General features: G+C 33.4%; 1 pseudogene; it reads right to left on the reverse strand.

Annotated features, from left to right (window-relative positions):
* Positions 1-5,313: 5,313 nt before the first annotated feature.
* On the reverse strand, positions 5,314-47,803 carry LOC149570047 (agamous-like MADS-box protein AGL66; annotated as a pseudogene).
* Between the last annotated feature and the right edge of the window lie 24,286 nt (positions 47,804-72,089).

Here is a 72,089-nt window from a genome sequence, read left to right on the forward strand (position 1 = left end):
ATATTGTAGATGGAAACCCCCTCCCATGGGATGGTATAAGTTAAATTTTGATGGCACATCCAAAGGAAACTTGGGTATAGCAGGTATAGGTTGTATTATTACCAATGATTCAGGATTTTGGATAGCTAGAAGGGCTAAATCTATTGTCACAACAACTAATAAACTTGCTGAGTTGGAAGCATTGCAAGATGGGCTCCAACTCTATCTAAAACTAGGACTCTCCAAAGTTATCATTTAAGGTGATTCCCAGATCATCCTAAACTCTATTAGGAATAGAGCTATGCCCAATTGGGTTCTAAATTCAAATTTAGAGGAGGTGCTTAATGTTCTTGATAAGTTCACAGATACCCAGATATTCCACATATATCGGGAAGGTAATACGAAGGCTAATCAATTGGCTAATGAGGGGGCTAATGGAAAAAAATTCCTAATTATCAGAGATCAATAATCATTTTATTCCCCTTGAGCTTGCTCTCCTTCCTTTTCTTATTTCATGCCAATTCTCGTTACTCTCAATCTTCTCAAGAGACATCTGCATAAGGATAGGAACATCTTATGTGATTGTAGGTTTATCTAAAGATGACTAAGGCATTACTCTAATGAAGAGGACATGGTAGTTGAAATTTTGACCCATCGAGGAATCTACTAGCTGGGTCTATTTTTTAATATTTTCCTATTTCCATCATCTTTTAATACTCTAAAGGCAGACTTCTAATTCAGATACCTTGTCCTTTTAGTTCCCTTTTCATATTAGATGTTTAATGGTTAGCTTTCATTCCTATTGCACTATTGTCACTTCATCTTACCCAGTAGTAATTACTTGAGAATGGGAGTTCTTTCGGCTTCCTGAGTGTAAGTAATTAGGCTTGTTATAGAGAAATAGGTAGTAGTAGTCATGTTTTGATCAAATCCCCTCATCTAGGTGCTTCAGTATTAGATTACCCTTTGCATAAATTAGGCTTTCACGATGTAGCTTGGATATTCGACCTATTAGGGTTTATCCTAGTATTGTTTAGTTTTGTTACTTCTTAATCTATTGGTTTTGTTCAACTTAACTTTTTTTCAGGCAACTAATATCATGAGTTTCAGTGCCTTTGGGATAGCCCAAGCTCTCAAGATCTGATAATTTGTATTATTATAAATTGATTTGTAACTTATGTAGTATGACAGTGTTCATTATGAAACTACTAGTTCATGAAGTTAATCAAGTTAATTAAATTAAATAGACCTCAAATAATCTAATAAGCTAGTCTCCAAATTTAATCCTTTCATAAGTTAACAAATTCAGTTAAATAATTGATTAATATTTAATTATGACCAGGATAATTACATTATTCTATGCATGTTGGTATTATTTCGTGATTTTTTCAAGATAGATTTGGCTCCAATACTTGTTTTCTAAGAATAAGTAGGAACAAGTAGGGCTGGTAATATCACTCAAATTTTTTTAGCAAGACTGACAAAGACTATAAATTTCTTATCAGGTTATTCATCTGTATCACTTACTAACACTACTAATGACTTCTTGTTAAGTGGATTTCTGTTTAATAGATTTGTGAGCTACTGACAGAACAACAAAGAAGGGATGCCTACTAAGCATCTTAAGCTTTGGTTAGTTGGTTCATTTGGAGCAAATTACATATGGCTGATTTAGATCACTCTAGAGCGCTCATATTCAGATAAGGATTACTGTCGACTTTCTTTGTAATAAATACCCATATGTGAAATTGAGGTATGCCCCTTTTATAGTGTAATAATAAAAGACTAAGGTCTCAGGTGAGACTAGAGCTTTTCTTCTCTATTTTTTCCTACTAGTGCTTGTTTGAATAGAGAAACCTAAGCTGTATCATTTTATTTAAAGTTAATCAAAGGCTTTGGTCATTTACCGATAAATAAACAAACAAACTTATATTAAATTATTAATAAATAATTATTAGTCTAATAATAAAATAATAAATAATAAATAATAATATTTAAAATTTAATAAATAATAATAAAAAACTATATTAATTAAATTAATTAATAACCATTTAAAAAATATTAAAACATTTATTAAATTATAAAATTTAATATATATAAAACACTTAAATTTTTTATTTTAAAAAATGAATGTTTATGGCTTGCTGACCTTAATGGCAACGCTATCACAACAATAGGGTAATGCGTTAGCAGTATATGTTGCTACCACAACAAGATTGTTGTGTGCAGTCCTTACAACAACCGTTGTGGGGAGAGAAAGGGGAGGGGAGGTGGGGGTAGTGGTCCGTGTCCTATCAAGTTATTAAAATTTTGTTGTTTTTGTTTTTTAATTTAAAAAAAACAAAAAAGAAAACTAGGCCCACTTCATCAATACGATTTCTATTTATATTATATAAATTTATAATTATCACAGTAATTACTAATTACTGTGATATGTATAAATATTTCCCCATATAGGTCTGATAGGAGAGAAACGAATAATAAATCAAATCTATTTATAACATTCTTGATTTCTTTTCAAAACCCTACTCATTTCAAAATGCAATTCTCTAAAAATGTACAAAATGAGGGTTTCTAATTCTTAATTCATATACAGATAATTCCAAAATGAACAATAACAAAATTTGCAACAAGGGTTTCAACTCAATTAAAAATTTTAAAAAACAAACCCACAACAAACACAAAGAAGATAGAGAAATCAAAGAATGAAAACTATTGTGCAAAACCCAAAAGAACCTAATTGAATTTGATGCTAAAATAATGAACTCACGGAGCTCACAAGCAATTTCCCCTTCTTCCGAAAACCTTCTTCTCAAAAATTGGCTCCTCCAAATCTTAGTATTAAGAAATGAACTCTAATTTCCTAATAAAGACTTTTCCCCCAAATTAGGGCTTCAATTTTGCAATCACGCGAAATCCTTTTCCTTAATTATTTTACTATATTTTAATTTTCATGTGCAACCTTTTTACAAATTAATTAAAATATCTTTTATTAAATCATTTTTTTTCATTTTTTAATTAATTCACAAGATGTTTTTAATAAAATATTTATTAACCTAACTAATTATAATATTTAGAGTTTATTATAAAAATGAAACTCTTAAATTTAATGTTATTAAATTAAATAAATATGCTTATGCCAAAATTAGAACTTTAATTATATCTTTAAATTTAATTAATTTTTCAATTAATTAAATATAATTAAATATTGATTTTTCTTTGTAAAATTTCTATTAAATTATCTTTTAATTTGATTTTATTATAACTAAAAATCACAACAAACTCACAAGACTAAATATGACAACTCAACTGAAGACAAAGAACATAATTAAACTCCAAGGTCAAAATCATGAATTCCAAAAGGTAAACAACTCAGATACTTATCCTACTTTCTAGAACAATTGGCTTAGGGTTATGATTTGGACTAATTATCTCCCCTCTTTTACCATTAAGATATTACAATACAATATGCTTTCCTGTCAATTTAGGAAAGTTGATACCTGGTGCTTGCAATCTGCATAAACATTGAGAATGTACATACACATATAGTCTAAACTAAACAGACAATGGTCAGAAGTGGTGCATTGTATAGATCCTGACTAGCAAGTGACTATGACTCCCTCCCTCAACCACATTAGAAATGTCACACATAAAGTAAAAGATACAAGTACATCATACACATGCAAATATGGGGCAAGTATCTATAAAAATGCATATAAATCATTCCTCTAACTAACATCATGAAATAACTAAAATCACTATATGAACATACATGTATCATCATCAAAATAATCATGAACACATGAAATAACTAAGTAACTCAACACATATATCAATTGAATATGAAATACATTTAATCAAATATAGTAACCAAGTACCACTAATCATAAAAAATAATCATAAATCTAGCTTAAAATAATTTGACAATCAAACATGAAAAGTCAACTAGGGGTAGGCATTACAAGTGTTGCTAGTTGTTGATGAGCTTTGTTGAGGATTCAAGGATATGGTATTATTTTGGTAGATGCATCTCGTACCATCTTCTTCATCGTAATTTTATCTAGAAACTACTTTAAGGTATAGTCAAAATCAAATTCAACCTTGTCTTTGATTGTAAATTCAAAGGGGATGCCTTCTTTCCTAAGGTTGGATGTGCATTTTTGGATGACTTTAGCCAATGGATGATCTTTCACTTGAAGAGTCATAATGACATGCATAGATATGTTAAATGAACGAGTCTCCACAAAGACTAGATAAAAATTCTATGACTACCCTAAAAAATATCATCATTCCTAATCTTATAGATGTGCCACAACATAAGAGGAGTAAAAATAGAGTATAAAATATTACATAATTCCACCCTCCACAATAGAGCTAGAAGTAAAATTGTTAAAATTAGAGACCACATGGGCACCACCGTCGAGGATTCGGCTAAAATTTCTAAGATTTTAGTCAATCACTTTCAGGGCATTCTTAACAATGATGACTTCTCCAATAAGATAGCCCAAACAAAATTGCTTAGAATCATTCCCAAAGTAATATATCTAGAAGACAACAAATGACTCAACATACACATCACCCTAGAAGAATTTAGATTGGTAGTATTTGCTATGAATATGGATAAATCTCTAGGTCCAGATGGCTTTCAAACATTTTCTATTAGAAATGTTGGGATATTATCAGTGTAGACCTCTTGAAAGCTATCAAATTGTATAGAAATGGTGGTCTATTCTTTTCTACGATCAATCATACCTTTCTCTCCTTGATCCCAAAAAAGGAGGACCCAAAAAACCTAGGGGATTTTAGACTAATAGCATTGTGCAACACCATCTATAAAATCTTAGCTAAAATTATAGCAAATAAGCTTAAGACAATCCTCCCTAAAATCATATCCAAAGAGCAAATAGGTTTTGTTCAAGGAAGATCTATCCTAGATGGTATCCTTATCATCTGAGAAACAATCCACTCAACAAATAAGAATAAAAGGGCAAGCATGTTCATGAAATAAGATATCTAAAAGGCTTATGACATGGTGGATTGGAGATTCTTATGCAAAACCTTAGAAGCCTTTGGCTTCTCTCTTTGTCTAACCAATATAACACGTTTTTAGCTATAGGATTAGACATCCTTCACTACCAAAGTACTATGCTGATCTCCAATAAATATCAATCCGGGAGCGTGAACTTGAGATGATGTCTACAAAGTATATGCTCTAATTTCCACTAAAAGCCACTACTACTTTGAATGCAGGTGCTATTAAGGAAATCTATTTTACTAACAGAAAAGATAGTTATCAAATGCTTAGAAAGATATTTTAACTACTTAGCCATTCACCTATGCACCTATTGCTGCAGGAACAGTAACTGGTTCTGTTTCCAGTGGCTGCAGGAACAACAGTTATACACTTAGCTTAGAAAATTGAACAACTCCTAATGATTAAAGTAAACTCCTCCTTCTGCGTGGGCCCCCACAGAAGAATGAAGGAAAGATAAGCTTAGATAGAAGTGTAAGAACTTAGCAAAACCATATATTTATTCAAATATGAAGTGGTACATAAAAAAATAGATAACCAACAATTCTATTATCCTTCTATTATTTTCCTCTTCTCACCTTTTCAAATACAAACAAGGCCTTACTTAAAAAGAAGGAATGACAAACTCCTAAATTTATGACTTCCTCTTGAAGGATAGTCCGTTACAACATGCAAACATAAAAGCATTAACTATTCCTTGAATTCTCACAAATATAGAGAACAAAGGATGCTATATTTGTTCCTCTGACTTAAACCATCCTCTAGGAATCCAAGTATCTATAACAGCTCCATGCATGCTTAACTGACCGCTTCAATGCTTACTTTCTCCCTCAACCGCTTTGTCAGGTCCTACTTCTCATCCATGAAAACAAGTCCCTTTTGATTGTTGCCGCCAAGTCCATTAACACCAATGCTTCCTCAATGCGAGTCTTTCGTGGTCATCTAGTTGATTCCTGCTCGACTTGAATTCTTGTGGTCATCAATGATACACACAAAACTTTCGATGACATCTATTCATATTTATTAATTTATAAGAAAAGCATTAACCATTCAACTAATGGTTCCACAATCATTTCGGTTGTAGGAAGACCTACCCATGTTAAACATACATGAAGAAAGATTTAACATAATGAACCCCCTTTTAAAACATAATATCAACTATCATTTTCATGCCATAAGTTCATACTTTATACATCGAAAGGTTCAAAATACTAGGCTTAAAAGATGATAAGTTTTAACAAGATATAGACAAATGTTCATAGAAAGGGGCTAAGAATCATCTATTGTTCTATGCCATCATTACCCCCCCAACTACCCTAATGCTAGTCCCTTCAGCATTCACAAGTTCTTGATTTGCATTCGTAACCTGAGATCATTGGGAATCTTCTCCCTTGACTCGTGAGCCCTATAGTTGAAGTATCCATGGTCCTATTTCAATCTTTCCCATTTTTGTTCCTCATGATTCAGATTATAATCATAAATTGATTCATATTTTCCAAGCATAGGATGTAGTAAGCGAAGAGGGACCCAATAGCTTTTCTGATTCTTGGCCAATGTCACATACCTAGGCATCCTATAGGTGACCAATTCCTAGTTTTGAGGTGAGTGTAACTTCCTTGTCTTTAGATCTTCTGATAATCGAATCCACCTTTGAATAGAGGCTTGTATGGCTTTAGGAGAAATTGGAGAACAATGCCACTCCCAGTCTAGGAATGCCTATTCTCATATGGGATGAATTTTAGTAGCACTACCGAGCTTATTGTCAATGAAGAGCTAGTCAAAGAATACTCTATGAGCATTTTGCACCTTGGGATGAATGTATAATGATTCTAACATTTCCTTTTCCCTGTATGGGGTAGCTTGACTTTCTTGACTGATTTCATTTTGCATCCAAGACATAATGGATCTAAACTATACATCTCCTACATACAATAGTGAATTCCAATCTTTGTTATCTGGCACTACAAGATTATGGATGTATAATTCACAAAGAAGATTTTGGAGGGCCAGTGAAACTAATTTAAATGCTGCATAAAACTCTTGGGGTGTCTTCAAGGAAGGATTCAACCCCTGAATAACCCAAGATAGTTGAAACTTGATGATTTTCTCTTTTAAAAACAATGTATAAACAGGACATGGTGACTTGCAACTCAAAAGTTCTGGAATGAGTTTTGTTACTTTAGTAACACGTTGCTGTAGGACCTTAATTTCACTATCTTTGTCTTCAATTTGCCATGCATGTTCTTTAATGGTTTTGAGCAATTGTTTCCTTTCTAGATCCCAATTTACTTTTTCCCACTGAAATTGTTGATAAACATTAAGGCTAGTTAATAGTTGAGTAAGAATATTGGGTGGCGAATGATGTTGAACAATAGAATGATTATAATCAAAGTGGCTAGTAGAAGGATTAACACTCGGTCCAGTGACAATGCTATCATCCTTAAGCGGTTAATGAGCAATAGGATTGTCAACTTCTTCTTGTGGTTTAATGTCATGCCACATTTCTCCATTCTAATCTCTATTATCATACTGATAATCATGAAACACTAAAGTCATAGCCTTTGGTGCTAATTTCCATTTGAACATTACAATTTTACATTCAAGTATTGATGCAATTTAGTTCCTATTAAAGTAATTGAATTAATTTCAAACATGAAATGAGACCATTAAATATATCAAATAGGTTCTAGTAATCGCAAATCACTAAAATGTTGAGATTAAAATGACATAACCCTTTAGTCTCGAAACTATATCAAAACATCAAAGTAAAAGTACCACAATGCAATTGTCATCTATACTATAATGGATTGGGTGAGGCCTCACATCCTCCCCCCCTAGGCATGAACCTCCTCCTAGAGTTCATCAACAAGGTGTAGGTACTATAACATTATCTTTGTTACATTTACAAATTTTGTACCAACTTGAGTCTCCTGCTTATTGATGTTAATAGACCAATCTTTACCTTGCTAAGGTGTAATGGCTAAGTTTTTTAGGTCCTTGTTTAAGTTTTTAGCATAGCATGCATCTATTCTCTTATCTAATTTTATATATGTTATATACATGTGCTAAAAGAAGTTGGACCATATTCATATTTATGACATACGAAGGGGTGGTGTCTTAGAAACCTTGTCTAGTAGCTTTGCAATGGATAACAAGAAGGTTTACTGATACACTAATTCTCGAGATAGTTTGTCAAGGATTCTCCTGGGTATGGCCATATCAATGCAATGTTCTTTTCAACCTATTCAATAAGAAAATGCCTCATAAGTAACTTAAAATATAAAAAGATCAATTTAACAAGAAAACAACATAGATGTGGCCATAGTAGTAAATCACAAAAAAAATAAGACTTGTCCCTAAGGCACAATGGGAACAAGATCAATAAATCTAGCAAAATTAAGTCAAATTATTGGTAAGAAAATAAAAATTGCATAATGAAAAATTAGAACAAAGGAATGGAAAACTTTTACATTGAATAACAATTTCACAAGCATGATGTGACCATACCGAAGTTCCCTAATGGAGAAGAAGATGCATTGTTGTTTTATGGAACTCATGGTTTAGTAAAAAGTCTCATATCCCCTATGTCTCTAAGTGCTTCATCCATAGATCATGGTTTAATTGAGTGTACTAATACATCTTACACCAAGTTGTCATTTATAAAACAAATTTGTCAAAAGTTATCTTATCAACAAGTCAGGAATAATAAGGGTGTTATGCTTTAGTTCTCTCTCATAGAAGATACTAGCTTTAAAGATGAGTCAATTGAAGTTTTTCTCTATTGAAGGTAAAATTTATTTATGGACCCATCAATGCCCAGTGTTTTAACAACTAGGCTCTGATACCAGAATGTCATGCCACATTTCTCTGAGATAAAACACAACTAAATTTTTTTTTTGTTTCCGCTTCCATAAATGAGAGGTAGATCCTTAGATTGCTATTATTATTATTATCTTGTAATTATTTCAATTACTATGTTTGATGGTTGATAATATCACTTGAACTTATTTCTGTCTATCACTTTGATATTATACATATCCGTATGTCAATCTCTTACTTACCACTGACTATATCTTCTTTCCATGAATTACTATCATTTAATCAAATCAATTGAAGGCTGAATTAGGAATCAATACCTTAATAAGATTTGTTAACTTGGATACAAATCAATTCTAGATGTTCCAGTTTGGGAGCTAATAGTTTCACTAATACCACTAACATTCACAATAGATGCAACTTACCTTAACAATTGATTCCTAACCTTTGATGGGCTAACATGATCCTAGACAATGTCATACCTTATCTATATATACTCCTTACTAAAAGAATATGTGCTACAATATAATAACTATGCCTGTATCTAAATATATACCTAATCTGATCCACTACCCTATTGAATCCTTCTTTACTTTCTAAACTATATTCTTATATATCTCATGGTCACTTGTTTCCCTCCACCAATTTAACCCTTCTTCTACCATCCATGAAGAATTCATATTTGATCAACATACCGCATTTAATTACTTACACACACACACACACATACACACATATATATATATACATTTATTTTATTAATAGTATTACTATTATTATTACTATTATCCATGTGGCAAATAATAAATATAAATATTTATCTTTACTCACATGAAGACATTTAAATAAAGCACAACTTGTATATATTAAATACCTATGTTAATTCCAAAATATTGTTAATTCAAATAGAAAATTTGCTTCTCAATTGTATTTTATCTAATTCAACTAATACTTTTCCCTATTTAATACCCATCCTGCACTTGTCAGATCTTATCTTTAAGTCTACCTCTACACACCTATTCTCCCTTAATATTTACACAAATCGACCCCACATGCTACTTCTCCCAAGTTAAGTTTTGCAATCCCCAAGGAATGCAATAAGAGGCATTTTCTTATGGTTAATAAGATTAGTTTTGCACACATAAGAATCTGACAAGATGCAATTAATGAGCCTTGACTTTTGCAAGATGTAGATTGGAATTTCTACTTTAAAATCTGCATTTTTCATACTAGCACCTTGGGTTCTAGAGAATGTGTCTTGCCTGGCTCAAGGTGGAAAGATATGAGGACATGCTGATGTGACTTTATGTCAGATTTGTCCCTTTTTGCATTGAGCGCTAGGTAAGCTAGTGAGTGTTTATTGGATGCTTATATAAATATATTTTGTTCTCCAGGTCAAGCGCCACTTTTTCCATGGTAGGTAGGTAGCAAAGTTTAGATTATTAATAGAATGTTTTTATATTATTTTCTTAGCCATCACAAGATCCAAGAAGGTCGTGTCTCATGAATAAGGTAAGAGACTTGGACCTTTTTTAATTACTAATCTCATTCTATGTATTATTCTATTAATATTTCAAACACCAAAGTTCTGAGTACGTTTCTTGAATTAAATATTGATCTATAATCTAAGATTGATTTATTTCTTCCTCCATACATTTTCCAGAGGACTAATTTTGTACCTACAGGATTTGCTCTTATGTTTGAGATTCTTAGTTTTTTTTTTTTTTTTTGTGTTTGCTTCTTTCCCATTTCATTTTCTATAGGTATGCTTATTTGAAGACTAATATAGTTGACTATTACTTCATAAATCTCATGGATTATTCCATATTGGAATTTATCATTGGAGATAACAACTATTCTATTTACTTTCAAACTTGTAATACAATGCTTTTATTTGTAAGACAATACAACTTTTGCATGGAAATATAGAAATCTCAAATGCTCTAATTTATCGTTAATAGTTCAATTATGATCACTGAATCATTATCTTTTCAATATAGACTGCACTTGATATAATTTCAAGATTAACTAAAATGTTTTTGAATCATTCATAAGAACTTGTGAAAATAAAAATAACAAAGATAACTTCCTATTCTTCATGCAATGTATATTCTGACACACATTTGCAATTCCTTCAATAAGTTTAACCACGTGGATTGGCAACACTTAAGAAATAATCTTTTTTTTTATGTTCCTCTCAATCACACACTCAACACAAACACTAACATCAGCTAGGGTGGTGATACCATCTTAACAGGATACACAATGTAAGACCTTTACAGATTTGATGTTTAATAGACTTTCTCATATTGGAATATGCATAAGAATGATAATATTACTTCCACAGCTCAATGGAATTTCACATAACAAGATAAAGTTAACCAACATTTCAATACAAATACAATAGTATTCTATCCACTATGCAAAGGCATGCCTCCACAATTTCCAACTGTCCAAAAACTCCAAACAAGTACTTGCAATAAGAGACAACATGACGAACCATGGAGGCTCACCACCCAACCTAGGCCTCAAGGAGACCACCCCCGCACTAGGGGAAACAAGGCTCAATCGGGTTTCATCCAAACATCATCACAACACATAGACTAACACAATCACATATTTTGCAACACATTCACAACCCTAACCAAGGTTTGCACAATGATTCACACATGGAATCATAAACATTGGGTGAAGGTGGGCTCTCAATTAGGAGATTTGCCATATCCTATAAAATTTGTAACAACAATTTCCATGCCCTTTTGGGGCTCCATTGATCAATGATTTCCATGCCTTTTGGGCTTTCACAAAACAATAATTTCATACTACCATCAACCAAGCATCACTGAATTTCCATACTTCATCAACCTTCTTCCACACCATCCCTCTCCATACTATCCATAGCAAATTATGAAGGCATATGGCATACAATGGAGACCATTCTCCAAGGTTCTCAACTATATCTCAAGCTCAACTAACCCCTTCACCCTAGGCTTGCTCTTCCCTCCCAAGGGTGAGTGAAGCCTTCACACCCATGTACAATTTCAGCACTCAAGCAATGCAAGAAAATCTAAGAAGAAACCCTAAGAACATTTATGAAACAACACACACACTTTCACAACACAACACAAAAACTCCCATGACAATACATGATCCCATAGCATTCTTACAATGTCTAACTTTAACTGCATAAAATGAACAAACATGGCATGAAGCACTTACCTCCATCCAACTATGGCTTTCAAATGGTAAACCCAGAGCTCTTCCTATTTTCCTTGGCTTCTAAACTACTCCATAACCATATGTGTCTCTACAACTAGAGAGTGGGTAAGCAACTACCAAGGTTAGCACAAGCTCCCTATAAAGGCCTTCACTTTCCTCCTCACCTACCCCTCTTATCTTCTTGTATTTTCCACCAATCAGAACTGATCCAAGTGGTGTAATGAGGTAAGAAGTCATGTTACAATATGATTTTCGAATTGGCTTAGAAATGACTATTTTAGAGGGTCTCCTAGGTCCCCTAGACCAATTTATGTTTATATTTAAACTCCCAACCCATACTATTACGATGTGAGTAACTTATTTTCACAACATTAACACTTGGGAATCATTTTAGGCTCTCTAAAGTTTCTATATCAACTTATAACTGAATTTTCATCACAAAGGTGACTCTTCCTAACACTCTCCAAGGTGGGTTAATTGATTTCATGAGTGATAAGTGACTTCATGCCAAAGAATCCCATTCGACATGTCATTTACACATAAACATTACAAGTGCCAAATGACACACACACACACATACACATTAAAACACTTTATACATCACGATTACATGTCTTTAGTTAATCATACTTTCCAACTATAACACTCATGCGCAATCACATTACGAAAGAAACACAACTTAAACATCAGTAGCCCAATAAAATAATATAGGAACATACAAACAAGTATAGTATAGATCCAATATCTCATGCTTCTCATTAGCGTATACAATTAATTATCGTCTAATCATTTTTAGTTTAAGTGCTATCAATAAAACATTGCAATGTCATATTCCATTTAACTTTCATCTAAGTCCATATATAATTAACTTCCATTTCAATCATATTTTCAAAACATTACAATATCAACATATGGGTTTCAACATTTATCATAATGAATTTTCCATTCTAATCTCTATTATCATACTGATAATCATGAAACACTAAAGTCATATCCTTTGGCGCTAATTTCCATTTGAACATTACAATTTGACATTCAAGTATTGATGCAATGTAGTTCCTATTAAAGCAATTGAATTAATTTCAAACATGAAATGAGACCATTAAATATATCAAATAGGTTCTAGTAATCACAAACCACTAAAATGCTGATATTAAAATGACATAACCCTTTAGTCTCGAAACTATATCAAAACATCAAAGTAAAAGTACCACAATGCAATTGTCATCTATACTACAGTGGATTGGGTGAGGCCTCACACTCAACAACTGCAGGAGAAGACACAATAGCCATTTTAACTTGGAATGTTTCAACAATTTCTTGAACTATTTCTTGAGCAGTCGATGGGTATTCCTCTAAAGATAAACTATCATTTTCTTCTACTTGTTGCTCAAACCCAGACACTGTTCTTTTTGAGGAATCTGTATCACTATCAATATTGATAGGACTAACTAGTCTTTGGAGAATTTTCTCAAGATCACTATTATGTTCAGGAGTAGGTATTGTATGCTTTGGTGACTGTGTAGGTGTAAGTACTGGGGTTTCAACATTAATAGGAAATGTAGGAGATTCAACAAGTGGCACAGAGGGTTCAGTCTTTAAATTTACCCTAGACATTCTGGTGACTCGTCATGGAGTAGAAATTGGTTTCTTACCCTTATCAACAACTTTCCCTTTTTCAAAATTAAGTGCAGTTTCATGTGATGGTGGAGATGCCTCCTCTAAACTTTCCTTTGCAATAGTTGCATGGGCTTTCCTCTTTTTGGAGGTAGAGGCATCCACAGGAGAAACTTTCCTTTTCACAACTTTTGTTGGGGATGCAGAAGCCAAATCTTTTTGAGCTATTTTATACACTACTTTCCTAATCCTACAGTAGTCTTCTCCCATGTCCCTATTCCTTTCCCTCTAGGCCCACTACTTTGAGGTCCCACTGGTTTTAATTTAATGAAATCCTCCCATGTTCCTAAGTGCCACCTAGTCAATTCCCTTTCAACTATGGCCCTAATTAAATAATGGTGGGACACTAACTAGACATTCCCTTGCTGGACATAAGAAGCTTGTCTTTTAATAATATTATAGAGAAATCTTGGAAGATTCACAAGGTGATCATGATGTCGTAACCCACTTAAAATTTTTAAATGCACAACATGCAGATAAGAGTATCTTATTTCACAAGTAAAATATCTTATAATAAATTCAGCAAGCTAGATAAATTGTAGAGGAAGAGACAACCACAAAGTAACTTGCTTTTTATTTTCCTCCAACCGAGGATCTCCATGCATTGAGAATTGCTCTTTTGTTGCTGCACATCCATGTGTTCTATCCGTCGCTCCCCATTTGTGGGTAACCAAGTGACTTTTGCAACCACTTCTTCTATGAATTCTATATGAATTCCTTTCATAGTAGCATACCCATCCCTCAATGTGTTGCTGAAGCATAATTTCCTCATCAAATTATGTCAAGTTGAGACAATACACCAACCAGTCTCATTGTTGAAATAAATTGCATGTTGTGCGATCCACCAACAAAACTCTATGATTTGCTAGTTCATGTTGTTGAGGCTCTCCATCCATTTTTAAAAAAATTTAAAGGGATTGAAAATGATTGAAAAGTGGGGTGGAGATTGCTAGAGGGTTTCAACAATGGTTACAATGGCATTTGAAAATAAAACAATAGTTTTTAAAACACACTTTTCTTCAATACTACATGATGGCATTAACATAATGGGGGTCTTAATAAGAAGTTATGCGCAGATGAAATCATAAAATAATGACTACACTTGCTTAATTACTTCACACATACAAAGGAAGTACAAAGTGATGCCAACTCATCCCTCAGATGATCTTACCCTGTACATTCTTTGTGCCAACATAAGATTTGCTCAGATTTTCATTTATGATTTTAGGTCACTTGATTTTTGTTTATGATTTTTATTTATGACTTTGATTCCCACCCCCCCTCCTCCCCCCAACCTATCATGGACTAGGTCCTACCAGCCCTTAAAAATTTCAAGTTCCAAAAATTAAAATAATTATGCATTTCTAAATAAATAATAAAATGAATGGATGGATACAAGTTAAGTGTCACCAACCTGGAGTACGATAGAAAGCATGCTTGGAAGAATATTGTACCATAGAATGATGATGGAATGGAGTGATAATGGGAAGACAAGAAGACGAGATGGAATGAAATAGAAAAGAAATGAATTTCACATAAATGCGACATTTTTATTATGAAGACCTTGAAATAAATTCAAGGGGCTATAGGCAATCGAGTGGAAGACTCAGACGTAGAGGCTGCAGGAAGAAATGTTTCTACTATTTGGAATTGTTGAAGAAATTCCTCCTAGGTGGTTGGTTTATGATATAGCTTCAAATGATGTCCATTACTAAAGAGTTTGAATTTGATTGGATCAATTGTAGATAGTTAAACTGCTCCATTATTAAAAATTGCAACATTTTCATATGGTCTAAGCCATCTGGCCTAAAAAATTTCTTGATGGTGCTGATAGTGTGAATCATATAGGAGCGCCCAATCACCAACTGAGAATTCTCTATCTTTAATAAATTTATCATGCCATTGTTTCCTCTATCTTCTATAATTTTGTGTTATGAAGAGCTTACTTGTGCCATTCATCTAACTCATTAAGATGCAATATGAGGTCTTGTTGTGTTGTAGGAAGAGTGATATCAGGTTCTAATGCTGTCCACAAAGTCTTGTTTTCAAACTCGATGGGCATGATAGTTTCTTTTCCATAGAGGAGCTCAAAAGGGGTAAATCTAGTAGAGGATTTCCATGCTGTTCGATATGCCCATAAAGCTTCAGGAAGTTGAGCTTCCCAATCCTTCTTATGTAAGGACATTGTTTTAGTGAGTATATTTTCCAATACACTGTTTGTCACTTCAACTTGTCCATTGGCTTGTGGATGGTATGGGGAAGATTTACCATATCAGCTTTGGTACTCCTCCATAAGTGCAACTACTAGATTGGATAAAAATTGAGGCACTTGATTTGACTGCAATTCTCTTGGAATACCATATCTAGTAAAGATACACTCGTACAAGAACCTTGCAACATTGTTATCACGAGGGTGCTTCATAGGCTTTTCTTTTGCCCATTTAGTAACATAATTAGTCCATACCAACATGTAACTCTTTCCTTCTGATGGTGGTTCAATAGGACCAACAAAGTCAATTCCCCATTTATCAAATGGTGCTACTATTATCTATGGTTGTAGGGGCATTTCATTTGTCTTCATTAGTTGACCCATTCTTTGGCATTTGTCACATCTTTTTGTATATTGAACTGCATCTTTGTGAAGTGTGGGAGAATAAAAACCTATATTTAGAATCTTTTATGTAGTCCTTTTGTTAGCAAAGTGACCACCACAAGGCTCATCATGACAAGCATGAAGAACATCATAAGTTTCATCTTCTATGAGATGTCGACATGTCACCTGATTTGGCCTATTATAAAACATGAACCTTGAGATCCATGAGAAGTTAAACCTCTTTTCTTCCAACAACCATTTTTCCTTTGTAGAGAAGTATGGGGGTGTTCTTCTAGTGGTTAGATAGTTGGTAATGTCAGCATACCAAGGATTTTGTGTTGATAGAAGGAAGAGATGCTCATTAGGAAAACTATCTTCTATCACTGTACGATCCTCAGGTGTCTGAAGGTGAGACAAGAAATCAGCTACAACATTTGCCTTACCTAGTGTGTCAATAATGGTTATGTCAAATTCTTGCATCAATAACAACCATCAAGCCAATCATCCAGAGACTGCTAGTTTATTTATCATATATTTGATAGTAGAGTGGTTTGTGTGTACAAATATTTGATATCCTATAATATAATGTCTAAACTTATTTAAAGCATAAATTACAACACATAGCTCTTTGTCTATTATAGTATAGTTATGTTCAGCTCCTTGAAGATTTTTACTAATGTAATATATTGCATGTTCTACTGAATCCATCTTTTGACCAAGCATTGCTCCAATGACATGATCTGAGGCATCAATATGTATGTGGAAAGGTAACTCCCAATTTAGTCCTTGGAGGACTGGTGCCATCAAAAGGAATTCTTTAAGTTTCAAGAAAGCCTTTTTACAATCAGAGTCCCATACATACTCAACATCTTTTCAGAGCAACTTATATAGAGGGGCTACAATTTGATTGAAGTCTTTAATAAAGCGCCAATAATACCCTGCATGCCATATAAAACTCTTGACTTCCTTTAGTTTGGAAGGTTGTCGGTGCATTGAAAAAATCAAATGGTAGGATAGAATAAAAAAATGTTCCCCACGGGCATGTGAATGTAGTCTTGTCCTGATCCTCAGGTGCTATCTGAATCTAGTTATAGCCACTAAACCATCCAAGAATTAAATTAAATAGACCTCAAATAATCTAATAAGCTATTCTCCAAATTTAATCCTTTTATAAGTAAAGAAATTCAGTTAAATAATTGATTAATATTTAATGATAACCAGGATAATTACATTGTTCTAAGCATGTGGTACTATTCCTTGATTTTTTCAAGATAGATTTGGCTTCAATACTTGTTTTCTAAGAATAAGTAGGAACAAGTAGGGCTGGTAATATCACTCAAAATTTTTGAGCAAGACTGACAAAGACTGTAAACTGCTTATCAGGTCATTCATCTATATCACTTACTGACACTACTAATGACTTCTCGTTAAGTGGATTTATGTTTAATCGAATTGTGAGCTACTGACAAAACAACAAAGAAGGGATGCCTACTATGCATCTTAAGCTCTGGTCAGTTGGTTCATTTGGAGCAAATTACATATGGTTGATTTAGATCACTCTAGAGCGCTCATATTCAGATAAGGATTATTGTCGACTTTCTTTGTATTAAATACTCATATGTGAAATTGCGGTATGCCCCTTTTATAGTGTAATAATAAAGGACTAAGGTCTTGGGTGAGACTAGAGGTTTTCTTCTTTGTTCTTTCCTACTAGTGCTTCTTTGAATAGAGAAACCTAAGCTGTATCATTTTATTTAAAGTTAATCAAAGGCTTTGGTCATTTACCAATTTAAAAAAAAAACAAACTTATATTAAATTATTAATAAATAATTATTAATCTAATAATAAAATAATAAATAATAAATAATAATATTTAAAATTTAATAAATAATAATTAAAACTATATTACTTAAATTAATTAATAACCATTTATAAAATATTAAAACAATTATTTAATTATAAAATTTAATAAATATAAAACACTTAAATTTTTTTATTTTAAAAAAAGAATGTTTATGGCTTGCTGACCTTAATGGCAATGCTATCACAACAATAGGGTACTACGTTAGTAGTACATGTTGCTACCACAACAAGATTGTTGTGTGCAGTCCTTACAACAACCGTTGTGGGGAGAGAAAGGGGAGGAGAGGTGGGGGTAGTGGTTCACATCCTACCAAGTTATTAAAAAAAGAAAAAAATGTTTTTTAATTTTAGAAAAACAAATAAAAAAGCAGGCCTACTTAATCAATACGATTTCTATTTATATTATATAAATTTATAATTATCATAGTAATTACTAATTACTTCGAGATATATATATATATATATATATATATATATATATATATATAAAGATTTCCCCATATAGGTCTGATAGGAGAGAAATGAATAATCAATCAAATCTATATATAACATTCTTGATTTCTTTTCAAAACTCTACTCATTTCAAAATGCAATTCTCTAAAAATTTACAAAACGAGGGTTTCTAATTCTCAATTCATATATAGATGATTCCAAAATGAAGAATAATGAAATTTGCAACAAGGGTTTCAACTCAATTTAAAATTCTGAAAACAGACCCACAACAAACAAAAAGAAGATAGAGAAATCAAAGAATGAAAACTATTGTGCAAAACCCACAAGATCCTACTTGAATTTGATGATAAAATAATGATCGCACGGAGCTCACAAGCAATTTCCCCTTCTTTCGAAAACCTTCTTCTCGAAAATTGGCTCCTCCAAATCTTAGTATTAAGAAATGAACTCTAATTTCCTAATAAAGAGTTTTCCCCAAAATTAGGGCTTCAATTTTGCAATCATGTGAAACCCTTTTCCTTAATTATTTTATTATATTTTAATTTTCATGTGCAACCTTTTTACAAATTAATTAAAATATCTTTATTAAATCAATTTTTTTCATTTTTTAATTAATTCACAAGATGTTTTTAATAAAATATTTATTAACCTACCTAATAATAATATTTAGAATTTATTATAAAAATGAAACTCCTAAATTTATTGTTAATTAATTAAATAAATATGCTTATGCCAAAATTAGAACTTTAATTATATCTTTAAATTTAATTCTTTAATTTAATTAATTTCTCAATTAATTAAATATAATTAAATATTGGTTTTTCTTTATAAAATTTCTATTAGATTATCTTTTAATTTGATTTGATTATAATTGAAAATCACAACAAACTCACAAGCCTAAATATGACAACTCAACTGAAGACAAAGAACATAATCAAACTCCACGATCAAAATCATGAATTCATGTCACTAAATGAATTCCAAAAGGTAAACAACTCAGATACTTATCGTACTTTCTAGAACAATTGGCTTAGGGGTATGATTTGGTATAATTATCTCCTCTCTTTTACCATTAAGATATTGCAATACAATATGCTTTTCTGTCAATTTTAGGAAGTTGATACTTGGTGCTTGCAATCTGCATAAAATTTGAGCATGTACATACACATATAGTCTAAACTAAACAAACAATCATAGGAAGTGGTGCATTGTGTAGATCCTGACTAGCAGGTGACTATGACTCCCTCCCTCAACCAAATCAGAAATGTCACACATAAAGTAAAAGATACAAGTACATCATACACATGCAAATATGGGGAAAGTATCTATAAAAATGCATATAAATCATTCCTCTAACTAACATCATGAAATAACTAAAATCACTATATGAACATACATGTATCATCATCAAAATAATCATGAACACATGAAATAACTAAGTAACTCAACACATATATCAATTGAATATGAAATACATTTAATCAAATATAGTAACCAAGTACCACTAAACATAAAACATAATCATAAATTTGGCTTAATATAATTCGACAATCAAACATGAAAAGTCAACTAGCGGTAGGCATTACAAGTGTTGCCAGTTGTTGATGAGCTTTGTTAAGGATTCAAGGATATGGTATTATATTGGTAGATGCATCTCGTACCATCTTCTTCATCATAATATTATCTAGGAACTACTATAAGGTATAGTCAAAATCAAATTCAACCTTGTCTTTGATTGTAAATTCAAAGGGGATGCCTTCCTTCCTATGGTTGGATGTGCATTTTTTGATGACTTTAACCAATGGATGATCTTTCACTTGTAGAGTCATAATCACATGCATAGATATGTTAAATGAATGAGTGTCCACAAAGACTAGATAAAAATTCTATTACTACCCTAAAAAATATCATCATTCCTAATCTTATAGATGTGCCAAAGCATAAGAGGAGCAAAAATAGAGTATAAAATATTACATTATTTTTATCAATCCTAGGAATAAAACCAGATATCACTTGAAAAATAGAAATCAAATTTCCCACATAGACGTTAAGGACTTCCGAACTGCCTTCGCAAAGGGGCAATAAAAGAAAACATGGAGAATAGATTCAAGGAGTTGACAAACTAATTGGGTAGAGGGTTCACCATCAAATTAAAGAAGGGAAGCCTGTGCAAGAGCATCTAGCACATTAAACATTGAGTTTTGGGCTTGATGGGTAAGTGTCAGAGGTTACCAAGGATTCTAATCCAATTTTGATGGTCAAGGTAACAAGACCATTTGGAATTACAATGTTCAAGAATGATAGAGGAATCCAAGAGAAGGTTATATACATTTTTTGCCTTGGTGGAGCAAAAGGGAGACCCATATGGCCATCTTAGTAGGGAAAGCTTATCATCAACCTCAAGAGATTGAGAGTACCACATACCTCTTTTAGGATTGAAAAGATCCTTTTGTGTGAGAGAGGTACATTATACATTGAAATCACTTCCTACCAACTAATAAGATTACCTTTAGATATAATATCATTGAACTTATGAATAACATTTATGGACCATCTCTTTCTAGGACAATCTTAAAGAAGGACAAGGGGCTTATCATTTCTTTTAAGATCCACCAAATAGATTTTTCTTCATAGATTTTTTGATGATGATAAACTAAATCATTCCCAAATATTAGATGTCTTACTTTCTCCCACCACTTCCAAATAGCTTGAAATATTAGGGAAGCTTCAACTTTGAGCTTCAATTTACCTGAGAGATCACTGATGTGTAAACCATTCCAAGATTTAGCATCAATAGAAGCACCCCTTGATATGTTATTCTTGATTAGAATTATACATGGTTCTTTTCCTTGGGTGGCCTTAGCAACCCATTTGTTGGCAAGGGCAATGCCTTGCCATCTAAGGTCTTTTTTCTTAAGACACCCCAACTCTTTTCTTCTAACACGCTCATCCCTTCTAACACCATACCTCTTCTTTCATTTTCCATTAGACCACAAAAAATTTCTTATAGCTTTTTGAACATAGTTAATATGGGCTTGGTTGAATAGCCAAGCAAAAGAATAATATATAGTATGATGAGACTTTTTGGCATACCTACAATCTCCCCACTAAACATAATTACCCATTGTTCCATTAGTATTGTTTCTTATCAATCTTTGTCTTGACCAATTCCTACATTGATTAGGATGAACCAAGAATGAGATACCAAGGTATCTTACCTAGTGCTTAGGGCTTCCCAAGAAATACCCAAATTTTCATACCAAATTTGGGGACTACCCTCCTAAACTAACATGATAGACTTGGTTAATGAGACTTTACTACCAGAAGTGGAACAAAAGGTATGCATCTTGGCAACAAGATTTTCAATATTTTTTTTCTTCTGATAACCATATAAGAAAGGTTTTATCATTTGCAAATTCGATATTAGTTAGATCCTCTTGGTTGGGAAGCACAATCAATTTGATATAAAGAATTATCTCTCAATATATATAATAGGTAATTTGTTACTGTAATAGACAATAACGAGGCTAATGGGCACCCTTGTTTGATAAATCTAGAGAGGCCAAAGGAGTTGGATCTAGTACCATTTATCTTTGTTGGGGTTATAGCAATGATTATGAGAAACATAACCATTTTGTTAAAAAATCAGGAAAGCCAAGCCCTACTAACATAATCATGATGTATTTCCATTCAATTTTGTCATATTCTTTTTTATAATCTACTAGAAACATACATACGTGTTGTCCCCAACTTCTAGCCCATTCCATGGCCTCCCAAAAAGTAATTAAATTATCTAAAATGTATCTCCCTTTAATAAAGATAGTTTGTGTGGAGTTGATTGCCTTCGGAATGATGTTTTCCACTCTTGGAGAAAGAGCTTTTGATAGAATCTTATGACACATTACGAAGGATAACATGCCTCCAATTCTTGATTAAGGATTTATCACCATATTTTAAAATTAGTTGGATAAGTTTCAAGTTAAATTCTAGGGATCCATTATCTATGACTTCCTCATAAAGTATCAATAGATCTTGCCAAATCCACTCAATATTAGTCTTGTAGAAATCAATTAGAAACCCATCAAGCCTTGGTACCTTCTCATCACTCATCTTCATGATTGTATTAATAATTTCCTCTTTCAATATCAGTTGTTCAAACATATATTTGTCTTCTTCATTAATTTTGTTAGGGATATAGTGTAGGAGCACCAAGATCAAAGTCAAGAACTATGGATTGCATGAGAAATTAATGTTATGAAAATTTGAATGTAAGTCTAAGTGGTCTAAGTATCATCAATATTTAGAAAGGTTTGAATAAACCATGATAACTTTATAGTTTAGTTAATATGTTTAGAACAAGAATGTTTTCAGTTGTGGGAAGTTACTAATTAGTGGAGTTAGTTATTCAATTTTTGCAAAGCTATAAATAATGTAAGGAAATCCGATAAGGGACATGGGGAGACATGAGTAATGGTAGAATAGAAGAGGATAGTGGATGGTGTCTCGATAGAGGAGAGCCAAGATGTAATAGCAAGTTGAATTAATGAAATATGATATGTTTGGGAATTGATGTTCCCACTAGCTGTTAGGAACAATCACATTGTCTCGATAATCATGCAGTGTTTGAATATATTTGATTTGGCTTTATTTACACTTCTACTATGCACTTCGCATTAGATTGGTATCAGAGCTTGAAGATCTTGAGTGTGTGGATAGAGCACCGATAGAGGCAATCCACGCTAGGACCTTGGAGATTTGGTATTTGTTTTATGATTTTTTTGGTTGTAGGTGCTTATCCATCTTGCTACATATGAAGGTTGGGATGATGGGTAGTACAAGAGAAGGTCTATCATAACCATTCTCCAATGGAGATAAAGTTGGGTAGAAGGTGCAATGTGAAGAGAGAGGCATATTCTAGGATCTACTATTGGGTAAAATGAATGGTCAAGGGCCAATTATTGGTCTATTTGATTTCCAAGAGACTAGGGAGAGAGGCAAACAGGATGAATCGTAGGTGAGGCATAGGGGATAATTGTTTGTGGTGAGTTTGAAGTAGCAATGGTAAAGGTGGATCTCTGACGGATAAGGCATCATGGAGTTGTAGCCATTAATGCTCCACTGATAGGAGTATTTGAAAAGATGATTTTAGGGAAATTCCTATGTCCTTAAGGGAAATGATGATGGTGATAAAGGCATGAAAAGGAAAAGGCAAATGAAGGTGAAGATGAGGATTTTGATCTAATATTTTTTTTCTTGTAGGTTATTGATTCCATGTTTCCAAGGGACTTGGAAACTTTTCAAGGTTGGGAGTATGGTGTAGAGGCACCTAAATTTCAAGAGAACAAATAGGTTTATAGTCATTAAGTCATATATTTAAATAATGTGATCCATTTATTATATATTTGAGTCTTTTGAGTCAAGATATACAGCCTAGAGAAGCCATTTGTAATAAGTTGTCAAAGTTGTAAAGAGGAGGTCTTAATATGACAAATAATGTCAAAATATTTATTTCATAGGTGAATGGATCTATTGACATCCATCTAAAGTCATTTGAGTCATAATTTTGGTCTAGGTTGGGTTTGTATGAAAGTTGAAATGTAAAAATGCATAAAGTGCATAAAATGTTGTCAAAAATGAAAAAAGGGTTAAAAGAATGTAATGGGTTGGTTTAAAGGGTGGTTTGGAAGTTATAACCAACCAAAAAAAATGTAAAAATAGATGTATGGTTGAACCAAAGAATAAATGAAAGGAAGAGATACATTTTGAAACACAATTGGTAATATCCCGTATTGTTATTTTGATTGGTTTTTTAGTTTTAGTGTTGGTTCTAGGTCTTGTACGGCCATGTACAGCCTGGAAACCATGTAAATATTGTATATTGGGATAGAGAAGTGAATAAAATTTCTTTTTTCTTTGGTTTAGATATATTTTATTTAGAAATGAAGAAGTTATGCAAGTTTTAGAAAAGTTTGTAAATCGCAGATTTGAGGATGCCCAACTACAGTCAAATTGAAATGTTTGGAATGATCACACTTGAATGAATCAAAAACTTTATTTATATTCATTCGAAAGATACACAAATAAAGGTTTATTTACAATTGGTTTGAGTTATTTTAATTCAAATTTGTGTAAGTTATGTTCATTTTGATGAAGACTGGTTTTTACAGATCTCCACTGATGTTTTAAGACACAATTGGTCCTTGTAGAATGATTTATGCATTGTAATAATTAATGGCTTATATATTATGAAACTATACTCATAGAAGGTTGAGTGGAAATTGGTTTGATGTAATTTGGAATCATCTTGAGAAATTTATATCATTCCCTAGGAAGGGTTACTAGTTTTATTTCTAGTTTATGATGGAGAAAATGAGTCTAAGTATACAAACTATAAACTTCAATAGATTTATTAATTTTGGCTCATCTTTGGATATGTTTTATTATTTCTAATTTGGAACAATTATACTAAATTTTTTTTCAAGAAGATATTTAGAACTGAAGTTATGAATAATGGAATCAGATATAGAAATCAGGATATGTGAATGGAGAAAGGTTAATATTTTTATGTTGGAAAATGTTTTGTTTTACCTTGTAAGATGCCTCTAATTATGGAGTTTATTTAATATATTTGAAAGGGATTAGAATGTATCTCACTAATTTTTTGATTTGTATGATCCTTTGCATTAGATTGGTATCAGAGCACAACAAAAGATCTGGTTTGGGGTGAAGATCTGAGATTTTGAAGACCAGGAGTCCTTTTTTGAGGCTTTGAGTTGAATAATCCTCTAGGAGTGTTCCAAGTGGTGATTCCAAGTTGGATAGATCTTGGATTGAAGGTGTTTTTTGAGGTTGCTATTTGAAGAAGGTTGGTATTAGGTCATCATGGTAGATAGTGATGGTACAAGGTACATTTAGATGTCATCCATATTCAAGGCACAATGCAAATGTAGGGGTAAGGTATGCAGGGTTGTTATTTCTAGTGGTACTCTCACTAATCTTGTTTCAGGTGATATGATTTATAAGTTGAATACTGAGAAGATAGAACATAGTACACCTGGTTGATGTCAAAGAACAATAATATATTTCTTTTAGTATTGGTCCATATGTTGATAAAATATTATGTGATATTGTACCTTTGGATGATTGTCATATGATTTTTGGTAGGACATGACAAGTTGACGTCAAAGCCATACATTGTAGTTGGAAAAATGACTATGTTATTAACAAGGATGAAAAGAAGTTTTTGATGAGTTCATTGCAAGATGATAAGGCTACATGGGGAATGTTAAGGACATGGTTGATGGGAAGAAGAGAGTTCCTAAGGTGTAAGGAACATGAAGGTGAAGAGAAAATGTTGAGGAAGAGTGATGGTACTTCGAAGCATGAAGACATTGAGAATGCTGATACAAAGGTATGTGGTCCATCTAAGGGACAAGAAGAAAGATTGCAGCAGATAGGTTACATGGAGAGGAGTGAATCTCATAATAAAGAGGTTCTAAGATGCAAGACAGTAGTAAAGAATATAGTTTTTGAGGAAGACAAAGAGGAAGAAGTAAAGTTTGAGCCTGAAAAAATGATACTACTTGGTACAATTCTATGTCCATTAAAGTTTGGGGAGAATGATAAGGTAGTCACCAAGAGGAATGTGAAAGGACAAGGAGCATGGCTAAATGATGATGATAAGTTACTGACAGGGGCAGAGGTGTATAAACATGAAGTATATGAATATGAGAATAGCATAAGCATGAAGAGTCATGAGGAAATCAGTCCAAGCATGTGTATAGGGGCAGCCTGTACTAGTATGAAGATATTACTATGTTTTTTGGTACTAAGTTTGTTTGTGTTGTAGGTATATCCAACTATGGTACAAATTTATAGCATGATAAAATTGACAAGGTTGTGTCAAAGCCCAAAAATGGTAGGGCTATGTTATGTCCTTTTCTTTATACTAATTTGGTCACTAACTCCAAAGCACAAGAAGAAGAAATGAAGGTGTAGAAGGAGAGTATAGGGCACACACTTCCAAAAGGCATATGAAAACATGGATAATTAGTGTGGACCACAAGAATCAAGCATGGAGAAGCATGGCAAGGAAGAAAGTATAGTCACAAGATATTCATCAAAACAAGCTAGGATGGAGCATCAAGGAGCTGAGTACAAATGTGTTAAAGATATGAGAAGAAATGGAGCTACATTTGATAAAGTTTGTTTGATAGGGATTTCCAAGAGGACTTGGAACAATTTCAAAGTCGAGGAGTATGGTGCAGGAGCACCAAGATCAAAGTTAAGAAATATGGAGTGCACGACAAATTGATGTTATGAAAATTTGAATGTAAGTCTAAGTGGTCTAAGTATCATTGATATTTAGAAAGTTTTGAATAAACCATGATAACTTTATAGTTTAGTTAATGTGTTTAGAATAGGAATTTTTTTGGTCGTGGGAAGTTAGTAATTAGTGGAGTTAGTTCTTCAGTTTTTGCAAAGCTATAAATAATGTAAGGAAATCCGATAAGGGACAAGGGGATACAGGAGTAATGGTAGAATAGAAGAGGATAGTGGATAGTGTCTCAATAGAGGAGAGCCAAGATGTAACAACAAGTTGAATTAATGAAATTTGATATGTTTGGGAATTGTTGTTCCCGCTGGTCATCAGGCACAGTCATATTGTCTTGGTAATTATGCAGTGTTTGAATATATTTGACTGGGCTTTATTTACCCTTTTGCTGTGTGCTCCACATCAAGATAAGACTTTTGATTCTGTCCCACTTGCTATTCATAGAATCATCCACTTCTTCTAAGGTTAAAAGGTTAGAGTAATAGTTGGCAAAAGCTTTAAGAATATCTCCTTGATCATAGATATCCTTACCATCCTCACAAATATGGTCTATCTTGTCTATGGCTTCTTTCAAATTCAATAGCTAGAAATATTATCTTGTCCCCTTATCACCATGTTCTAATAAATTAATTCTAGTCCTCGTTTTAGCTCCCTAAATCTTAGAATGTGTTATCTTTCTTAATGAATCTATGGCAATGGTCAGAGTGTCTAGAGTATCCTGGTTATGTGGTTTTGCCTAACCTAAGTAATTTTTTTAGCTTCAATTAGAGATTTGTGAATGGTACATTCTTTGAATCTAGAGTCTTTAGCTTTCTTCTTCCCCACAATATAGAAAAGCCTTTTCTAGCTTTTAGTCATAGTCTCCCATCTCTGGATATCACTCGTGTTTGACGATATTATGGTTATACCATCTGATTACCAAGACAATAGTCCTAGTATCTTCATCTTTAAGGAGAGAAGTATTAAGGGAAAAGCTATCAAATTTGTGAGGGATGACTTGGTTTTGATTAAACAAAAAGATTGATGCTACTATGTGATCGTGATCAAAGAGAGTGTAAGGGAAGACTTGTACACAATCACCTTCTTCAAGAGAGTGTAAGGGAACACTTGTACACAATCACCTTCTTCATTCTTTCTAAAGTTTAAAGTATTCCTACATGCATAGAATCTATCTAATCTACAATATATCCTCCTCCCACCATTTTGGAATTTAGAGCACATGTGCTAAATGCCTTTATGTCCATTCTTGTCATTGGTAAAAGGGTCAAAGAGATTATACTTACCACCCATCTTAGTCCAAAAGAACTTTTCTTCTTGTTTCAAATCAAATTTGGAACATCCTAACTTGTCTTGTTGTCTTTATACCATACTGGAATCCCGAATAAACTCCCAAGGAATGTCTTTTAGTTGGCACATCCAATTTCAAATGGTGCTTCTATCATTGTGGTCCTTGGGAGCACAGGAAAATCAAACTCTTTTGTCTTTACCATCTAGGTTCAAGATAACCCACAAAATTATGTTGCAATGAGAGGAGCCCTAATAATAGATGCATTTGTGCCACCTGTGACCAATTAGAATGGTAGTCCTTGCAAGGTAACTTGAAACCAAAAATATAATTTCTTTCACATAACACATAATAGATTTGAAATAAATACGTAATTAAAATCCATGTGAAAGAGACTAGAAAACATACCCACAAAAAATGTGACACAAGATATACCTTGGGAAACCCTCATTGAGGGAAAAAAGCTAGCCTCCAAAAGTGTTTATCTCTATGTATTATTCAACAAATCACTATTGCAATACAACCATGGAAGCCTTCAAAGCCACAGCCACAACCAAACAATCCATGTGAACAAGCATGAATCCACACATCTAATGCCATGCTTCCAACCTTCACAAATGCTCCCTTGGCTAACCTATCAAGCCTTGTCTTGCTTGACTTTCCTTTTTTCCTTTTGCCTTTTTGTCTTGTCTCTACAACTACTTTTGTGGCTTCTTGCATGGTAGAAAGTCCCACAAAACCACCAAGTAGTATTACATAAACTATGTGTTGCCTAACCCATTGATCCCACATTTAATATTGGACATTCAATTCTTTTCCTCAATGTTAAATAATTACATCAAATATTATCACAATGTTACAATACAGCTCATCAAGTATATCCCATGGAAATCTTTACATGTTGCATGCCCATCTAGGTAGTCCTAGGTGCAAATTTACATAATAAAATATAACAATACTATGCAATGTGTGCAACACCCATTATCTCAAAAACCCCTCCCTTGCCTTTTTAATGGTTTGTGAAGAAGACTTTGCATCCTCCAAAATACATTTGAGAGATATATGAAGTTGAAAATCAATTTCTTTAGTTTTTTGTAGGAAGAGAAAATCAACACCATTATGGTTTCTCAAAAACCTCTTCATAACATACTTTCTGCTAGGGAACTCAAGTCCTTTGACATTCCATGATATGAATTTGGCAGTAATTGGGAAACCTATAATTTTCAATATCCATAGGAGCTTGGAAGATTATGGAGCATTTAAGGACTTTCTTTCTTGGGATCTTAGTTGGCTTGATGTTGCCTCCCCCTAATGTTCTTTCTTTCAAAGAGGTTCACTAAGAGAGAGAAGCAAGAACATCATTGGGAGGCAACATTAGAGGAATCATAGATTGGTTCATGAACTTGTCGCTTAAGATTTTCTTAATTTTGTCTAGAAATTTTTTTTGGGTGTTTTGGGTTTTTTGTTTGAGATTAGGCATATTTTTTATGAATCTTGAATTAGCCTCATTAGGACCAAGTAGGGAATTGATTTGGGAAAGGTGCCTCTTTAGAGGAGGGGCCTCTATATGTTTGTTGAATGTAGCTTACAATTCATCAAGAGAAGCACAAATTGCTTTTGAATTGACACAAGGAATAACATAATGAGAAAGTTGAGGGGTACGAGGATAGTCAATGATAGGGTTCTCCTGCTAAGATGTCTTGATGGATTTATGGGGTTGATTAGGGTTGTGACTAAGTAGGCTACAATTCTGTCTTTTCACTAGAGATAATTCTGAAATTTATTTTTCTATTCTTTCTCTCTTATATTTTAGTTAATTATTTGAAGAATTTTGGGTACATCATCTGGTATTAGATCTCAAAAGGTCTGGGAAAAGGAAATCTTTTTGGTTTTTCGTGGTTACGAGTTTATCTTCAAAATTGACCCTATTTTCTCTATGAACGGTAACAATTATGTCAATAGTTGGAGAGATTGCAGCTAATCACTATCAAATTTCAATCGTCCTCTACATTTGAGAGGGGCATCTCCCTCATATGATGGGTGTATTTTTATTTTGGTGTACTTTTCACTTAAAAGTATAAAGGGATAAAACATGAATCTAAATAAGATGAACAACAAAAACACAAAGAATATACATACAAACACCAAATGAGATTCCTAAAAGAAACCAATTTGTAAAAGGGTTTTGAGCATAAAATGGAACAATGACAAAGAGTGGATAATAGGCCCTAACATATGAAAAGATAAACTATTCTAGTGCATTCACATCAAGATACCAAGAGATGACCATTTTTCTTTGCATGGATTGTACATAATCCATACAAATGCATAAAGGAGCTACTAATTTAACATATGATAAATTAGCAAGCATAAATTAGAGAGACATTTGTACACACAAAAAAATGCATTCTTTATTATTTTTGAGAAAGTATCAACCCAAAAACCTTTACATAATATGAAATCATTATTTATTGAAAGTTTCTCTAAATATTTTGGCAAATTTCTTCCTTTGCAAAAGCTCTTCCCCCCTTTTCATTACCAAATCCTTGTCTTTTATAAGCTTTTCTTGATAACCAACTTTTAACCACTTATCATACCTACTTAAGATAACTACTCAGAGTAAGTACTTAGGAAAACTACTCAAGCAATCACTTAGACTAACTAGCTAGGAGTTATTTGAGACATCTTCATGGAATAACTACCTAAGTGCCTACTTGGAATAACTTGGAATAACCTCCCTTTTGAAAATAAGTTAGGATTTACCTAACTTTTACAATGATTAAAACCTAAAGTTGACTTTAATTACAATAAGTGACATAAGTCACTTTTACAAGGAGGGAATTTGAAATTTGTTACATTGGAAGAAAAAATAAGTGACCATTCTAGTTTAAAAGTAACCATTAAATCTTCTTGTGATCATCAAGAACTTGATCTTCAAGGAAATCCATTTTAATCCTATGAGGCCTTACCTCAACCCATCATACTCAGTTGAGACAATTATTTTTGATACATTTTGGCTCAAGATTTTGAGACACTATTCAACTGGCTAGACATTGATCTATATTATGGATGTCATATGATGATTACCTCAACATATTTTACTTATGATGCTTGATGATATTCAATACTTCAACTAGATGATATATTAGAGATGTCATATGATGATTACTTCAACTACTAATATTCAAATTGAGTTTGTAGGTAATTAATAGGGAATCAACCATGGTATTGATCAGAGAACCAAAAACTAAACCTATGTACAAATTGTGAAACCAATGTTGAACCCATTGAAGAGATTTAAAGCTCATTGTTACATAATTTAATTTGTAATCATAATTTGAATGTATGTATTAGGTTAATTCATTATGTAATTAGTCACATGTCAATTGTAAGGTGTAATATAATTTTTTGGTGTCAATTGAAACATGTCATGTATATTTGTGAATGACATGTCAATTAGCGTTTGGCAATGAGACCCTTAGACTAAAACTAAAATTAATTAGGAGCTTAAGTTTATCACATTTGTTGAGAGGTATCATGTGGAGTCCCACAAATGAAGAATTTGAATTATAAAATTTAATTCACTTTTAGAAGCCAAAAAGTGATCATAGGAGCTTAATTTAGTGGGATTTAAGTACCACTAGAAGGCCCAAGCAACTTTAGAGACCCTCCAAAAGATGCATTTTCTGAAAGTTTCAAAAATGGAGAATTCTTATGTCCTTACCCTTATCCACATACTTTCCCAAACTTTCATTAATGGTGGGAGACACTTATGATGCCCAAGAACTTATGGTCAAATCAAGAAGTGATTGCTAGTAGGTGGGTGGGATTTGGAGGCCTTTTTAGAGGGCCTTGAATAAATTAGTGGTTGTTAACCAACTCTCTAGATTTAGAGACACTAGGGTTTGAATATTGGATAAAAAAGGATAGGGCTCTTCTCAAATTTCCATTCCATCACATTTTGAGTAAGGTTGGTGGTTCTTGCGAAGGATGCTCTTCATATTTATAACAGAATAGCACGTTGAAGATCAAGTGTTCATGCATTTCTTGCATTTTAAATGTATTGTTATTTTGTGCTTGTAAGGGTTGGGAAATGACAATTTCAATCTTATTTTTCTTGCATTTTATTTGAGGGATTGTTCATGGGTGTGAAGGCATTACTCACCCTTGGGAGGGAAGAAGTGGCCTTGGGGTGAAAGGGTTAGTTGTGACCTCCATGAAAGTGCAGGTTCTCTTCTCATGGATAAGAGGAAAAATAAGCAAGGTGTATGGGCCTTTTCTTGTTAATGACTTGATGTCATTTGGGGGTGATAAGGAGAATGTCTATGGAAGAAATGTGATTGCTATGAGCCTTGTCAAGCCATGAAAATTGTGTGTATTGGTAGTGAAATCTCCTTCATGGTTACTCCACCTTCACCCTTGTCATGGGTTCTTAGGTGAAACCTATTTTGAATCCTTGGATTTGGAGTTCTTGTGATGTTCTTGCATTTGTGGTTTGATTGTGGTTGTGACCCATTTGGCATTGGTTATCCTATATCAGTGGGTGGTGTCTTTGAAGCCTAGGTTGGGAGGTGAGCTCTCCATGGTATGTTCAAATCTTATTTGCAGGTTTTGTGGGTCCATGTTGGGTAGCTTGGGAGGCTTTGAACTTCCTATTGAAACCTTGTGAGGAAAGGAGTTCATGATTGTTGTGATCAAGTGTTGTTGTTGGAGAGTTCTCCATTTCTTACCTTTTGTTCCTTCAATGTATTGTATGAGTTGAGTGATGAGATTTCCACTCCATATGTAATTCTTCTTGCATGGTATTAATCTTAAAGTTTAAATAAAAGATGCCATTGTTGATATCATTGGTTGAAAATATTGTGTGAATCAATCTCTTTATATGTTGTAGTAGTAGTGAAAGAATGAAAGAATGTTTCATTATGTAGCTTTCATGATCATGTATTGTAAAATTAAGTTCTTCCAATTTCATTGAGTTATATAGTTCATGAAAGGAATCTAAGAAAAAATACAATGCATAAGAGAAATAAAATTGGGACATCAAATCTTGAATTTGATAGTACAGGCTTGGCTTGGAGTTGCACGTCTTGCAAATCTGAGAATAGAGTGTTTCTCCTTGTTTGTGAGAGTTGAAGGTCCCAAGTCTTTTGCTTCAACTTTATAGCTACTTTCAACATGGTTTCATTGAACACTATCTGATTCTATTCATTTGTAGACTTGTAAAGAGCATCCTTAATTATTTTAGGAAGAGTTCAAATGCTGCCAGATAAGTGCAATGTGTGGGATAGTATTGTAGTATTCCACAGACACCCGTTGAAATAAATATATATAGAAAATGAAAGTGACAATATAATGATGAAGCGTAGGTGAATTGTAGCATTACAAATCTTAGTAGAAGAATTATTAGAAAAAATAATATGGAATTACTTCCTTCACATATGTTAGGCAGAGCGCTTTGTTTTAGACATCAGAATTAACATTTGCACTATCTCAATTTTAAGAAACCCTAACTGCAATGGAACAGTAAATTTAAAATGAACATTTTGGATTCTCTGGGTGTAAACAAACTAGCCCTACTTTGAAATTAATGGAACAAAAATAACAGCATAAACAACTTTAAAGAATAATATAAAAAATAGACCACCAAACTGCATCATTAATGGATATACATATGAATTTACTTTGTTTTGGTGAATTTGCATGTCAAGAAGAATAGGAAACTCAGAGTCTTCAAATGTTGTTTAAAAAATTGGTAGTTTTTCAAACATTTTTTTTTTTTTCATCTGTTGCAAGGAATCAAAAATCAGAAAAAGTTGCTTTTCTAAATTATAAGAAATAAGTATTAACTATTGTAACTTTGTGTAATAGAATTTAATATTGCAATTTCATTGATAGTTTGAAATGTCAAAATGTAAAAATTGGCACATGAATTAATAATTGAAATAAAAAATTGCAATGAAAAAGATATGTTTGAAATATTTTTAAGATCCATTCTGGAAAAATAAATCTAATATAGTTTTCAAAAGTGTAAGCAAAAACATTATAAACATGCATATCAATACATTACATCATTGATTAAGGTGTCATCAAGTCCACCATATGTTGATTGCCATTGGGATGGGAATTGTTGGCATTATGATACATTTTTGTCATTAGTTACAACACTTATTGGATTCTGAATGCTTACCGAGCTCACACCGGAAACCAAGCTTTACCTAGTTCTCAGTGTTTACCAAGTAATCAAGGTGAACAAAGAAGTCAGTGTTTATCGAGTAATCAAGGAGAACAAAGAAGTCAGTGTTTACTGAGTGATCAAGGTGAACAAAGCAATCAGTGTTTACCGAGTGATCAAGGTGAACAAAGCAATCAGTGTTTACCGAGTGTTCAAGATAAAGAAAGGAATCAGTTTTGACTGAGTAAAGATGTACTAAGATGTAACCGAGAACTTCATGATAACCGAGCTCCTGAGGTTATCAAGGAAATTAATTTTTACCGAGCTCAGACGGATATCAAGGAAACTAACTATCACCGAGTCACAAGGCTCTATCAAGTATTTCCTTTGATCATCGAGCAACAGTTCAGATAGAAGTATTCACCAAGTGACATCTCTTCTACCAAGTCTCCAGTGGTTACCGAGTTCAGAACTATTCGAACTGTTTAGTATGAACCGTGCCTTCACTTCTACCGAGTGCATGACGATGCCGAGTAACGCAGTGGATGCCGAGTATCAGAAGGACACCGAGTCAGTTCAGTGAACCCGAGTTTTTACCTTGGGCCGACTTTGTATAGAGATTTGCACTTGTTGTTTTAGCCGACCTTGCATGTATTGTTTAGCCGACCTTGCATGTATTATTTATATGGATAGTATATATATGCAATGTATTGTATCATTCAAACAACAGTTATGGCAATGGTAATGAGTGGAAATGTGAAAGTGTGAATGTGTGAAAGTGCGAAAGAAATACATGCGTGCGAAAGTATGTGGGCTAAATTGTGAAGATATTCAGCAGGTCTAGTTTTGAAGCAGAAAAGTTCTATCTATCACATCAAGGTGAATCAGAGCATAGAGGATCTTATCAGCAATAAGTTGTAATCAGATCCATTGTTTCATTCTAACAGGTGAATCAATTTTTGCAAATCCTTTAACGAGGTAGACTTAATAGTCTTTTGTAAATCTCCTAACAGAGTGCATACTTTATTGTATGTTTGGAAATCCTCTAACAAGGTGGATCTAGCAATCCTTTGTGCTCCTAACAGGGCAGATCACCAGAAGTGATCATTGTAAGCCTTAATCGGCCAACTTCATACTGCAGTAACGAAGCTTGTGGGTTTCATCCCCACCCCAGTTTTACTTTCTATTTGGAAGGTTTCTGGGTCACCAAATCTGTGTGTTCAAGTGTTGCAAATGATTTTGTTTCATGCTTACAATAGGTTACTTGGATGAATGATGAATATATCAGTATACAGTTTTATTGTTTGAAATTTTAGAAGTTACTGATTCACCCCTCCCCTCTCAGTAACTTGTCATATCTTGAATATTTCCAACAATTGGTATCAGAGCTATAAGGTTCTCAAGATAAAAGCTTCATAGCTTGAGCAAAGATCAAGGACAATGGAGATATTCAAACTTGACAAAACTATTGAGAATGAAAAGCTAGATCTGAAAATGGCCATGGCTCAACTCAATGAAGCAAAAGAGCATCTTTTACAATCCTTGAAAAGAAGAAAAGAAATTGCAAAGCAAATGAATGACCATCAGTATGTTGAAGAAAAGATTGAAGATCTCTCACCATCAAATAGTTCAGATGAAGCTGACAAAGCAATCAAAGAACTCTTAGAAAATAATGGATCTCTGCAGGAAGAAGTAAGAAAGCTCAAAAGGGAACAAGGAATCCAATCCATCAGGCTATGTGAAATCTTGGAGCAAAGGAACAAGGCAGTTGAAGACTTAGAGGTAAGGAATAATCAATCCTCTCAGCTTGAAAATCTTGTAACTCAGTTATCTAATGCAAATGAAGAAATTATGAATCTAAGATCTGAGAATGAGATTTTGAGAAATGACTTAATTACTGAAAGACAAATCAATGCAAGCTTACAAAGTGATCTAATCTCTGAAAAACAAGTCAATGAGAGAATGGTAAAATCTCAAAAAGACATGGATCAATTGAATCTGCAAAATGAAGAAAACTTTCATAAACAAAATGGTAAAGCAGGCCTTGGATACAAGGAAGAAGGTGAATCCTCCAAATAGGGTACTCAAAAGAATCAAAAACCTACTTGCAGCCACTGTGGTAAGTTAGGTCATACATCTAACAGATGTTGGAGCAATGGAAAAGGAAAATTTAATGGAAAATGCTACAATTGCAATCAGCATGGACACAAAGCCAATGAATGCAAAAGGAAACCAAAATTTGAAGGTAAATGTCACAAATGCCAAAAGCAAGGTCATAAGGCATCACAATGCAAATTCAAATCTTTTAATCCAGCTGAACAACTTGTCAAAGCAATATTTGGTTGGGACTACAAAACTTGGTGCAGATGTCATTATTGTGGAGAATATGGTCATACTGGCATAAACTGTACAAGGCATCACCTAAGAAAAAGGGATACCACTGTAAGATGTTATACATGTACAGAACTTGGTCATATATCTAAAAACTGCATGAACATAAAGAAAGTCGAGGATGAGAAGAAAATCAAAGTAGACAATATTCGGAAACAAATGAAGTAGCAATGGATTCCAAAGTCTACCGAGCCAGATAATTCAAGTAATGGAATGATCACTCAAGAGGTGAGTGACTCTCCCATTTCCAATTAAGACTCATCAGGATAAGACCAGGACTGTATCCATAAGCAATATCCTAAGCAGTCCTAGAATGAAAATATGATTAAATCAGTATTTCAGATACATCAGGATCATGGTTGGTACATGACCTTACCGAGCTTAGTCGGGTGCAATAAGGCTTCTTTCACCAAGTTGCACTTACCGAGCATGGTTGGTTCTTCTCTTACTGAGTTAAGGGCGGATTAACCTATTTTCCTTTGGTCACCGAGTTGCGAAGTTTAAGCCGAGCTAGTGGATGATAGCCTGTCAATCGCAGCTACCTCCGTGCTGAACATTAATGACAAATTTTTCATCAAAAGGGCAGATTTCAACCTCATTTTTTCACCGCGAATTTGAGATTTACAAAAGAGGGCTTTCAAGCGAATTCAAGAGAGTTGAAGAAATTTTCCAGCGAAGTATTCTTACGAAATCTTCTTACTCACCGAGTAGCAATGGCTTCCGCAAGCACCAACAGCAGCAAGGTGAAGAAAGGATCCGAAATGCTTGTGAAGGGAATAGAATGGAAGGCACCGACGTTCAAGCTTGTTCCTGCCATCGCTGAATCACTCGACCCGCATGGAGCTCAATCACAGATTCCTCGAAAGGTACTTCTAATCAATGATATTCATACTCATTTCAAGTGTACTGTGCAAGAAATAGGGACACTAGATATGGATAGCACCCTAGCCGAGTTATGCATGGATGAAACCATAAAACCTGAGTTCAAACATTTGGAAACCAAAGGCTTAACCCATATCCCGCATCTGCCAAGAAGTTTCCAAGTGAAATGGGTGAGGTATATCTTGAGCCGAGTACATAATGGTCAGTTGTGGTTGGAACAACCAGTTTTGATAACCAAGAAGATGATTCACGAAATCACGGGTCTCCCAATGCTCAGTAAAGCCAAAACCACCAAAACCCTAGGACGGGATGAGTTACAAAAGAAAACCCAAGCCGAATGGGATGGTAGAGGTTTAAAACTCAACAATGTTTCAGATATAGAACTGAAATTTGGTATTTATGTTATTGCATACAAACTGTATAGTTCCAGCAAGCTGAATAGTGTACCTTGCGAGGCTGTAGATTTGGCATATAAAATTGTAAAGAAAAATATGGAGTTTGACCTAGTTGATGTATTATTAAAACAATTCAATAAAAACATGGAAAGCATAAGGACTGCAAAGATAATTCCTTGTAAATTTGGTTCTTTGCTAGTTTGTTTATTCTTCTATGTATAGAAATTCTTTCCATCCAAAGGTATAGTTGTATGGAGGAAAGATACTCCAATTTTGTATCAAATAAATGAATTCATAGTAGATATGTGTATGAATTTTGACAAAGTAATGGACAATTATTTTGAAGATTTCAAGGAAAGGATGAACAACAGATTCAGGATACCTCCAAAACTTGTTGAAGAGTATAAGGATGATGTCTGTTTCATGGTTGACTGTGACAAGGTATACATACAGGCAGTTAGACCCCGAGTTGCATGGGTGAAACCTCTTCCATATGAGGTAAATATTGATGAAACCAGGGATATCATTGAAGCACTGGTAAATGAGCCAGTAGACCCAAGGCAACGAATTTTTGGTACTTATGATGAAGCAAAGGCCAGAATTGAACTAGAAATCAAAATTCCATAGGCCATCAGCAAAGGTAAAAGGAAAATGGCCAAACTAAAAAATGAAATGAGTTCTCTTATGGTCACCGAGGGAAAAGGTGAAGATAAAGAAAGTGAAGAAGAAAAAGAAGGAGAAAAAGAATCAGAAAAAGAGCAACCGGCAAAGAAGAAAGGCAAGGTAATCATTACCAAGCCCAAGAAGCAGCCTACTGCAGTATTCACTCGAAGAATGAGAAAAGGTATTCAGGAACCTGTATTGGTCAAACCTGCACCTACATTCGAGAAAAGGCTCAAAACATTGGAAGAAGGAGCTGGCATTGCAAATTTCAAGGCATTGAGATTTGAGACAAGGACTGATGCAGAGAAAATGAAAATTGAGGAACTGGTACTTAACAAAATGGAAAAATGGAAATACTCCCCGGACCAGATTGCTCCTATCTCTAAAGAACTACTGGAGAGAGTACAGCCAAGATGGGAGTTAGCCACCAAGACGGTAAAAGATATATATGAGCAATCCCTGAAGAATCTTCGGCCTAGTCTCACTAGAGTAGAGGTAAAATCTGAATTGAAAACCTATGAAGGTAAAATAATGATCAGATTCCAAACTTGTTTAGTTTTGATCAAAGATATAGAGCATGTTGTAAATGATGCTACAAACATGTGGAAAAACATCTATCATCTACATAACCCCAGTGTAGACCCAGTAGAAATAAAGGATGATGCAGCAGCAGCAGCAGCAGTGATGAATCAGATAGCACTCCATCCATCACAGTTACACTAGGAGAGTTGCATGCAATGATGGAAGAAAAGGAGGAAGAAGACAAAGAGGAAGAAGCTAAAGAGGAAGATAAGGAGGATGATATGGTAAAAATTGCAGCAGCAGTTATTGCATCCCTTCCTCACTCCCCAGACAAACCTATGACATCATCAAGGTTGGAGTCAGCTTCAGCAGGTTCATCTACACCAGTTTTACCATCTACACCTGCCATATCTCAGCTCCAGGTATCATCAGTGGAAGTGACTACCACTTCATCTACCGAGCTGCATCCCTCTTCGTCTACCGAGCTGCACCCCTTTTCATCTACCGAGTTAGCCTCCTCGACTCCATCATCATCAGTTGGCATTGCTGTAAGTTCTCAAATTTTGACAACTCAAATTTGTTCTACAATTTTGTCGCCATCTACTTCAGGCACAGTGAGCTCAGATACTATATTGTCGAGTGTATCACCATTTTTGGCCAGCACTCAAATTTTTGACCCTGTACATACTTCTATTGGCACTCAAACCTCAAACATCCTAGTTTTTACTGCTAGTCCTTCTATCTCTACTGTTGTGTCTATTCCAAAGGTCAAACCAGTGATCCCAAAAGTCAAACAAAAGAAACCATTAAGACTTATGATCACTAGAAAGGAAATTCCTGAAGATATTGACTTGGACATAGAGATAGTAATTCCAAAGATTGACTTTGATAATGCTACCATTGAAGAAATGAGGTATGCTAGTCAACTTATTGAGAAAAAGGCTACTCAGATGCAGTTAAGATCAGAAAGGGATAAGGAATATAGGATAATTGAGGAAGCCCAGAACATAATTACTGAGGCTATAGGTGTTGATGTTGATACTTCTCAACACATTTTGATTCAACTAGAAGAGGCAGTTACTAAATTCAATGAAGATGCCTCCGGACAAGAAAAGCTAATTGAGCGTGCAGAAAAGAAATTTGATAATAAGGTATTAGGGCACATTGCCCATAACATTGCAATAAATCAGGTTGCATTAACCTCAGTTTTGGCAGATATGGAAAATTCTTTTAATAATGTAACATCTCTTTTTGCTAAACTTTGTGATGTTACTGAATACACTAAAGGAATAAGAGAAAAACTAAATAAAATTGATGAAGATCTGAAGGTAAGCGCACAGAACTTGAAGCTTGACCCCAGTTCAAGCTCATCTCATCAGCTCAGAATCAAATTTTGGTCAGAGAAGCAGGCAGAGCTGTTGAGGGAAGAGGCAAGGATCCGATCTACATTGATAGATATCCAAAACATGATCCTTCCCATCATGGATTCAATGCAGAAGCATATTGCACATTCAAAGACATTAATCCATGATAATAACTTCTCCATTGCAGATCATGTGATTGAACTTTCGGCTGAAATTCAAATAGCTCTTTCTACCTACAAAATTTTGCAAGAGAATTGGGATAAGACTCTCCAACTTATTCTCCAGGTACATTCAAAGTTCATCTCTCATTTTGGTGTTTCCATATAAGTATATATATTCTTTATTCTTTGGCATTATTGTCAAAAAGGGGGATATTATTGTTGGATATGTATACTATGGGTGAATAAGTGTTTTCAAAATTTTTACAAAGGAAGAGATATACAGCTCATGTAAATAATGTATGTACATTCTATGGGGGAGTTGTATATAAAAAACCTATTCTATGGGGGAGTTGTATATAACGAAGCTATGTATATTCAGAATCAGTCATCAGCATGTCAGATAAATTTTGTCTCATAAGTGTTTTTGTCACTAATGCCAAAGGGGGAGATTGTTGGCATTATGATACATTTTTGTCATTAGTTACAACACTTATTGGATTCTGAATGCTTACCGAGCTCACATCGGAAACCAAGCTTTACCTAGTTCTCAGTGTTTACCGAGTAATCAAGGTGAACAAAGAAGTCAGTTTTTACCGAGTAATCAAGGAGAACAAAGAAGTCAGTGTTTACCGAGTGATCAAGGTGAACAAAGCAATCAATGTTTACCGAGTGATCAAGGTGAACAAAGCAATCAGTGTTTACCGAGTGTTCAAGATAAAGAAAGGAATCAGTTTTGACTTAGTAAAGATGTACTAAGATGTAACCGAGAACTTCATGATAACCAAGCTCCTGAGGTTATCAAGGAAATTAATTTTTACCAAGCTCAAACGGATATCAAGGAAACTAACTATCACCGAGTCACAAGGCTCTATCAAGTATTTCCTTTGATCATCAAGCAACAGTTCAGATAGAAGTATTCACCGAGTGACATCTCTTCTACTGAGTCTCCAGTGGTTACCGAGTTCAAAACTATTCGAAGTGTTTAGTATGAACCGTGCCTTCACTTCTACCGAGTGCATGACGATGCCGAGTAACACAGTGGACGCCGAGTATCAGAAGGACACCGAGTCAGTTCAGTGAACCCAAGTTTTTACCTTGGGCTGACTTTGTATAGAGATTTGCACTTGTTGTTTTAGCCGACCTTGCATGTATTGTTTAGCCGACCTTGCATGTATTATTTATATGGATAGTATATATATGCAATGTATTGTATCATTCAAACAACAGTTATGGAAATGGTAATGAGTGGAAATGTGAAAGTGTGAATGTGTGAAAGTGCGAAAGAAATACATGCGTGCGAAAGTATGTGGGCTGAATTGTGAAGATATTCAGCAGGTCTAATTTTGAAGCAAAAAAGTTTTATCTATCACATCAAGGTGAATCAGAGCATAGCGGATCTTAGCAGCAATCAGTTGTAATCAGATCCACTATTTCATTCTAACAGGTGAATCAGTTTTTACAAATCCTTTAACAAGGTAGACTTAACAGTCTTTTGTAAATCTCCTAACAGAGTGCATACTTTATTGTATGTTTGGAAATCCTCTAACAAGGTGGATCTAGCAATCCTTTGTGCTCCTAACAGGGCAGATCACCAGAAGTGATCATTGTAAGCCTTAATCGGCCAACTTCATACTGCAGTAACGAAGCTTGTGGGTTTCATCCCCACCCCAGTTTTACTTTCTATTTGGAAGGTTTCTGGGTCACCAAATCTGTGTGTTCAAGTGTTGCAAATGATTTTGTTTCATGCTTACAATAGGTTACTTGGATGAATGATGAATATATCAGTATACAGTTTTATTGTTTGAAATTTTAGAAGTTACTGATTCACCCCTCCCCTCTCAGTAACTTGTCATATCTTGAATATTTCCAATAGGGAATATCATTGTAGAGCAATAATCACTGCCCACCATATCATGCTCAACATGCTCATCACTATTGTTGTCTTCAACAGGGAGATTATAAAAACTCAAATGTGATATATTGGATTCACTTGCATGATTTCCAAGTTGCATACTTCCACTACCTTGTTGAAAGGATGGATAAATTGTTGTACCCATGCATTCTCCCCCACTGTCCGTTCATTTCAAGAAGCCAAACACTTATTCAATGTCAAAATATTTGTAAAAATTTATCACTGCCATGAATAACACAAGTTTTAAAGATATACTTGATGCTAAAGATGCCATCAGTATTGGCAAGATCTACAAAGTTTTGGTCTCTCTGTGATATCTGGCTTAATATTTGACTCTCACTTGAATTATTTTGTGGCTGCATATATCAATATAATTAAAATTAAAATTTATAGTTAACAAAATAGTTTATGATCATTTAATGTATCTATTTCTAATGCACATTAGTATGAAACATTTTTAAAGTTTAGCCAGTCTATTCCATTCATTAGATATGACAAAAGAAAATTTTTGGGCATTGCTCAAATGAAACATATCTATATATTTTGATTGGCCATGTACATTTTGAGAAAAAAATGGAGAGAAAAGTTTTGGCATTCAATAAGTTATTTCTATATGAAAATTTATCTTCACGGATATATGGAAAATATTATTTAAAAAAAAAAAAATTTTGATTTCTCACAAATGGAACATACTTGCATATTTGATTGACCATGGATGTTAGCTTGGCCATACGATAAAATGCAAGATTGTTCAAGAAAATTCTGTAATATATTTCAAAATTGTTTTGAAGAAAATTATAATTTTCTTAGAATTTGAAAATAATATAATTATCAAAACTAATTGTTATATTGGGTTTTTAATATTAAAATTTGTAAGATATGTTTACAAAAAGACATTTAATGAAATAGAAGTGGAGTTCTTTACCCTTTTAAGTTGAACTTTAATTAAGGATTCTTTCAGAACTCTCTCATAATACTCTGCATCCTGTACTGAAGTTATCATATTAGGATCTTCTTTCAAACACCTACAAATTTAAAACAAAAAAAATGAAATATTATATGAAACTTCAATATATTTATATAATTTTTTCATATTTCTTTTCTTTACAAAATCAAAAATAGTTCTTTAAGATCCCACAAATACTGCCTGGGCATTTGATTTATACAGAAAGTAACAGTATGATTTTTGATTTTTATTTTTGTAATTTTAGTGAAGGGGAGGGTTACAGAGTGAAGGAGTTTATAGAAAGGGAGGGATAATTTGATTGGAAATTGAATAAAAGTATAGGTAGCATTGATATGAATAGTGAAATCAATGAAAAATGTTAATAGATATTTTTCATATTAGTAATTGCACATGTTTAGATGTTTTTAAGATCAAAGTACTAAATTACAATGTACTATAATTTAATGGAAAAAATATTACTTCAGATTAAGTAAGAGACTCTACCTTAGTGTTGATTCTCATTCAGTAGCTGCAATTTCCATGTATTAATTTCTCTTTGAATCTCTTATAAATTTATCATAATAATTATACATCAAAATTGGATCATAACTTAAAAAAATAGAAATCATTGTTCTTTATCATGGTGAAATCAAGCATACCTCAACATTTGGAATGTTTCCTAATCTGTTGATGATAATGCATAGTCATGGATAGAATGTAGAAACACTCATTAGTAAGATATTACTTAGTAAAAAGGGTTTTACTACATGTACAAAAATAATAGATAAATTTTAAAAAGACCTTGATAAATGATTGGCATGATCATTGTCACTCTTAAATTTCTTCAATATTTCATTTAAAAGCTGCTAGGACATATAATAAAATAACATTTATTTATGTCTAATTCTAAGATTAGGTTTCTACATTAATAAATTATTCACAAAAATTAAATTACACCAGAAAGAAAAAAAATTAAACTAAAAATTGTAGATTGAGACTTCTTGATTTTGAAGCCTGTATATTTGTCGTATTTCAAAGAATTTATACCAAATAGAGAACAAATATGACAAGAATATTAGTTATAAAACCAAACTAAACATGAACATAATTTTATTCAAAACTTAATCTTATTAGAGGTATGTAGGTGAAAAAGCTAAAAGAAAGTGGGTATAATATTATTGTTAATTTCAATACATTTGTATACAAATTGTCTATTCAAACTTTCATATAAGTGCAATAATGGAGCAATCTTGTTCATAGACAACTTATAACTAAGATTAATGAAATTTTATATTTATTCTTTGTAAAAGATCTATCTTATTAAATGAGTAATTTGATACAAGAATATTGGAATTGAAGTGAGCATATTATATGTAAAAAAATAAATTGAAATGTAAAAGTAAATATTATGAATTTCATTTTTATCTTTTTAAGATATTGCAAAAAGTCCATACCTTCCTCTCTCATGTTCTAGTAGATCAACATAACGAATTATAACATCTTCTGTCAATCTAAAAAGAAAATGAAAATTTAATATTGTAGTATAAAATAAAATAGAATGAACTTTAATTGAGAATTCCCCTAATACTAGGCATTTATTTCATATGAAATACTATACATAATCCAAAGTATATTCACCATAGAGTTGAGAAGAAGAGCATCTCCTTCAAATTCGAGAATGGAGCTGGATCTTTTGTCAATCATCATTAGCATGGATGATCACTATTACCAAGAGCTTAAATGTAGAGTCTATAATGTTTTCTTCTTAAGTCAGTCATGATTGATATTTATTTAATCAGTCATAATGTATATAGGTTTCAAAAACATATTCACTAGCAGTTGCATATTTTTGTACATGCAACGAGAAGCTGATAGTTGTATATGTTTTTGTATGAAAGAGTACAACATTAATAAAAAAAAAATTATCAAGTAACACATCCTTTTTCCTCTTGAAATTAAAAATTACTCACATTGTGATTACATACAACTTTTCATTCTCTTGAAGGTCCAAACTTTTTCCCAAAATTACATTAAGTACAAGAGTAAATATAAGAATAAACCACATCAAGTGTTTGTAAAGTAATGCTACTCCATTCAAGCATGTAAGATGGCCAATATTTAATGTCAGGATTGTTTCACAGTTTGTATTATTACTGTGAAGATAAGCAACCCATAGCACATTAACTTGAATAGACAAATCTGAAAACGTGGAGATTCAAATGACTGAAATCACATAACTATTTAAACTACTACTTCATTGTTTTGTAATATTTTACATCATGGTATAAAATTTGTAAGTGTGTGCTCTAAATTATCCATCTGTAGATGACTATTTACCTTAATTCAACCTTTTCAATTAATCTTTATAAGCTTGACATCCATGTAAATAGAACATATTGGTGGAAGCCTTTTGTTGGATGTGGAAAGCAATTTCTAAAGTAGGGGAGACTGTAATAACTCTATGAATTACTAAAGTTTGAAGACCACTAAATCATAGAACAACACACCAAAATAAAGAAGACGAGAAGATAGTATATGGATGATTCTCAATTAGGAAGATAATAGTCCACAATCAAGAAGACAATGATCATTATGTCGTTAATCAATGATCAAACAAACAAACTATTAGAACATCTAATCTTGAAGGCAATATTTTGGATGCTAAAGAATTAACAATTAGTTAAAAACATTAAGGAGCAATAGTCAGAATGATTTTGGTGGAATCACTAAGATTACTTAAGGCCACAACTATATTTGTAAGGTAGCCTTGAAGTTAAAGACAAGAAAAGTGCAATTTGAGTATAATAGAAAATGGATATTAAAAATAAGAGAAAGATAATAGTGATTAAGAAGGCTGTAAGATGTAGTGATTCATTATTGTTATTAGCAATGTAATATGCAAAATGTTAACTTGTGATTGATTAGTTATCTACTAAGAGTTGAAGTTACCATAGGGAATTCAACTTGTATGATGAAGAGATGGGACCATTCATCTTTGAGGCATATTAAAGAAATATCATTGACACTCCAAAGATAGGAAGAGAAGATGTTAAACCAAGTGCTCAAATTGAGCCATAGACATAGAAGTCAAGGATGCACAATTTAAAAGAAACTATAATTAGGAACAACACCAAATATCACAACAAAAAAGCTTACACATTAGAGAAGCATTCAGATTTAATCTACAAAGTCCTATTAGACTAATCAATAGTAATATAATTCCCATACACATAAAGACATATTAGAAACAATACTCCACATATAAATCAAATCAATGTTTTTCATCTAGCACTCATATCAAATAGGCTATCAGAAATAGCTAATTACACCTACTTTCAGATCAATAAAGTTTAATACTTGATCAACATATGATATCGATTCCTTTATTCTTACATATTGACTGACATCTATATCAATACAATCATCATTATATCTGCAAGTATGAAACAAAGCATTTAAGAGATTCTATATTCAAACCAACCTTTTATCATCTCGAGTGATTGGGTTATAATGTCAATCATTGAAGGTCAAGGACACTTTCCAATGTTTTACAATTGGATATCATCCTACCTTAGCATCATGGTAGCAAGATATTTGTTGTTATACATTGTTCTATATAATCAGTACTCTCCTAATTATATTAAGCATTGTAGCAGTGAATTAAGCATCAAATAAGAGAAAGTGGAAATATCATTCTTGCATAGTGCATCAAGATAGGACCCACATTGATATATTCTCCTTTTAAGAATATATTATACACTCATTTGTGATGAACTAAAGAATTGAAATAAGTTACAAATAAGTCTCTTGTAATTGAATTTAATAAAAATCTCTTATTCTCTATATATATCCATCATTTTCCAACATTATAAAAATAAATCCATATTCTCAGCATTATAGATTGGAGAAGGTTCAAGCCTTTAACATAAAAATGTGAATATGTATATTAAATTAGCATTCTTTTTAATTTGAATAAACAAATATACATTTTTGACAAGACATCTATGATATGTATATGCTTTTATTAATGGGAGTAGGCATAAGAGATAGTTAGTCATCAATCTACAATAGAAAATTGAAAACACAAACATAAAAATGTTGATATTGAAAATTAACTCACTCTTCTTCCACCATCTCCGCCATGATTGGGTATGTAGCTCGCTATTTACGGATATGTGCAAAGGAGACATTGACTTTGCAAGTAATGCCTTTCTTTGTATTTACATGGCATTTCTGTGATTATGCATTTCCTTTAAATACAAGGGCATGTGAAATTGGGTCCCATTCCTGCATCTGTAAGTCCATGCCCTATTGATTCTTATGAGAAGTTAATCTGGAATCCCAAATTCCACAGCTGAGATATGCGACCTGCCAAATTTGATTGCATTCAGTCAAGAAAAATAAAATCAGAGTTAATAGAAAATAGCAAAACAATCAAAACAAAGAAAAAGAAACCTCAGAACTCTGTCGAACAAGTAAATCAGAAGCATAATCTTTTGTGTTCAGATTTGTGGATTTGAAAGAGGTGAAAGCTTAAAACTATTTGAATGAGTCTTTCCGTGAATGAGCCAGAGCCCTCTCATTCGGGCTTTGTTTATGCTAGGTATTGGAAGATGCATGCGTATAATAGGCATGAAGACAAGAACCCTAAGTACGGATTGTATGCGCAGAAAGAGGGCGAAGATGATTATGCACCTGTGGGCTTTTAAATGCAATTGGAGCAGCATGAATGCGATTGGAAGGAAGACTTACCTATAATGGATGTAGAAACCTTCAATCTATAGTCATTACCACCATTGTCAAATGAAGACATTGAAAATCTAAAATAGGTATGATAGTATAAGAACCTTGGAAACTACCACCAAAGGGGAAAAAACAATGCGAACGCAACGGAGGAGGGAAATTTTAAGGAAAGAAATCAAGGGGCAAGAATGGAAAGATTTTGGGCATTAAAAGTTGTGACGGGAAATTTTTTCTAGTGAGGTTGACAATTTTCCAGTAGGAATTTGTAAAAACCGAGAGCAAAGCTTCCACATATAAGTCTATTGACTTATATGTTATTTAAGTTGTTTAGATATCAATTATAGATTCAATGAAATTTAAGTTTACATGTCCAATAATCCTCTCAGATAAGATCTACTAGAGCTATTTTGGGACTATTTGAATTATTTACCATTTTTCATTTATTTATTTTGATTTCTTTTTATTCTTGTAGCACATAAATTATAGAAATAAATTTTATTTTTGCCTTATCTATTTCAATTGACTTTTCTACTTTTTTTAGATTGTAATGTCTTTATTTTTTTCTCAATTTTAGTTTTGTATGTAAATGAAATCATTTTCATTATATATAATTTTTAATATCAAGAAAACAACCTGATTTCATGAATGAAGGGGTTTTCCAAGACAAATGAGATTTTGTTTCTTACAAACATGTAAAAGCTAATGTTGTATTTTATTTTATGAAATGGTAGACTGGCTCATTAGAGTTGACTAGGTTTAGTATCACATGCTATTTTATGGCTATTTGATGCTACTATGCTCATTTTATAGGCATAACCATTCATATCTAGAAAGTGTCAATAGGACCAGATCGTTGATCAAGATTGGAAGAAAACATGACAAGACATGAGATTTTCTAGGATGCCATTCTTGACTTTGATATCACGACATTGAATCTGCACATAGAAATGATAACATGTCTAAAAATAGTTTCTTTCAATAATAATATCAGTCATTTTTTCTTTGTCATTCTATTTAGAGGTCTCAGATCAATTCCTTTTCCAAATTGCAGTCAATCCTTCTCTAACTTGGAAGTTTTTGTGAGCAATGTTTAATATCATTTCTCATCTTTGATATGTGATATGAAAAAGGAAAGGAAAATTTTGAATGAAAAATAAAAATCATAAACATCTATTTTTATACCTTCATTTTATCCCTCCAATTGTACTTCCCCCAGGTAAAAAAAATTCAATAGATAAGAAATGTTTCTTATATAAATTTTGAAGAACTTTTCTATTCTAAATGTTGGTGTATAATATGTAATACACAATTTTTTTATTAATTATTATTAAAGTCAATAGTTATACATATTTAAGTAAATTTTTATTATCATTATAATCATGATTTCATTACCTTTAATTTAGTCATGCTTATCTTCTTAAATAATTAGTTAAATATTATTGTAATATAATGAACCACTATTTTTCAATAGAATACTTATTGATTATGAATAAGAATCATTAGAATCTTCATTATTATTAGATTAGTCTTGATAGGTTTATTTTCTTACAATTTTAGTCATTGACTTTTTTTAGGAGTAGTTGAAACTTTAACATGATATCTAAGTCATAGTTTTCCACTTTTTGTTAAATATTTTTTCCATGGGTTAGTTTTCTTTAACCATCAATTATAGTTGAGAGAGTTCTCTAAGAACATTAGGTTTTAGTAAGGGGTAATTGTACATTTTACAAGGCTAACTGGATGGATATGAGGGAGTTTTTATGTTCCTAATTTATTATAGAATTATGATCTTAGGCTATTTGTTTAAGTGGGTTTTTGATTTATTTTGCGGGGCACAGCTCCAATGGGAGAAAAGTGTAGGGCAAATTTTTAGTAATTAGTAATTTGGGGCCATGCAACAAAGAAAGTCGTAAAACGAAATTATTGAAAGAGAAAAAAGAAGCATACCTTTGAATTTGTTCTTGGAGATAATGCACAGGCTAGGAAACAAAATCTGAGAAGAAAAAGATAGAAGAAGCAGATCAACCATCCTTTATAAAATCAATTGGGAAATGGTGCATGCAAACGAATACATTTTGAATTTTGCATGAATAACTTTGAATAGAAACAACAGTGCTGCATCTAAATGACTAAAATTGGCTTCCGATTTTTATGCTTTGTACCACTAACTCCGCCACAAGTGTAAATTGCACCGCAAAATTTTAAGATTCTGAAGAATCAAAATTAAATTTTTAGTAATTGTAGACATGATGACAATCTCTATTTTTGGACAGAATCGCAGCATGACTTCATCAATTTCAAATTTAATGCTAAGAAGTATCTATTTTCTTAATGATGTTTATCTTTTATGTAACTCTCAGTTGAGGGGATATTCATAAGAGAGTAAATTCATGCACGGGATTCAAATAATGTTAAAAAATTATGAAAAAATTTGTAACTGATTTTTATTTTAAAAAGGTAATATTAAATTAGGAAAGTTTTCAATTAATTTAAAGAAATCAAGAATATTAATAAAAATAAGGTAAGTAGTTATTTTTAGTGATAGAAAAGAACAAAATCATGAATAAATGGATAAGCAAATAAAATGAGGAAATAATATATAAGTAAAAATTAGAATAAGTTAAAAGGAAGATAAATTATCCAAAATTAAAAGAAGATAAAATATAAACTATTAATCTTAGTTTAAATGGGCCAATGAAGCTTAATCTAATTGATTGAGCATTAGAAAAAGCTATATAATACTACGAGCTCCATGGGGTTAAAACATGGCTCATCATAGTTGATCTTAAAGTGAGCTTAATTATTAATCAATGAAATTATATTTACAAAATAATTGAAACAAGAGAGAGAGAGAGAGAGAGAGAGAGAGAGAGAGAGAGAGAGAGAGAGAGAGAGAGAGAGAGAGAGCAACAAAATCAAATCTATATATTTTACCCATAGAAGGAGTCAATTTTATCAAATTTACAAAATATTGCAAAATATAGAGTAGGATTGTATGGGTTAGAAAAGCATGCTTTCCAAGGTAGTGCTAGTGGAAGAGGCGGTGCACCCATAACTATACATGGACCAGGAGTGATAGTGTTGTAACACCCCATTAGGGAACCTAAAAGAAATTAGCCTAAAGATTCACCAAGTTTGTCAAACATTTTTTTTTGGAAAATATAATAACAACAAGAGAAAGGTATAGCGGAAGCAATAACTCACATACATACCACCATCAAAACAGATTACATCTTCTAAGGGTCCCATGACATTGAATCACATTTAAGTGTAATTAATACTAAATTCAATACATAACAAATTCACATCAAAGAATAACTTGCAAGAACAAAACCACTTAAATAATATACAAGTACATAAGATGGCACTTGGGAATAATCATAATGCATAATCATTTGCCATACAAGTCACATGGTATGAAAAACTCAAAAGAATATATACATCATGAATAAAATACATCATCTCATAAGATTTTTGTTTGATAAACAAATACAATACAACATAATATAACCACCCAACATAAATATAAGATCAGATAGAAAGAAACAACTGCATAAGCACCTCCAACAATGACATCCAACTATCAGGTCTCAATGGTATAAGAAAAGTGCACTACCACCCGACATCATGGAACCTAAATGGCCCATTCCCACCGTGCTGAGGAGATAAACTCAAGTCCTATACAAATATCATTCCACAAATCATAACTAACATCTAGGTCAAGGAAACACTTGAAAGAAAACTATCTCAAAGGGTACCAAGACACAAGTATCCTCTAATACTAGAGGCAACAAAGACACGTAGGAAATCTACTAACTAAGTGGATAAGTGTTATAGCATGAGCCAACTCTAAATTTATCTTGGTAGCCTCTATGGACTTCGCCCCCCTAGTGTTCCTATGTGACATCAATATTCTTTCGTATAGAGAAGGCATACTATCGAAGGAAGGTCCCAACCAAACATCCTCTCTACTCCCATCCTAGCATGTACTAGCACTCGAGGCATGGGGGAGGAAAAACCCTAACTCTTATTAGTTCTTTTTAAACTCATTTAATTAAATGTTATCACTTATTAAAACAACGTACAATAGGTTACCTACGTAGCCACTTAGGGCTCCGACCTCCATTACAAGCCAATTCCTAACATAAACAGATTACATATCCTAGGCTCATAAAAGTATAACTCATAATATCACAATTATCACCTCAGTCCTTCACAAAAAATTGGAAAACACCTATAGATAAAACATAGTATACACCTCAGTCCTTTACAAGCAACTAGAAATCTATACAAGCAACTAGTAAGCACCAAAAGGTAAAATCTATTAATCACCTCAATCCAATACAAACAAATAGAAATCATCAAAAGATAACTGATCAAAGACTCAAAGGTTATATCAGGAAATCATACCATTCATCTTAGTTCTTACAAGCAATTGGAAAGCACTAATAAGCACTGATCAAGACTTATCATAGAAAACACATGACTTCATCACAATGGTTGGGTAGAAAAGATCACATATATAACATCATCATCATATCACATGTCATCACCAAATCAGTATGGTCAACCCCAAACTCAACACAAAAGAAACATACATCCAAGTAGGGTAGTTTCATAGATTTTGTTTGGTTTTGAAAACACAAGATTTTGTTTACATAATAGGGTTCAAGTTTTCGTTACCAAAGTATCAAAACTACTAAGGTTCTCAAATTATTAAAAGATGTAATCAATTTATCCTAATAATAGAAATTATTTTCATATAAATAATATCCGTCAAGTAAATCCTATTTTTATTAAAATAATCATATCTCTAATTACAATTATCAAATTACTATACATATACATTTTAATAATAAATTAATTAAAACTTCAATTGAATATTCTTACAATTAAATCAATAATCATTAAATTATTAATGATAATAATTATTTATTTATTAATAACATAACTTATTTTAAATTATATACTAAAATTAATGAAAAATACTATTTCTATCCAATCTCTTAAAAAATGCAAAAAATGTTGAGCATAGTAAACAATATCATAAGGAAAAGCTTTGATAACTCAATAAAATTGAATAAAAAATCTAGAATTCAATGGTTTATCAAGAAGCCCAGAAACCCTAAGGCAACTCCTATGGCTAGGGTAGATGAAACAAGTAACCCACTGTGAGGCCTCACCCTGACCCATCATAGCATAGACTTTTTATTACATTTTGATAGATTGAGACTTTTGATATTTTGACAACTATTCGAGACTTAGATGGATAGTGGATTATTTTATCTATTTATTTTGATATTGTAGTAGTATTTTACATTATGATATGCACTAGGAACTTGTTATTGTGTATAAGATAATCGAACACATATGGATGCAATTTTATGACATGGTACTATTAGATTTTGATGCAATGCAAAGTTTTAATACGATTATGATGATTTATGATTTGTAGATAAATGTTAATTTGATTATGATGCCTTATGAGATGAATGCTTGTGATATGTAGATTTTGATATTTTAATATTTTTGAATGGAATAATTGAAATGACTACGAAAGGAAAAATTATTTGAATTATGTAAAATTCAAATTATGCATTTATGATATACATGTTACTACTGATGCTCGAGTTTAATGTGTAGGAAGTGGAACCATGGAAATTCAGCCAAGGCGAATCTTTGGAAGATTCAAAAGCCTTTTTGTGAAAGTGTTTTGTTTCGTAACGTAGATTTGTTTGTATGGGGAATGGTTAATCATAATTTAGATGCATTAAGGACATGTCATGGTGAAGTGTAATGTATTTTCATGTGTCAGTTGACACTTGTATTTGTCTGTGTTGATGAAATGTCACCTAGAGTGTTGGTCACAAGGTCACTTAATCTTAGTCCTTTTCTTTTCTTCCAATTAAAGTTTAAGTACACCCACTTGGGAGAGAGTGTTAGGATGGGTCATCATCATGTTGATTTTCGAATTCAAACTTGTCAGGAATTTTAGTGGGCTTAAATGGGATCCTAAAGTGTCATTTTATTGAAAATAAGCCACCCTAATGGTAGTATAGCATGTTAGGGGCCTAAATTCAACCATTTTAGTGATTAGCTAACTTAGGGGACCTCTTAAACAATGCACTCTTGAACCAATTCGAAAATTGGGGTTTCCCCATGAGTGTACCCTAACCATCCCACTTTGTCAACTTTCTTATTTTGGAGAGGCAACAATGTAAGAAAGAGGAGGCTTGATGTCTTTGCTAAAATAGTTGGGGAGAAGGCCTTATTGGAGATTCTTGGCCAAATTAGTGGGTTGTTCATCCACTCTCTAAGTTTAGAGATAGTTATGTTTTGGATGGAGATTAAGGGAGCTCTACTACAACTATCATTACCCTACCTTGGACCAAGGTTGGTGTTTTTAGATTATGCTTCTCTTTCTTTTAGTATGGCAAAATAAATCTGCAAGTGTGAAGGTTTTGTCAATGGAGCATGCATTGTGTTGTGAATCTTTCATTGTGGACTTTGGCATTTTGTTGTGGAAATATGAATGTGCTATGTGTTCTTGAAGATTTCATTTTGGTTTTGTTTCTTTCTTGATTTTCTTGTTTGAATGTGAGTTTTGAATGTGTTCATGGGAGTGAAGGCTTCACTCACCCTTGGGAGGGAAGAGAAGCCTTGGGTGAAGGGATTAGTTGGGCTCAACATTACAGTTGAGAGAGTTACCTCATGATGAGGGATTTGTTTTATTTCATGGAGTATGGGCTCTATTGAAGCCATATACCTTTGTTATTTTCGGAGAAATAAGAGATTATTTTGCAAATAAAGAGGAGATGTTTATGATGGCCTTGAGAGGAAAAATGCAATGGCAATATGATATTTATGTTTGATTATGGCATCTCCTCTTTGAAGAGTCCACCTTCACCCAATGTGAGATAATTCCAATGGTGAATCATTGTGCAAGCCATGGGAGGGAGTTGATTTGTGTTTTGTGTTGTGTTCATGAAATAGTAAGTGATGTATGTGTGTAACCCATTTGGGTCTTGTTTCAACTACTTGGTGGGTGGCTTCATTGAAGCTTAGGGTGGGAGGTGAGCCTCCATGGTTGCAAGTTTGTGTACATGTGCATGTTTTGTGAAGATGGATTCATTGAAGATGTTAGGGTTTCATCCTTGGCAATGTTGAAGTCCCAGTGTGTGGAGAGACCAACCTCTCCATGTTACCATAAGAATTGTTGTAAAGTTTAAGCTCCATTTTGTTTTCTTTCAATGTGATGTAAAGTGAAATTTATTCCTTATCCATATATGTTGTTGAAGAATATTTAAGGAAGGATTGTGAAGTTCTACATAGTTCCTTTGCAAGAAAAGTTTTATTGTGAGCCTTATGTTTTGTAATCTGATGTACCATGGAGAAGTTATGAACTGAAATTTTCTTTCCTCAAAGGTCTATAACTGATTTTGATATATACTTTGCATAGTGGTGGTGGAAAAATATTTCTTCTTATATAGTTGAATTAATGTGGATGATTGCAATGAAATAGGTTATGCTTATAATACAATGAAAATAATATTGTTAGCTCATGTTATATGCTAGTATATTGGTCCTTTTTTTTTTTGAAATCAAGCTCAATCAAACTCTTAAACTAAAAAAATTCTCACATCATCAACACAAAAACCTATGGTAGAATGAATTCTTTTTTTCTTGAGAAGAGAAAATGCATAACCCAAAATCTATCAGAAAGTCTTGCTGCAGGTATACAATTTCTCTCTAGAAAATGTATGGGGAAACAAATTAAGTCTCTCCCTAAAATGCAGAGCAGTAAAATATTCAAAAGAATATATCCCTTGGGAACCCCTTGCTTAGGATAATCATAAATAATAAATTAGAGGTGAGGCTCAAGATTTGTAATAATGTACTAATGCATAAACTTTGAATTTAAGGACTCATAATAGTCCCATGATCCTTGAGACACAATTTGGCAAATGTTAAAGGAAAATATATGTACATATTAGAAAATTTCAAATCAAGTATAGTAAAATTTCTTAGGTATCTTACCCCCCTTAGACTTGATAGTATAAAGAAAATAAATAAAAAATCATTCCCCTCTAAAATAAAATAAAAACTTAAGGATTATAAGGACTAGGAAAGGTTTGTATGCATATCTTATAATAGAGGACTAGTCAATGTCACAAATGATCATAGGGGAGTCAGAGGGCCCCACCTATCTAATCATGCTTAGGAAAGAGACCTCCCTAATCCACATCAAAAGACCTTGGATTAAGTCACCTATCTATTGAAGATCTCCTTTGAAGTGCATGGAAAAGAGAAAAAGGGACATGCTCTACCTATGTCAGAATCATTCCCTCCCTAGGTGCCTAATATGTTTTGAGAATTTTGTTAAATACCTTGTGCATGGTATGGATAATACCCTAGCTTTCCACTTACTTTTTTGTTCTTCCCTAGGCACCTTTGAAAGCAAGGGAAGACGCCATTCTAGGAGAGATAGGAACTTTGGGAAATGGGTAGTTCCTAGTTTGGTCGGTAGTAAGTTGACTTGGGAAAGGGGATAGTCTTAGGTGTGGTTTGGGGGGGAAATGAAGAATTATGGTAATAGGTAGTTGCAAGTTGGGATTGATTAATCTCTTTTTCTATGATGTTTGGGGTTAGTAAAGTAGTAATTATTATTATTTTTTTAATTAGCAATAGGATGGTGGTAGTGGCAACCTTTAAGGGTAGTGTATAAGGGAAATTTATATTATATTATATTTTGATTATTATGGTTGGGTATGTATTTTATTTTATTTGATTATTATGGTTGGGTTTATATTTTATTTTGGTTAGGACGAAGGACAGTGAAAAGAAGACAAATATATATATATATATATATATATATATATATATATATATATATATATATATATATATATATATATATATATATATTGTTAAGAATAATTTAGATAAAGATGGTAACACATGCATCTAAGAATTTTAACTAGATCATTTTCTTTTATAAATCATGTTTAATATATTAAAACATATTTAAGCTATGGAATCATATTTACAGTTATTAAACCACGTATTAAGGAATGGTGTGTGGTAAGAGGAATGTGATTAGATGCAGGGTTAAAGCTTGTTGGTAGTAATAAATTGATTAGATAAATCATCACTTAATTATAGTAGAACAGGATAGTAAGATGAAAGGAGCAAACTAGAAAGAGGTGAATGATGTTTTTTTGGAGCCTCCATATTTTCTCAACTTATTTAACTTTTAAATTAAAATGGTAAGAACCTTAGGCACGATACAACTAAGAAGAAATTGAACATTAGAATATAAATGAATTATAATTATGAACACATATATGACATGACGAACTGAAGGAACAAAAGTATCTAGAGAAAACACAAAACCTCTTCACATTCATATACGAAAGATATTAAATTCTTTTCTAAGGGTAGGATATGAAGTTTTAAGGGACACATCATTATCTACCTCTTAGGTTTTCAATTAATGTTAGGTACTAATTCTTTTTTATTTGGAAACATAAAATATAGTGCTAGGATGAAAATAAATTTCCCCCATGTCAATCAATAATAAATACCTATCAAAGTAATCATTTAATGGTTGCAAAGAATATAGGATTACTAATCCCAACACCAAAAATTTGATAGATCTCTCAGAGCTTGTGTAGGCTTTCACAGTTTATCATTACATCCATCCAAAATAAATTTTTTGTTGTTGATTTTTTGCCTTGTAAATTTGGGGCATGACACCCACTATCACACATCAATAACCTCAAGAGGAAGAAGCAAAATTCATGGGGAATCAAAAATAAAAAGTATACCACCAAATCCAACCTGCCTACCAAATTTTTGATAGAAATCTTGTATTCCTTTGAGGTTCTAAATAGTTATGAAGAGAAAAAGCAGCCTATACCAAAACAATTGAAACAAATTCATTTAGGACCTGATCAAGTCCATCCCCTAGCCTCATCAATTAGAAAAGAAGCCAAATCTAATATCGTGAATGGCAATGATAGCAAGCATTCCATAAAGGCTCCCCATCGAACATCTCAGACTCATACACAGCAGAAGAAATTTGGCAACGCAAGAGGCATCCATCATTCAGTCAATTCTTTTTGGCCCTCCCTCCCATCAGGCACTCGCAGTTATCACCCTATCATCTTCTCCGCAGCTAGCCTAGATAGCCAAATTAGGTTTTTCAACCTCACTAAGTATTTAGGCTTTAACACGAATGTTCTATTTTTGTAGCAAATAGGGTCCTTTTCGAATAGTGTTGCAGATCAGACCATCAAGGCCCAACCAAGGAGCCCTAAGTACTTTTCCTTTTGATCCCCTTATGTCTCACCCAGCTCTTATTTTCTACCCCATCTTAGATTTTGCATTGCCTCTCCATTGGATCGTATTAACCATCTGTCTAGGTCCTCCCCTATTTCTACCCCTCCATTGTTGACAAAACTATCATTATCAACAACTACATAAGGAAGCTTGCTAGCAAGAATGAAAAGAAGTGGGCATATTCACATATTGGAATGGGCCAAAGTGTGAATTACTCAACCTCTGCAAGTGGCTTTAGGACTTCTATGAATATCAAATAATTATTTCTCACTATTCAGATAGATTAGTATTTTTGCACTATAGTGATGAATTTATTAAAAAGGATTTCCTTTTTGTTTCTAAATGTTTCTTTAAAGGCTATGCTGTGAAATTTTTTGAATGGACCTCAGATTGTAAGGAGGAAATGTTAGACTTTGAGACAATCCCTACCACTGGAGCTCCTACATTTTGAAATCATCAAAAAATTAGGGGCTTCATTGGGTGAATTAATAGGTGTGGATTCTTAATTTCAATTTTGTAACAATATCAAACTACTAAGTAGAGGCAAGATCAATAATCAAGATTCTAACCAAATCAAAATAATAACTAACAGAGCAATATATATCCTTAAATTTCACAAATATGAAGGCAAATTTTTTTAAATCATAAGACTAGATAATGATAGTAAAATTACATTTAAAAAACTACAACTAAAAATAGATCTTAAAAGCACTTTACCAATGATGAATATAAGAAAATAAAAAGAGCTTCAAAGGAAGTCCACATAGAAGAAAGCCTCAATTCATTCTCTCTAGGACATTCCATTAATTTCTGATCGGAACCAAGAATATGAGAAAGCAGGCATGGAAGAACCCAAAAGATCAACTCCTCAGTTAGTTCCTAAACATAATGCCCCCATGGATCTTAAGGAAGTGAAAATGAAAATTCCAGAGGCAATGCAAGAAAATAAAACAATGAGAGGTCAGGGTAGAGAAAAAGGAAAAAGTAAAGGACCATGTTTCAACCAATGTAAAGAAGATGTATCAGACAGTGGGGTATGCAAAAGTGCAAGCCCTCCTTCAAAAATGTAGACTCCCTATGAGAACCAAAAACCTAAAGATTCCAATAGAGCCGATATAAATAGTCAAAGAGATATGGATATCAAGGAGTCACAAAGGTTCATAGTCAACACTAGGAAATCCAAGGAGAATCCAAGGAAACCCAAGATGAATAAGGATAGTAGTGCTTGAATAAAAAAGGAAGAGTCTTAAGAAAAAATGAAGATACAACTATCCAAGATGTAGTTGGATGATGGTGATAGAAACATAGAAGAAATAGAAAATGCCCTTCTATTTGTTGGGGCAAAATCAACGAAGGGGTTATGCAAGAATATAGAAGAGGTTAAGGGATCCCCTCAGATTCAGACAAGAAAGAATGGGATAGAGATAGAAAACATTAGTAAAAATCAAATAGTAGTTTCTCCAAATTTTGGAAATCACCACCAACTAAATCTAAAGATAAAGCCCCTTTTGGTAGCATTCAAAAGGAGAAGAGTAGCGAACTGAGTATAACAAATAGACCACTAATTCAAGACATTCTAGAATTTCTACATAGAGACTCAGTCTGGGAACTAGAACAAGACAATCTAAATTTAAATAAGGTTGAAAGGGACAATCTAGAATCCTTGATTGAGGATTTAATTGAAGTTTTTAGCTATGAGAAGATTGACAAGAGCAGTGATGCTCAAAAGGAGATCCTAATACAAAAAGTCTTAAAATTAGGAGGAGATAATTACACCTATGAAGACCTAATAAGAGATCTATTAAATATAGAAGGTTATAACAAAGGTGAGGAAACTTCACAACTTATCAAGGATGTTCCAATAAATTTGCAAGGTAAGGAATTTGAAGGGAATGACTTTAGAAAGCTAACTCTGGCAGAGGATAGAACCATAAACAACCACTTGAGTATTATGGAGCAACTATTACAGGAACTTGTAAATGAAGATAAGGTAGGTACATAAAGGAATCAATCTAAAATTTCATTAAGTGCACAGAATAATATAGAATAGCTAGGTATTTAGATGAATCGGGAGGGAAACAAATCCCCTAAGTGTGGTAAGGTGAAATCCAAAAGAGGTAGAAAATCCTACAAGGAACTCAAAGAGGTAGATGGATAGGCTAGAGAACAACAAAAGACCAAAAAATTATTCAACATAGGGAAGGGGAAGATCCTTCCCAAGGAAACATGAAGATCACTACCTAGAATGCTAGGGGCTTAAACGACCCTAGTAAAAAGAGACTATTAAAACAAAACTTAAATTTTTTTGAATCTGAAATCATTCTATTATAGGAAAACAAGTTAAACAAGTTAGAAGGATCAATGTTTGAAAAAAAGTTAGGTAGCTGGAATATTAAACTACACAAATCTAGAGGGGCTTCAAGAGGCTTAGGCTTCATCTGTAACCCCATGAAAGTATCTCTAGATATCTTAAAATCAAATAATAATTGGTTAAGTAGTAGAGTTAAAAGCATCAAAACTAATTTTCAATTTATCCTAATAAATATATATGGTCCTACCTATAACATAGATAAGAAAATCTTGTGGGATGAAATCACTATATTCATCGTAATTATGATAAAGATCTAATCATCCTAGGAGGAGACTTTAATACCATTTTAAATATCAATGAAAAATTCAAACTTATTAAGCAATCTTCCGAAGCCACTAAAGACTTTAAATATCAGTGTAACTCAAACAATTTGATTGACATCTTGTCTAGTAATGGGAATTACACATGGAACAATAGAAGGAAGGACTCTTCATATATTGCTAAGAAATTGGACAAGTTTTTCCTCAAAGGAGAATTAAGTGAAATTAATGCTAACATTTCTTCCTCTATTTTTCCAATAGCTGGCTCAAATCATTTCTTGGTTAGAATTTAATTTTTTGAACCTTTGAAACTGGTTAAAAATTCATTCAAATGTGAAAAAATGTGATTTTTAGACCTAAACTTTCTTGAACAAATTAGAGATTGGTGGAAGCAAGGTATCTTCAAACGATAAAAAATGTACATATTTGTCTCAAAAATGAAAATGCTTAAAGAACTCATTCTCAAATGGAACAAAGATCATTTCAACAACATCTTTAGAAAAAAATTAGAGATTGAAGAAAGGTTAAAGGAGATTAACTTAAAGGTCATAAAAAAGGGTATGACTAGCAAAAGCTATCTATTGGAAAAACAAATTCTTGCTAAACAAGAAAACATTCTGGGCAAAGAAGAAGCTTTTTGGAGACAAAACTTAAGGGAAAAATGGGTAGATGAAGGGGACTAGAACACCAAGATCTTTCATAATTCCACCCTCCACAATAGAGCTAGAATTAAAATTGTTAAAATTAGAGACCACATGGGCACCACCATCGAGGATTTGGCTAAAATTTCTAAGATTTTAGACAATCATTTTCAGGGCATTCTTAACAATAATAACTTCTCCAATAAGATAGCCCAAACAAAATTGCTTAGAGTCATTCCCAAAGTAGTATCTCTAAAAGAAAACAAATGACTCAACAGACCCATCACCTTAGAAGAATTTAGATTGGTAGTATTTGATATGAATATGGATAAATCTCTAGGTCCATATGGCTTTCAAAAAAATTTCTATTAGAAATGTTGGGATATTATCGGTGTAGACCTCTGGAAAGCTATCAAAGTGTATAGAAATGGTGGTCTATTGTTGTCTGAGATCAATCATACCTTTCTCTCCTTGATCCCAAAAAAGGAGGACCCAAAAAACCTAGGGGATTTTAGACTAATAGCATTGTGCAACACCATCTACAAAATCTTAGCTAAAATTTTAGCAAATAGGCTTAAGACAATCCTCCCTAAAATCATACCCGAAGAGAAAATAGGTTTTTTTCAAGGAAGATCTGTCCTAGATGGTATCCTTATCATCCGAGAAACAATCCACTTAGCAAATAGGAATAAAAGGGAAAGCATGTTCATGAAATTAGATATCCAAAAGGCTTATGACATGGTGGATCGGAGATTCTTATGCAAAACCTTAGAAGCCTTTGGCTTCTCTCACTGTCTAACCAATATAACACCTTTTTAGCTACAGGATTAAACATCCTTCATTACCAAAGTACTATGCTAATCTCTGTTAAATATCAATCCAGGATCGTGAACTTGAGATGATGTCTACAAAGTATATGCTCTAATTTCCACTAAAAGCCACTACTACTTTGAATGCAAGTGCTATTAAGGAAATCTATTTTACCAACAGAAAAGACAATTATCAAATGCTTAGAAGGAGATTTTAACTACTTAGCCATTCACCTATGCACCTATTGTTGTAGGAATAGTAACCAGTTCTATTTCCAGTGGCTATAGGAACAACAGTTCTACACTTAGCTTAAAAAATTGAACAACTCCTAATGACTAAAGTAAACTCTACCTTCTATGTGGGCCCCCACAGAAGAATGAAGGAAAGATAAGCTTAGATAGAAAAGTAAGAACTCAACAAAACCATATATTCATTCAAATATGTAGTGGTACATAAAAAAATAGATAACCAACAATTCTATTATCCTTCTATTATTTTCCTCTTCTCACCTTTTCAAATATAGACAAGGTCTTATTTAAAAAGAAGGAATGACAAACTCCTAAATTTATGACTTCCTCTTGAAGGATAGTTTGTTACGACATGCAAACATAAAAGCATTAACTATTCCTTGAGTTTCCACAAATATAGAGCACAAAGGATGCTAGATTTATTCCTCTAACTTAAACCATCCTCTAGGAATCCATGTATCTATAACAGCTCCATGCATGCTTAATTGACAGCTTCAATGCTTACTTTCTCGCTCAACCGCTTTGTCAAGTCCTTCTTGTCATCCATGAAAATAGGTTCCTTTTGATTTTTTCTGTCAAGTTCATTAACACCAAGGCTTCCTCAATGCGATTCTTTCATGGTCATCTAATGGATTCTCGCTCGGCTTGAATTCTTACAGTCATCAATGATACACAATAAACTTCTGAGGATGTCTATTCATATTTATTAATTTATAAGAAAAGCATTAACCATTCAAGTAACGGTTCCACAATCATTTCGATTGTAGGAAGACCTACCCATGTTAAACATACATGAGGAAATATTTAACATAATGAACCCCCTTTTAAAACATAATATCAACTATCATTTTATGCCCTAAGTTCATACTTTATACATCAAAAGGTTCAAATTACTAGGCTTAAAAGATGATAAGTTTTAACAAGATATAGACAAATGTTCATAGAAAGGAGCTAAAAACCATCTATTGTTCTATGCCATCATTTTCCCCCCAACCACCCCAATGCTGGTCCCTTTAGCATTCACAAGTTCCTAATTTGCATCCGTAACCTAAGATCATTGGGAATCTTCTCCCCTGACTTGTGAGCCCTGTAGTTGAAGTATCCATGGTCCTATTTCAATCTTTCCCATTTCTATTCCTCATGATTCAGATTATAATTAGAAAATGATTCATATTTTCCAAGCATGGGATGTAGTAGTATAGGTGGTTGAAAGCAAAGAGGGACCCAATAGCTATTCTGATTCTTGGCCAATGTCACATACCTAGGCATCCTGTAGGTGGCCAATTCCAAGTTCTGAGGTAAGTGTAACACCCTTGTCTTCAGATCTTCGGACAATCGAATCCACCTTTGAATAGAGGCTCGTATGGCTTCAGGAGCAATTGCAGAACAATGCCACTCCTAGTCTAGGAATTCCTGTTCTGGTATGGGATGAATTTTAGTAGCACCACTAGGTTTATTGTTAACGAAGCTCCAGTCAAAGAATAATCTATGAGCATTATGCACCTCAAGACAAATGTATAATGATTCTAACATTTCCTTTTCTCTGTATGGGGCAGCTTGACTTTCTCAACTGATTTGATTTTGCCTCCAATACATAATGGCTCTAAACTGCACATATCCTACATACAATAGTGAATTCCAATCTTTGTTATCTGGCACTACAAGATTATGGATGTATAATTCACAAAGAATATTTTGGATGGCCATTGGAACTAATTTAAATGCTGCATAAAACTCTTGGGGTGTGTTCAAGGAAGGATTCAGCCCCCAAATAACCCAAGACAATTAAAAATTGACAATTTTCTCTTTTAAAGACAATGTATAAACAAGAGATGGTGACTTTCAACTCAAAAGTTCTAGAATGAGTTTTGTTACTTTAGCAACATGTTGATGTAGGACCTTAATTTCACTGTCTTTATCTTCAATTTTCCATGCTTGTTCTTTAATGGTTTTGAGCAATTGTTTCCTTTCTAGATCCCAACTTACTTTTTCCCACTGAAATTGTTGATAAACATTAAGGCTAGATGATAGTGGAGTAAGATTATTGGGTGGCATTTGATGCCAGATAATAGAATGATTATCATCAAAGTGGCTAGTACAAGGATTAACACTCAATCTAGCGATAGTGCTGTCATCCTTAGGCAGTTGATGAGCAACAAGATTGTCAACTTCTTCTTGTGGCTCAATGACTATAGGAGAAGACACAATAGCCATTTTAACTTGGAATGTTTCAACAATTTTTTGAACTATTTCCTGAGCAGTTGATGGGTATTCCTCTGAAGGTAAACTATCATTTTCTTCCACTTGTTGCTCAAACCCAGACACTGTTCTTTCTGAGGAATCCGTATCACTATCAGTATTGATAGTACTAATTGGTCTTTGGAGAATTTCCTCAAGATCACTATTATGTTCAAGAGTAGGTATTTTATGCTTTGGTTATTGTGCAAGTGTAAGTACTAGGGTTTGAACATTAATAGGTGATGCAGGAGATTCAACAGGTGGCACAAAAGGTTCAGTCTTCAAATTTACCCTAGAAATTTTGGTGACACTTCATGGAGTAGAAATTGGTTTCTTACCCTTATCAACAACTTTCCCTTTTCCAAAATTAAGTGCAGTTTCATGTGATGGCGAAGATGCCTCCTCTAAACTTTCCTCTACAATAGTTGTACAGGCTTTCCTCTTTTTGGAGGTAGAGGCATCCATGGGAGAAACTTTCCTTTTCACAACTTTTGGTGGGGATGCAGAAGCCAAAGCTTCTAGAGTTATTTTATACACTACTTTCCTAATTCCTACAGCAGTCTTCTCCCGTGTCCCCATTCCTTGCCCTCTAGGCCCACTACTTTGAGGTCCCACCTATTTTAATTTAATGAAATCCTCCCATTTTCCTAAGTGCCACCTATTCAATTCCCTTTCAACTATGGCCCTAATTAAACAATGGTGGGACACTGACTAGACTTTCCCTTGTTAGATATCAGAAGCTTGTCTTTTAATAATATCATAGAGAAAGCTTGGAAGATTCACAAGGTGATCACCTTGTCGTAACCCACTTAAAATTTTAAAATGCACAGCATGCAGATAAGAGTGTCTTCCTTCACAAGTAAAATATCTTATAATAAATTCAACAAGCCAAATAAATTGCAAAGGAAGAGACAACCGCAAAGTACCTTGCTTTTTATTTTCCTCCAGTTGAGGATCTCCTTGCATTGAGAATTGCTCTTTTGCTGCTCACATGTCCATGTCTTCTATCCATCGCTCCCCATTTGTGGGTAACCTAGTGCCTTCTACACCACTTCTTCTGTGAATTCTATATGAATTCATTTCATAGTAGCATACCCATCACTTAATGTGTTGTGAAATTGAAGCGCAATTTCTTGGTCAAATTGCTTCAAATTGAGATAATACGCCAACTAGTCTCGTTGTTGAAATAAATTGCATGTTGTGGGATCCATCAACAAAACTCTATGATCTACTAGTTAATGTCATTGAGGCTCTCCACCCATTTTTTTAAAAATTGAAAGGGATTGAAAATGACTGAAAAGTGGGGCGGAGATTGCTATAGGGTTTCAACAATGGTTACAATGGTGTTTGAAAATGAAACAATAGTTTTTAAAACACACTTTTCTTCAGTACTACATGATGGCATTAACAGAATGGGGGTGTTAATAAGAAGTTATGCACTGATGAAATCATAAAATAATGACTGCACTTGCTTAATTACTTCACACATATAGAGGAAGTACAAAGTGATGCCATCTCATCCCTGAAATGATCTTACCCCTTACATTCTTTGTGCCAACATAAGATTTGCTCAGATTTTCATTTATGATTTTAGGTCACTTGATTTTCGTTTATGATTTTTATTTATCACTTTGATTTCATCCCCCCCCCCCCCAAAACCTATCATGGACTGGGTCCCACTAGCCCTTAAAGATTGCAAGTTCCAAAAATCAAAATAATTATGCCTTTCTAAATAAATAATAAAATGAATGAATAGAGAGAAGTTAAGTGTCACCAACCTAGAGTGATATAGGAAGCATGCTTGGAAGAATATTGTACCATAGAACGATGATGGAATGGAGTGATAATGGGAAGACAAGAAGATGAGATGGAATGAAATGGAAAAGAAATGAATTCCACATAAATGCGACATTTTTATCATGAAGACCTTGAAATAAATTCAAAGGGCTGCAGGCGTCCGAGTGGAAGACTCAGACGTAGAGGCTATAGGAAGAAATATTTTTTCTTATTGGAACTATTGAAGAAATTCCTCCCTGGTGGCTGGTTTATGATATAGCTTCAAACAATGTCCATTAACCAAGAGTTTGAATTTGATTGGATCAATTGTAGATAGTTGAACTACTCCATTATTAAAAATTGCAACAATTTCATATGGTCTAAGCCATCTGGCCTAAATTTTCTCTTGATGGTGCTGATAGCATGAATCATACAGGAGCACCCAATCACCAATTGAGAGTTCTCTTTCTTTAATAAATTTATCATGCCATTGTTTGCTCTATCTTTGTATCAATTTTGTGTTATGAAGAGCTGACTTGCGCCATTCATCTAACTCATTAAGATGCAATATGAGGTCTTGTTGTGCTATAGGAAGAGTGATACCAAGTTCTAAGGCTGTCCATAGAGTCTTGTGTTCAAATTCAGTGAGCATGATAGCTATTTTTCCATAGAGGAGCTAAAAAGGGGTAAACCGAGTAGTGGATTTCCATGCTGTTTGATATGCCCATAAAGCTTTAGTAAGTTGAGCTGCTCAATCCTTCTTATGTAAGGACACTGTTTTAGTGAGTATATTTTGCAACTCCCTGTTTCTCACTTCAACTTGTCCATTGGCTTGTGGATGGTATGGGGAAGATTTACCATGTTAGATTTGGTACTCCTCCATAAGTGTAGCTACTAGATTGGATGAAAAATGAGGCCCTTGTTCTGATTGCAATTCTCTTGGAACACCATATCTAGTAAAGATACACTCGTACAGGAACCTTGCAACATTATTATCACAAGGGTGATTCATAGGCTTTGCTTCTGCCCATTTAGTAACATAATTAGTCCATACTAAGATGTAAATCTTTCCTTCTGATGGTGGCTCAATAGGACCAACAAATTCAATTCCCCATTTATCAAATGGTGCTACTACTATTTGTGGTTGTAGGGGCATTTCATCTGTCTTTGTTGGTTAACCCATTCTTTGGCATTTGTCACATATTTTTGTATATTGAACTACATCTTTGTGAAGTGTGGCCCAATAATAACCTATATTCAAAATCTTTAATGTGGTCCATTTGTTAGCAAAGTGACCACCACAAGTCTCATCATGGCAAGCACGAAGAACATCATAAGTTTCATTTTCTCTGAGATGCTGACATGTGACCTAATCTGGCCTAGTATAAAACATGAACATTGTGATCCATGAGAAGCTAATCCTCTTTTCTGCCAACAATCATTTTTCCTTTGTAGAGAAGTATGGGCATGTTCTTCTAGTGGTTAGATAGTTGGTAATGTCAGCATACCAAGGATTTTGTGCTGATAGAAGAAAGAGATGCTCATTAGGAAAACTATCTTCTATGATTGTAGGATCCTCAGGTATCTAAAGGTGAGATAAGAAATCAGCTACAACATTTGCCTTACCTAGTTTGTCAATAATGGTTATGTCAAATTCTTGCATCAATAACAACCATCAAGCCAATCATCCAAAGATTGCTAGTTTATTCATCATATATTTGATAGTAGAGTGGTCTGTGTGTACAAATATTTGATATCCTGTAATATAATGTCTGAACTTATTTAGAGCATAAATTACAACATTTAGATCTTTCTCTATTATAGTATATTTATATTCGGCTCCCTAAAGATTTTTACTAATGTAATATATTGCATGTTCTATTGAATCCAGCTTTTGACCAAGCATTGCTCCAATGGCATGATCTGAGGCATCAATATGTATGTGGAAAGGTAACTCCCAATTTAGTCCTTAGAGGACTGGTGCCATTGAAAGGAATTCTTTAAGTTGCAAGAAAGCCTTTGTATAATCAGAGTCCCATAAAAACTCAACATCTTTTCGAAACAACTTGTATAGAGGGGCTACAATTTGATTGAAGTCTTTAATAAAGCGTCGATAATACCCTGAATGCCATAGAAAACTCCTGACTTCCTTTAGTTTGGTTGGTATAGACAATGTATGGATAACTTCTATCTTTGTTGGATCCACTCCAATCCCTTTGGGAGAAATAAAGTGCCCCAGCAACACTCCTTCTTACATCATTATGAAACACTTTTCACTATTTAAGACAAGTTATAGTCTTTACATCTTTGTAGGACCTGATCCAAATTTGGCTTCTTCAAAGGTCTGCCCATATGTAATGAAGTCATCCATGTATACCTCTAAATAGTTTGCAGAAATATCAGACAAAATACTAATAACAACTCTTTGGAAGGTTGCAGGTGCATTGAACAAACCAAATGGTAGGACAGAATAAGAAAATGTTCCCCACAGGCATGTGAATGTAGTCTTTTCCTAATCCTCAGGTGCTATCTAAATCTAGTTATAGCCACTAAACCCATCCTAGAATGAAAAATATTTCTTTCTTGCAAGATTGTCAAGAACTTGGTCGACAAATGGCAATGGGAAATGATCCCGTTTGGTGGCCAAGTTGAGTTTTCTATAGATTCTATGAGTACAGAGTATGGGTTCCAAACCTTTCATATCTATATATTCCCATGCAAAAGCATCTTGATGTTCCTCTAATAGCTACAAGACATCTTGATGTTGTTCTTGAGATAAGGATTTACTTAAATTAAGTTCTTTCCTTGGGGTAATTTCCATCCTGACTACTTTTTCAACCATTGAGATGTAAGCAATTGGTGATGAATCTATTTCATGTGGAAGGAGTAAATGTAGTGATTGTGTAGACTCAGAATAATGAGAGTGAAATGAAAAAGGCAAGATGCTTTCTAAAACACACTCGTGATTAGAAGATGTCTCAGGTTATGTTCCATACTCATTTAGGATGATAGAGGAAATGACTCTCTTGAGATCATCATTAATTTTTTAATAGAATCCAATTCCATCTTAGGATCTCCCATGTTTGGCCACACAACTTGGTCATCTTGAAGTAGAGACTGAGTAGGAGAATACAGGGTTAAGTTTTTAGTATTCATACCAACTAAAATGGTCATCTTTCCTAATTGACAAGCAATATAAGCATTGGTTGTTGCTAACCATGGTCATCCTAGGATGATAATATACACCCCAACACTTGTTTTTGGAGAAAGAACTACAAAATCAATAGGCTAATCCCATGAATGTAATGTAACAATGACATCCTCCAACATACCATCGAAAACAATAGTAGAACTATTTGCTAATTTGTTAGAGTTTTTCTGAGACCAATAATGTTTAGCTTGCACATCACTTCCTTGGTCATTACATTAATGGATGCTCCTAAATCTATCAGGACATTCTGCGCTTGTATTCCTTGAATAGCAAGGGTTACTATTGGACTTCCAAGATCTGCATACTTGTGTATCCTTGGGTTATCAAGCATAAGATTAGAAAGCTGGCCAAGGACATGGATGATCTTTGGGTCTTTCTTTTTCCTTCCTAGAGTTTTAACATAGGCTTCCTTGATAGCTTTTTAATATATGGGAACTTCTTTTATTGCATCAAGCAAGGGGATTTTCACCATCATTTGCTTGAGTTGATCAAGAAAATCTGATGCAACTTGATTCTCATTTGGCAATACTTGTTCTGCCAACCTACTATAGGAGAGACAGTGTTGGTAGGTTCTTGGATTGACTCAACATTTGTATCATCTACTTCTATTATAATGGTCTACTAAGGTGACACAAGCGTTGTTCCATATCATAGATGAATATCATTCAAGGTGATGGAATAACTTTGTTTCTAGGCTAAGGGTTTTACATTATTCGGGTTAGGCGTAGGTTGTGTAGGAATTTTTGGTTGTTTAGGAGGGGCTGTATTGGTTGCAGGAGGCATTAAAGCTTGTTGTTGGGGAGGCTATGGCAAGGTTGGCTGATGTTATTGCTGCTAGTTCTGAGAACCCAAAGGAGGTTGGTTTCAACCTTGCTAAGGTTGTTTCCACCCTTGGTTAGGCTACTGTCACCCTTGGTTAGGCTACTACCAAACTTGCTTAGGCTACTGCCAACCTTGGTTAGGCTATTGCTACCCTTAGTTAGGATACTGCCAATTATTATGACTACCCCGTTACCATTTCCATTGACTATTATCACTATAATTCTGTAGTGGGTCTTGAGGAGTACCTAATTTTGGAGCCCACATCCTTTGTTGAGAAATGTAGATGATTTCTCCATCTTCATCAATTACCTTGAACTTAGTAGGCACATGTTGTGAGCCATGTTGGCAACAAGTTTACATCGGTAGTTGCACTTCTTCTCTCTATAGTGAGGACAATATTCTGCTAGCATAAGATCAAGATCCTCCTTCTTTATTCTTGCTTGCATGGTGTCCAGTTGTGTAGCGACATCATTAATGATGTCTTGCTTGAAATCTGATAGGAAGTTTGACAATTTTGTTTTGGATACTCTTGCACCAGGATTTTTTTTGAGTAAGTCTCTTACACCTCATCCCTTTTTTTATTGTTGCTCTGGAATAATTTAAGCAAATATTCTGGATTTCAGCCCATGTCTTCTAAATAATGTCACCTCCAGCCATCAAGTCTAAGGCTTCCATACTCCTATCATGAACTCCCTTAAAAAAGAGATGCTTCTGAGATTCCTCATTTAACTGATGTTGTGTATTAAGCTGCAAGTTGAACATGAACCAGGAAACATAGTCTTCAAAAGCCTCAACCTCCCTTTGTGACATTTTGAAAATGTCATCTCCTTTTAAATCATGACCTCAACAATATTCCTTATATTTATCAAGGAATATATTCCTCATTTGTTGCTAGTTTGTCACAACATTGGCACCTAGACTCATAAACCATCTAAAAGCAGCCTCCTTGAGAGTTGATGGGAACAACT

Source organism: Cupressus sempervirens, chromosome 3 (assembly GCF_028749045.1).
Source record: "Cupressus sempervirens isolate cs-2001-9-10 chromosome 3, ASM2874904v1, whole genome shotgun sequence".
Classification (NCBI taxonomy): Eukaryota; Viridiplantae; Streptophyta; class Pinopsida; order Cupressales; family Cupressaceae; genus Cupressus; species Cupressus sempervirens.